The following is a 72,089-nucleotide window of genomic DNA, read 5'->3' as shown; positions in this document are numbered from 1 at the left end:
TTTACAGAAAACACAGGACTGACTTTCTGGTTTAAATGTTAGAGAGTTGAGAAAACACAATTTCCCCTAAATTCCAAAGTCACCTTTGAACATTTCTGAATGGATAACCCAGCAACAGCAAACCAGGAGCAGCTTAAAAAAAAATTATTATAGCTTTGACAGAAAAGTGCTCCCAGACTCAAAAAAAATCCCCAATGCAACTCTTCTCGCTCCAAAGACAGCCATGCGTGTGATGTGCTGTACTGCAGTCAGGTCTGAGTGTTTTTTAGGTTATTGTGTTAGCAGTGATGAGGTGCACTGGTTGCAGGAGAAAACTAGTTCCACTGTTTAAATAAACCAGTGCGCTCCAGTGTTCGAGCGCCCGTGTAAAATGAATAAAAGGCATATATAGTGCAAGAGGAAAAGAAAAAGTTATAACTACAGAATGGATAACAGCAAGTTTGGTAATGTACATGTATGATGAAATAACTCAATGTAAAGTTTAATTAAAGTTGAAACAGGCCTGAGGGTTTCAAGACATTAATGTCTCGAGTGGACAGGAAAAGCCCCAAAAGCTTGCTCTCGTGTTTTAATCAGACATTAAAAACACATTTTCTCACCCCTATTAAACTGGCTGCTCGTGGGTAGCTTTGAGTGCTAATGATGCTATAATTTTCCACAATGAGTGCCACGTGATCCAGGTTTCACTGAGATAAATACAGTCAATAAATATGGAAAACGCTGACAACAACACTGTTAGAAATGATCAGCCCTCAGTGCTGAGCTGTAATAGAGGCGAGTGGAAATTAAGGATCTCATTTTACTTTCAAATGGAGGTGAATAGCACTGAAAATTACACCGTTTTTTAAAAAAATATATAAAACTGTGCGACTACGCTAAGATGACTCCCTGTGTGTGTGTGTGTGTGCAGTGCTATTGATGAACTGCCAGTCAGCAGGAGAAATCCTACCATCTGTGATCGTGTCTCCTGCTCTGCCTCGTGGTTTTAAACCAACTCACATAAAAATAGGACTCCTCACCCTGCAGAATATTACAAATCTTAGTAGCACGTACTTTTTCTATTTGCCGCTCTTGTTATCCCATTTCCTTTTTGGTCATTTTGTCACTTTCTGCAGCACAGTAATCCTTCTCTCTTCCCTCTATCTCTGTCTGTCTCCTTCTCACTTTCCCTCACTCAGCAGCCCCGGGGTCTGTCTCTCCTTTCTTGGGTCGTTTTTTTTTCTCTCTTCTCACGTCTTACGTAAGTCGAGTCTATTTCTCCTGTCCTCTGTAGACTCTCCTCTGACAGTTATGAAACGGCACAGGGGGATTTCAGAAGAGGAAGAAGGACTCAAAACTCCTCTCTCTTCATTATGTCTCATCTACTGGGGAATTAAAGAGAAAATGGAGAGCAAAGGCTCCCTTGAAATGAACACCTCCAGGATGACTGCCTGTGCGGCATGTGGGAAGCTCACGACTGCTGACAACACAAAAGAAGCAAAGGGTTAAATGAATCATTTGGCAGCAGAAGTAGAGACAGTGAGTATGTTCGTAAGAAAGGGTCATTTATTATTTTTTCAAAGATATTCAGGTTTCCTGTGCCTGGGAGCTGCTGCATGAAATGCCACTTGAAGGTCAAGTCCATCGATAGAAGAAATGATTTAAAGCCAGGAATAATCTTTGTTGTTTCCAGCATGAATGGCCTCTTTGATATCATTCACAGTGGCTGGATAAGAGGTGATGATTGTGTGTACAAAAGAAAAGATGGCATTTCGTTTACCTTGCCAAAGCTGCCTTTTCCAAGAACCATGAGGAAGTTGAAATCGTGGATGCCCATTTTAACTTTGCCAGGGCCCGGAGTGTGGCCAGGGGGACAGGAGGGGACGAGGGTCGGGGACAGGGCCACGGGAAATGGTTCAGACAGCGGGGAAGGCATCGCTTGAGGCAAAGAAGGTGTAGTAGCATCTGGCTGAGGCTCCTGGAGAAACAAAATGGGATGTTCGAGAGATAAATGACACACACACAGATCCATAAAACAGGAACCCAAGACAAACCAAACTCCCTCCTACCCCCCAGTTTTGGACTGCAGTCAGGCAGCACAATTCTGCACCCTGGTGGATGCAGAGTGCAACGGAGAAGAAAGGGCACTCAGTATAATTTATTATCTAATTATTTAGCAATAACACCGGCATTAATCTTCCAAGTTTTTTTTCTTCCTTAGATAGAACTGTAGGAAACGGGATAGTTCAGCAGGACAGACGCTGACCCAGTATGAGCTGTGGCAGCTGCTGTTTGTTAGATGTAGGTAATTATAAGCTGATAAAAGCTATGCCAAGGTCTAAGGATGAATGGTCAAAGGCATGGCGCAAAATAAAGGGTTGCTCCACTTCCTGGTGAATACAGGTATAAATATCCCGTCACTTGCTTTTTGTTCACCTTGAGCCCATCTGATGGCTTTATGTCCATATAAAGCAGCCTGCTGCCTACCTGCAGGTCCGGGTCTGGCACAGGAATGTTGTAGTACTCTCCCTCATCTTGGGCCAGCAGTTTGAACCAACCACTGATTGGACGCCTGAAGATCTCACTCACGCCAAACGACAGCGCTCCCATGAAATCGTTCCTAGACGTCCGGTCCCAGTCCCATACCTCCACAGACAGACGCCTGTCCCACTGGTGACCACGCACGGAGCTGAGGAGTCAAACACACACTTGTGACAATTTGATACATGATGAAACACAAAGCATAGCACGAAATCATCCCTTTTCACTGTGACCTTTTCTGAAATGTCTTATTTCACCTGGATATCAAAGATGCACCTATAAGAAAGTAAAGGTTAACGCCACTGAGTAATCCGATTTTACATATAGCAACTTTTGTGGCAGAACCCTGTAAATTTTCCACCCTAAAGTTTGCAAGGACTCACAAGGTGAAGCTCTCATTCCAGACGGGATTGAGTGTTGAGCGGATGGTCTTAGTCTTCTGTTTGCTGTGGCTCTTTGGGTCTGGAATCAATTTCAGTTTAACATACGGGTCTGACAAGCCATTTGGGTCCATGGGCATCAAGTTACGAGCCTCCCGCACTGAAACAGCAGTGAAACAATAAAAGGAAAGAAGAGAAACCTTACATTTCCTGCAGAGGCCTGCTTTTTGTTTAAATTGGTTGAACCCAGCGGGTCCTCCCACCTGTGACATAGACGTCCTCCTTTTCTCCTCTGATGGTCAGATGGATTCTCCCTCTCTTCTCTGTGTGATCCTGGCCACACAAACTGGGGACGCTGGTCTCGCATCGCCGATGGACGTTCATGTCACAACCTCACCACACAAAGATGCACAAAAGAGTGTGAACACAGACATGCGCTGGATACGTGCGGAGTAATTAGCTGTAATCAGTCTAAATCCACTAGCGCGCTAGCTTTATTAAGCATAACAATTAAAAAGATGAGATGAGGAATAGTGGTTGTGGGCCTCACTAGCATAGCTCTTTCAAAAGACAAGAATATTTATGTGAGCAAGTTCAGAAATGCCAAGTTCTGAAATTATTGGTTGGTATGTGCCAGACTTTCTTCACGGGGTATAGCAGCCTCCTGGAGTCTCCACTGGTTTCCAAACTCTTCATCTAATTCTCAGGAAGAAAGTGAACAAGCACTTTTTCCAAAGTGACTAACTATTCCTTTATCTTAGCCAAAAAAAAAGAAAAGAAAAAAAGAATAATGATAATAATAGCTGGAACACTCTTCTCCAGATGTGAGTTTCAGCAATGTGCATATGTGAAGTGATATTCATCTGAGCATAATAGCTAATAAAGGCACGAAGCACGTAGATTTATGTATGTCATAGAGTGGAGTGAAACTCACTGGTACATTTCATGCCCTGGTGTATGAGGCCATACAGCAACGAGCCACAGTGGTCACAAAATGTAGGGCTGGAGTACGTGTGGACCTTAAATGTGTGTCGACTCTTCAGGTCCTGAAATAAAACAGAAAAACAATCTGCACTGAGAACTCCGTCTCTCTCGCACACACATACATACGATGACCGTGGAAGAGGCTGTGAACACACACACACACACACACACACACACACACACACACACACACACACACACGTGCAGAGCGTGATTAGCGGAGAGAAGATGAGTGGGGCATTCGTGGACAAGCCAATTAGATCTTTCCACTCGGAGAGGACACACAGTGTGTCTGCAAGGCTGCGTGTGTGTTAGCGTGTATATACTGTGCACAGAGGGATGAATCATTTTTATCTCTCTTCAGCTCATCAGACCACCCCACCGCCACGCTTCATACACCACCTTCTCCCAAACTGTTTTCCCTCCCTTGTCGCACTGAGTCGCTATTTAAAAACACTATCACCCTGTTTCTTCTCTTTCCCTCTGTGTGTTCTTTCACTGTCTCATCCATTTTCAATCTCACACACACGCACACACACACACACACACACACACACACACAGTTACACACATTTTCTCATTGACCTCAATTCTCAGGCAGTTTATTTAGCTGGTAGAATAAAATTGTGAGTGAAAGACAAATCTCCCTGAAATCCTCAAAATGCCACACAGAAGAAGACTGAGCAGTCTGTGGCTCTCGCTCTCTTTCTCCCCCCTCTAATTCTCACTCTTATCAGTCCATCCTGCCGTCCCCCTTTGTCTCCCCCACACCCTATCTCCCAGTCCCAGCATTTCAGATGCCTTGTAGGATTGCATGACATGAGTGCAAACGTCATGGATGGGAACAGGCTGCGTGATGCGAAAGATGCATGGACTGATGGCTGACTCACGCACACGTGCTACTGTCATCAAAGGATGTTGAAAAATGATGATGACGATGCAAATCTTCACAAAAACTCAAAATAAGAAGGGAAAAGACACATCTGCTCACATCTGGTCTGGGGGCGGTCACAGAGCCGGGGCACGTGAAGGTCACAAACTCGTGACATCTTTTGTGGACCACGAAACTGCAAACTAGAGAAAGCAAACATCTCAGAATTAATCTGTTTTGCAGGACAAAAAATACATCAGAGAAGATTAAACACTGCTAGGAAAGGCAATAACGCTAGGTTTATCTCTACCTTGACATTGGAATCCCTGTTTCCCAATGCCCCTGTGTGAAAAAGACACATGGATTAAGATACAAAAACAATTTTCTGCAGTCCTCCTTAAGGTGAAATATTTAGCTTTGGAGAATGAAATATTGCTATTGCATTACTCTGCGGTGTATAAAGACAGGAATGCAGACTCTAGTAGAGAACAAACTGTCTCATAAAAAGACAAAAAACACCAACAACTTGATACACTAAGTCATTATGTGTGAAGTTTGAGTGCTTTTCCTTTCAAAGCCTCACCGCTGACCTGGTCAAACACCAATACAATCCTTCTGCAATGTTGGCTAGCTTCCATGGTCTCCTTAAAGCTTTAATTGAATAATTAAGTCATTGATTGACTAAACAGTCCACTCAGCAGCTTGCCTGTTGTGGATCAAGTTTTCATTAGAAAGCTTAGAAAGGCAGGCAAACGAGAGACCTCGACAGCTCCTCTACAGTCATACCGGAGAGGCTCAGGGGTTCATAGGAAACTGACCATAATCACTGATCTACAATCAGTTCACCATCTGGCCTAGTAATAATTAAAGAAAGGGTTGCTAAGGGTAATCTGATCCTTGATCGGCATTCAACAGAAGTCCGTGTCTGCAGCACCAAACATATCCGACCAGTTCTGCTTTTTGACCAGCAGAGAGCATTAGAGAACCAGATATGATGAGGATTCACAGAGCTGCTTTCTGGCCAGATATCACAGAGAATTTAATGTAGGGGATAACTGCATTTTGAATTAATGATGTGAAAATAGAACAAACACATAACCAAATGAATTATGGCTAAATTCCATTTTGCTGCTGCAGATAAAGAATCTGTGACTCTCTTTGGCGGTAATTAGCACTGTCCCCTCACAACGAGCAGGTCCTGGATTCGAATCCATCAGCCGGCTGGGGCCTTTCTGGGTGGAGTTTGCATGTTCTCCCCGTGCTCGCATGGGTTCCCTTTGGGTACTCTGGCACAGTCCAAAGACATGCTTGTTAGGTGTTAACTGGTAATTCTAAATTGGCCATAGGTGTGACTGTGAGCGTGAATGGTTGTCTGCCTCTCTGTGTGAGCCCGGCAATAGATTGGCGAGCTGTCCAGGGTGTAACCCCCCAACTCCCGCCCTATGACAGCTTGGATAGGCTCCAGCCCAACTGCAATCCCTTATTGGATAACTAGATGGATGGATGCTGCAGTTGGTGGCACAGCGGTGCAGTGGTTAGCACTGTTATCTCACAGCAAGAAGTGCCCGAGATTGAACCCGATGACTGGCTGGGGCCTTTCTGTGAGGATGCATGTGCCTGTGTGGATTCTTTCCAAGTTTGCTGGCTTCCTCCCACAGCCCAAAGACATGCATGTTAGGTTAACCGGTGATTCTAATTTGGCTCCAGATGCTAATGTGAGCATGAAATTGTGTGTCCTGGTGTTAGCTCTGTGACACACTGGAGACTTGTCTCTACCTTGACAATACGGATGCTTTAATTTCAGACCATTCTAACGTGGCTCACTATTATGGCTTATTGAGACACTTGATGGTGAAGTTATGACCAGCAAATCTGATCTCCATCTATGCCAAATCACAATTAGCTGCTGTTGGATTTGTCTTCAGCCTCCTAGCATCCACCAGGTGTTCTGGTTAGGATAAGGATTAGGTTAGCATCCAGTCTATTTATAGGCGGGTTTTTTTTTTTTGGCCCATTTGGCACACATAAGTGGAAAAGCTTGTAAAAGATTAACATTTTTTTTTTTTTTTTTAAAGGACCAAAATGACACTATATATGCAATGTTTCTTTAAATAATCCACATGTTTAGTATATACCATCTGACCCTAACAGTAAGCAGGTGACCAGCAGCTTGGTAGATGTTAAAAGGTTTAAGTATCATAACAAACATTAAAAAAAAAAAAAAAAGCTATGATCCTTGTTAGTATGCTAAGACTGGTCTGTGACACGAAGCAATTTCACTTTTTTAATATTTTCAGATAGTTTAGCTCAGTTATTACCCAAAGGAGCCAAACCAGGTACAACCCACTCCTCTTTAAGACCTTGACTTAATAAACAAGATATTTACATTTACAAATTAGAACAATCTTGCCTTAGTCTTTAATTAATCTAACAATCTCCCCGGGGCCTCTAACACCGTGATTGAAAGCGTCTGCTCTGACATCTTGTGCAAAATAAGAGAGTTTTCAACCTCATCTAAGAGCTGCTACCACTGCCAAGACAGCAGCCAGTTGGAGAAATGTCCTGAAAGATACCCAGAGGCTGCTGGCACGTACAGCGCCCTGCATCCAACATACACTCCCACCATATGTTCAAACACACAGCCACTTACACCCACAACGATAAACACAGACTACTGCGTCTTCAGTGGTCGCGCTCACAGGGTGTCGTCTGTTCATAAATAAGTCAAATCTCATTCTAAATTAATGTATACACGCATGAATGTCATAAATGATGATAAGCACTGGTATGTTACTTTACTATTAGGGTTTTTTTAAAAGGTAATGTTATACTTTCAGTTATTAAAGTCACCTGTAAATACCTATATGTACTTCTAGATACTTAAAACCTTAAATTTTTACTTACACCAAATCCCAGTTTGGGATTTAGGTGTTTCTGAGATTAATGTCAGAGTTTTTCTAACATTAATCTCAAATCTCTAAATGCAGAGTCCAGCACCATCTGGAGCAATTACAGCAGATATTAAACATGGTAAAACTCTATCAGTGCCAAACCAGCTGCATTATAGAATTTTTACTGCTTTTTACTGCTAATTTCACTGCTTGGTTTAGTTTACTCGTTAAAAAGCATACTACTCAGTCTGTGAAAACAATCGTGTGATGTGTTTTGTCTCTCAGGAGGAGACTGCAGAAGTCTGAAACATTAACCCTTTTGAAGTCTGAGTCTGACTTTCTACTCCTGCATTATTATTGTGGATATCTCAGATTCTTCGGTCCATCTCTTATGAGTCCTTCAGATTTATGAAACTAAACAGAGTACACCTTTAAAAAAATAAAGTTAAAAAATAATTACTTCACTGTTGGTGCCTGTCTGTTTTAATGCAGTCAGGCCAAAGTTCATATCCTAATTAAGTTTTTGTTTGTGTGTGTGTTTTCAGTATATATATCAATGCATCTGCGTGTGTGAGTTCGTAAAGTAACGCCTGGATTATGTGGGCGGCAGTGTGGAGGTGAGGTTATGTGATCAGAGCAGGTCAGTGTGGGCAGTTTCTCCAGCAGGCAGCTGGAAAGGGTGAAAGAAAGAGAAAAGAAAAAAAAAGCAGTGAAAGTCAGCACTACGTGGAGTGGTGGGACGCCTGAGGAGGTGGTGTTTGAACAGTTGGGGTGGTTTCTGTGTAGCTGTGTGTGAGTCTGTGCGTGCGTGTGTTACCATATGAAGTCGGTGCAGTGACTGCAGAAGGTGGGCTGTTTGAAGAAGCGTGCTGTAAACTGGTGGTCTTTCACCTCGACAATCCTTTTGTGTTTGAGCGCTCCCTTCCTCTGAAACACGGGCACCCTGGGTGGAGGGGAGAGAGGCGAGGGCAGAGGGGAGGCACCGGGGGAGGTTGCAGATGTAGGGGAGGCCAGTGTCAGTGGGGAGAGCGAGGGGGACGGGGAGACTGGAGTAGACATGATGCCTGGAGGATGCGGTGAAAAGATGAAAAGGTAAGGGGGATTGGATGATGAGTGTCAGTAACGAAGGCTTTGCTTTGAGCAGAAGACCTTGAACAGAACAGAGGAGAGGGCGGAGAGGAGGAAGCAAGGACAAGGAGGAGGAGCGGGAGGAGGACGATGGATGAAAAGTGTAATGGGTCAGAAGTTGTATTAATGGCACATGGGATGTAGGGTAGGGAGCGGTGAAAGAGTGACGTGATGAGGAGAAAGATCGAGAAGGGATGAATGGGCCGGAAGTGCGAGAAAGAGGGAGCACAGGGAAAGTGGCAGGTAGAGATTGAAAGAGAAAGAAGAGATATAATGAAGGAGATAGGGAGGTTAATTCACATACTGAGACAGGAGTCTCTTAAGAGACGCTAAACGATTAGTGCAACTCGCTGTGTCCCACATACTCCCTGCCCATGCTACCCATACATATCCATCTCCCTCGCAGCTATGACTACCCCCCTTCCCTTCCTACCCCCTGGTCGTTATGTCAACTGTACTTCTGTTGCCATGTCAACAACACCCCCACCAGCTGCTCCAATATTAGAGCCTGGTTTCTCCTCATCTTCCTGCCTGCCTTTTTTAGCAATTAGTCCCATTTCTGAAGAAAAGTTTGGACCAGAATAATATGTACATGTCTATAGGGAATGAGATGCGCTGGAAAAAGTGCAAAACGGCAATATTAGCTGGAGAGATTGTGGTGCAAGAGTTGCACGCTACTAAATGATAAATGAAACACCAACAGAGATTTAATGAATAAATAAATAAGCCCACAGCGAAAACCCATACCATAAAAGAAATGTGATGAAATGTTTGTGTCTCAGCAAAGAAGCAGGAGCAAATCAATCAAAGGCGTGAAAGTGGACGGTAGGAAAAATGGCACAGGGCTCAGTAATGAGTAGAATAATGACAAGAAGAAATAAATGTTGTACAGACTCACACGGAAAAGATAATAAAGACTTAATACCTGAATTTGGGACAATTTTGGAGGAAAGTTTTGAGCTGAAGAGGTCTTTCTCCTCGTGTTCTCCTCCTCCTCTCTGTCTGGCTCACTTCAAATGAAAGGCTAAGGTGTCACACCTGTAGCTGGTCACCTCAGGAAAAAGAGAACAGGGGGAAGAAAAAGCAGTGGCTAGCAGAGGAAAAACAGCCCAAAAAAAAGAAAAAAAAATGAAAAGAAAAACGTAAAAATGAAAAATGGGTAAGCAACAAGCGTTTTGAGAGACTCAAGCTTTCTAGGAACCAAATATAGAGAAGTGAAGTGATATATATCCGTTAACCCAGAGGCAGGGTGAGGAGGAGGACGAGATAGAGAGGTGGTATTCTCTTTCCAAGATTGATTCTGTTTTTACTAGGAGGAGGACGAGAGAAAGAGAAAAGGAGAGAGAAAGAGAGAGAGAGTGAGAGAGGAAGAAAAACAGAAATATGGAGGGAGAGAGAGAGAGAGAGAGAGGAGAAAGATTGAGGGGAATAGGCGGCGATTCATTTTGAAATCTGGGTTACTTCTCTCAGGAGAGGGTGAGGGAGGTAGAGGAAGGAGGACGGATGAGACAGAACATGCCATTTTAGCACCACAAATACAGTATGGACAAGCAAGTGCCAACTGTCTCTCACTTCCTCTTGTGCCAGATGGAGAGAGAGGATTCAGTCTGGAAGAAAAACGCAGAGCTTCGGAGACAGGGAGTCTGAGAAATGGCTGAGCGTAGCTAAAAGTGGAAACAAACTCAAGTTTGCTGCCGATCCAGCTGACTGAAGGATCAACAGGCCTGCAAAACAAACAACCCTGTTAGTCCATGCTGCTACGGCTCAGTTTCGGGCTTTTCACAGCATTTCAGCGTTCTGAGATCAGGAGTAGAGTGGTGATATAGTAACACTGCTCCGCTCTGCACTGAAACCAGGTCAGCTAAGCCTGATGGGAAGAGTAGTCTCCATGAGTGTGGGACTTTTTGTCTATCGCCTCCACAGTTTGTGGGCAATCAAAGGACAGGCAGATAGTGAGACACAGATGGCCCATAAAAACACAAAGCCTTACAGTCCAAACTACAACACCAGATGCAACCTATTGCTGCATACACAGCCGAACAGTAGCTTCTTACCTTTTCTATAGGGACACATATTTATTGAGACCCGATAAGAGTCCAAAGAACTAAACGCTTCCAGATTTGTAGTAGAAGCATCCATCCATTTTCTTCCGCTTATCCAATTTAGGGTTGCAGTTGGGCTGGAACCTATCCCAGATGTCATAAGGAAAAAGGAGTGTTTGCCCTGTGCCAAACGGTAGACGGGCTAACACATAGAGACAGACAACCATTCACACTCACATTCAATCAAGATTTGAACCCAGGACCTTCTTGCTAGGCTGATCACTGCACCACACACGCTCCCACCCCTCCAAGAGCTTCATATACAAATGATAAATGTTTCTTGATAATGAATAAACAACCTAGGCCAGCAATCATTATGGACTGGCGGTGGCTGCTATGGGCCTGGTAGATCCCCTGATACCTTTGAGAGAACTTTACAACCTCAAAAAGAAGGGGAACAAATTTATAGACAAATGACCAGAAGGGGTGATTTGTCTATACCACAGCCCAGAAGGGCCAGGGTGTGCTCCAGCGCATCAAATTCAGATAAATGGTCTCTACTTATAAAAGTAAGACTAGAATATAAGATATTTGCAAATGTGCCTTTTCACTTTCTTGCCAGATGAGAACAATGACATCTCATGTCCATTTAGTAAATATGGAGCTGGAACAAACACTTGGTTAGCTTTCCAAAAAGACATAAAACAGTGGGTAACCACCAGCCATGCTCAGACAGTGGGAGGAGGGCAGAGTAACCAGAGAGAACCCACACAAAGTCAGGGACCAAGACTAAGACCCAGACTGGATTTAAACCCAGGACCTTCTTACTGTGCTTAGACAGTAACAAAAGCTACCAATCTGCACTACTGAGCTCTCAGCAAGTCTTTGTAAATAGCATTCATGCAGCAATCATAGTGTAAGAATGATGCTGCTGTTTTTGGAGACTACGTGCCATGGCTAGGAGTGCAATGCTCATTATGAGCTTTGGACGTGCTGAGATGTCAGCAAGAGCCAGGCTATATTTAGAAGTCATTCATGAGAGATTGCAATGATCTTTACACCTTACTGTCACTCAAAAGTAAATAAACACATTTTCACAATTCATTAGTTTAACTTTAAAAACACAATCCCTTTTCACCCTCAGTCACAGGTTGAAAGCTCATAAAGTGACAGCAAGAACAAACGTTTGTCATCGCAATGCTACTAATGCAAGCGCACACAGACACAATTAATCACAGTCTATGTGTGCATGTATGTGTGCAGGCCATGTGTGGTCCACGGATGATCCTGGGAGAAGAGAGCAGCAGGCAGGATCAGAGGCAGAGGATGGAGGGGTGGATTGGAGTGGGACAGAGAGACTGAGAGAGGGAGCAAAGGGTTGAAGGTCTAATTAATGGAAATGTAGGTTATTAGTCTCCTGATGAGGACACTGGCAGAGAATTAATTAACAATTATAATTAGCAAGATTGTTAGAGAGCAAAATGGTGTCAGCCAGCAAGATAATAGTGAGCTAGCGTGCATAAGGTGCGTGTGTGTGTTAGAGTTAGTCATCTTTGGTGAAAAAAAATAACAGCTGTGTGAACATGCCCTATCTGACAATGATATATGTCATTTCAGCATTAGTCATGCAGAACCAGCAGCTGATTGGAAATGATAGGGAGGGGGCTTTCCTTTGCTTTTTCTCTATAGAACTGCCTTTGCTGTCTTCATTTTCTGGCCCATAAGACTCCCAGTCTTCATTGGTCTTATCTTGGATGAGTCATGTTCTTGTTCTGTTGTCACAACTAAATGAGAAAGATGTCCTTGCGCAGTGAGAGAAAGACACAGGGGCACAAAAATATAAGCAGCAGACCATGCACTCTTCAGTAATAAATGCATTGGAAAACAAAACATAAATGGCTCCCAATGCGTGCTCTCCATGCAGCATGATGAGTAAGCACTTATGGCTCTAAAAGTGTCTGTATCAGTGTGCTTTTGCATGCCCATTGAAGCATGTGTGCGTGTTTGATCCCGGGCCATAAAAGTGAGCTGGTGTGCAGCCAGCCAATGATGCATTAAGGCTGTAAACCAAAAAGACGTATACACGTGGAAGTGTGAGAAACACACTGATTCGGGCTACATGATTAACAGCAAAGGGAAATGGTATAAAACACAGAAAGAACTGAAGCCAAAAGGAAATATACATCTGACAATGGAAAAAAACAGAAGACTGAAGACACCACAAAAAACCTGTCTCAGTTATGACCAACCACTAGTCCCTACTCACTCTTTTTCTCTCACGGTCTACAGATGGCCATCTCATTATTTCTGACCATGGCTTAATGAAACAGAAAATTCTACTCCGATAGAATCTTTTTGAGGGGGGGAGCAATCAGCACTTTACCAATTACATGCATCCATTATCATCTAACGAGTGCTCAGTCGTATCAAGCACCGACTTCAACCTGGCTGGCTTTCTCCAATGAAATTAAGGTAAATTGACTTGCCTAACTGTTGTTTGTGGAATCAGGGGAGAAGTGGTGTCTGAGGTAATCATATCTGCCTGTTAAATTTGTCTCTTCAGAATCAAATTGGCTCTGTTTGCCAGTATTGGCTTCTATTTGCTTTTTTAATGAAGTGTGGTCCGCTGTGTTTTTCAAAGAGAGCAACAAACCTCCACGCCAGTCAGATGAGACATTTGGCAGGCGATTAGGGTCTGTCAACATGGCCTACAAAACTCTCAGTCCTGAAACAAATAAGCCTGCTCTCCATATTTGTTTTACTCCTGACCTGCCTCTCAGTGCAATGTGAAATGCTGCAAAGTGGAAAACCGCACGCCTAAACAGAGGCATTTGAGCAAATCAAACATCTAAGCATGTAAGAGGTGTCAGGTATTAATGTCTTTAATATTACATCACTTTGTGCAGTCGTTTACAAGTTATGATTTTCATTACAACTCTGCTGAACCGGTGTAGTTCCAGGAAGTCTGTCTCTGTCATAGCTTGATTAAAGATGGACTCAAGCTGTGGGATCCCATTTTGAAATATTGAATTTCAGGCATTCGCCATCTTGGTGTTTTGAAACCAAATGAGCAAATGTGGGGTGGATATGACCAAGGAGCTGAGAAGACTGCACACTCATAAAGCATGCCTTACCCTAAAGCAAGCCCTTCTTTTTTATTTTCCTCTAAATACAGCCATAACTTAGAAAATGAACCTCATGGTGTATTAAAAAAGAGTTTAAACTAGCATCTGAGACCATAACTGTAATAGGAAAATGTTTACTGACCTATTAAATCAAGTGAGCCGTAGACTTCTATACAATTAGACTTTTTAGAAATCACAGGAGTTGCCATCTGCTAACACATGCTCTCTTCCATCTTATCACAAGCTGATGTGTGGTCAGGGAATGCTTCTAGTCATTTTTGCACTTAGTGACAATTTACCTGTAGTTTCCTTTTTACGTGTGAGGAAGAAAGAAAACCTACAGTCTATGCCCACGTTAGAAGGCCGTGGGGGTGGTGGATGGCACAACTGCACAACCTGCGACACCAATTTCAATGGACCAATTTCAAATGCTGAGTAAGTCCTACTGACTCTCAGACTACTACAACTGCATATACAAAAACTGATGCTCAAATGAGTATCCAGACCACCTACAAGTCCTCAGCTAGGAAACTAAAAAGAAAGGTTGGCTTTTCCACACTGGCTTCATTTCTCAGATACAGAGATTGCATCCATCTTTTAAATACAACACTAATGTCTCGGGCGCACTAGAGTAAAAATGGGACAGGACCTCCTTATGACTGAGAAAAATTGGTGGTTGTCTGATGATTGCACAGAATTTTTTTGACATTCAGTGACTGTTTGCAAATATTTGCAGCAGTTGCCCAGAGACTGAACGTGCAAGACCCTTAACTTCTTTGTGATTATTTTCAATTGCAAGGTGTGCAGAGGCTGCCTGATGGGATCCAACCTGTCTCTAAACATTTACAAAACTGACTGCAACCGCCGGTTTGCAAAAAATTGCCATCTTATAATCATAGTTTATAAAATAGTTAATAATCTCATTGCCATTTAATCTGTCTTGATGCACTAAAATCACTCTGAAGACGTGAGTGGTGGCCGACCTGGTCCTTGTCTTTGCAGAGCGCCATCATAAAAGGTAACTAGATTTCTCTGGATTTCTCTGGATTTTTTAAAATCTCCAACCAACCACTGTTTTTCCTTGGTATGCCTGTAGTGCTTTTCTATTTTGGTTTAGCACATTCTAGCATGCTGCTTCAGCATAATGCTTTCCACTGATGTGTAACTGTGCATTACCATATGTAGAGGGAAACCATATGTAATGGCTCTTGCTTAACTTGACTGATTGTATAAATGCATATGATTTACAAATGTTTTAGAAACTTTTAGAAACACTCAGGCAGTGAGCCTGACCCTGATGTCTGATTGTGTTAGCTAATAGTTTTTATTTACTCATCCAACAGCAACAGAGGAACATGAGCATTCGCGTAAATGTAAGTTCACTTTTCTTGTAGCTGTTTTGTTGGGAATACTGAGTTACAGACATCTGCATGATGAACTTCTTTCATATACCTGTAGTTATGTATTATACCATTACTATAAAATAAGGACTTTGTGAACTTTAAACTTCTTTCTATCTTGACCATTTTTTAATTTTGATATATAAAACATTCACTGTTGGCAGACTTCGTCTCCACTGGGTATGTGCAAAAGAAAAAAAAAAAACTAACAAGAACTCAAAGCCTCAGCTTTTGGGCTGCAAAATCTTCCTTACTGCTACAAGGAGGAAAAGAAGGTTGTGAACAAAATGCGCTCAAGGGGAAGGATGAAAGCAGGAGGGCAGGGGTTTCAGGGTAAGAGGGGCGATTGGATAATGAGGCATGTGGAGAACAAGGTAAAGTCTGAGGATATCTTAATCTTCATCCCAGTTTTCTAGGATGAATTCCCTTTGGGCAGGTGGCACTACACACACACACACACACACACACACACACAAGCAGTGGCAAATAAGGATGTAATACGAATAATTATTGTGTCCTAGATGCGGTGTTAATGTTGTTTCACACATACTAGCTGCACAAGACAGCAAACTTGCATTGCTGTTGATGTGAACGCTCTCTCTTAAGGACTGTCAGCACTGAAACATTGACTTTAGAGACAAATCAAGAAAATACAATTTAAATAGGGTGAACAGCACCGGCGCTTAGATTAGAGCTGAAATGATTATTCTATTAATTGTTCAGTTCATTCATAGAAAATTACTCAGGATTTTCTTTTCTTTTTCTTTTTTTAAACAAGATTCATTCAGTGTTTTTTTTAAAGCCTCATATTCTCTTAAGGCTACTCAAATGTACTACCCTGCTCTCCTCTGTTTTATCTTTATGTAAATATAATATCTATAACTTCGGGATAGTAGGCTGAACTAAAAAGAGGCTTTTAAGACATCACCTCCAGCAATCTGCGATTGTGATGGCCGTTTTTTGGACTATTCTTAGAACAAGCACTTCATTGAGAAAAAAAACAAACAAAAAACATCATCTTGGGTAATCTGTGTCAGCATGAGCACAATGAAGAACAACAGAAAATACACGTTGTTGTGGTTTACTCTAATGGTGTGAGACAGAATATCCGCAGAGATGCGAATAAATGAGACAAAATTTGCATAAAAAATTGCATGTGCATTATTGTGTAAACACCCTCTGTGCCCATTACCATTAAAACTAATCAAATAGCCACAGATTGCAACAAACACTGCTTGGGATGGCAAAAAAAGGAAGTGCAAACATACAAACACACAGACACACATTTGTGCACATGTTGTCTCTCTCTTACTCTCTGTCACACACATAAACAAACATTGGTTTTAGCTGTGGGTCAGTTAGCCCATTTGTCCCCGGATGTAGCTCGGTGTGGCTCGTGTGGAAGAAGCGAGAAATTGGCTGTGTAGCTGGGGAAAAAAAGAGCAAGATGAAAGGATGCTTGGATGTTTTTTCAACTTCAGAGATCAAGCTGATGAGTTGTAGAACCCTGTGGCGGAGCATACATGATAAAAAAGAAACAGAGCACTCTTTCCACATGTGCTGTACTGCGTGTCTGAGTGAAGTGTGTGTAGATACGCGTGGATATGGATATAAAGACAGAAAGAAGATAAGAAATTATATAATAATGTATACATATCAATATGTATAATTATACAATAATGCATATGGCATGTGCAACAGATAATAAAAGATTAGAAGAAGAAACAACGTAGGAATTATCAATCAAATACTGCAGGAACACACTGGTTAGGCTAGAAATGTTTTAAGGAAGGGATAAACTAGAGAAAGGAGAATATAAATGAAATGACGGAGTCAGTCAGAGGAAACAGAATCAAAAGAAGATCAAAACACAAGATGAAGGAAACCTGTTACTGGCAGAATAGTGAGAAAGATGGAGATTGGAGAGGTGTAGGAGCATGGAGCCACTGCACTGCTTAGCAAGACACAATGCTAGACAGAGGCAGAATGATAGCGGCAAAGACAGAAAGAGAGCGAGCGAGTGTTAAGCCCTGCGCTGCAGACATGCGTTACAAATCCCCAGGGAGCCGGTGGCAGATCAGTACAGGATCAATCTGCTGCACCTCAGCAGGGACGCAGAACACTCCTTCAATTCCCACACACCCTTCATCAATGTGTGTGTCATCATACTGTATGTGTGTGAATACCTGAGGTGGGGTGGGCTAGGGTGGGGGTGTGTGAATACCTGAGGTGGGGTGGGCTAGGGTGGGGGTGTGTGGAGGAGAGGATGGGAAAATAGGGGGTTGGGTTGGGTTTAGTTATTCATCAGCAGATTAACCCAAACTACAGTACTGCGCAAAATTCTTGAGCCACTTCTCATTTCTTTGTATTTTGCCAGGAAAGCGTGAAATAGGTCCGATTATCTATTGAAACATAAGCAGTATGTAAGGCAAAAACAGAGTTTATAAGTCAAGTCAAAGAAACTTTTATTTATCTATTTATATAGCATGTTTTAAACAACCTTCGTTGACCAAAGTGCAAAATATACAAAATGTACACCATAGAAAACAGTTACTAAATTAACAATAAAAATAAACTAAAAAATCAAATAAAACAAGTAAATAAGACTGTGATTGGATAATAAAAGCCAGGGTATTATGCTCAACTAGACCTGAAAGCAACAAATACGTTTTAAAATAGTTTTAATATGACTGAGAGACTGGGAGCAGCTGGTTTAACCTTGGTACTCTGGTAGGATTTCAAAGGTTCTGTTAAGTAAGGTGGCGCCAAACCATTAAGACTCTTAGAAACAAGTAATAAAACTGGAATGGACTGGAAGCCAGTGCAAGGAGCCCAGTATACGTGTAATGTAATCACACCATTTCTTTCCAGTCAAAAGGCCAGCTGTTGTATTTTGAACAGTTTGCAGGTGACAAACTAAGGACTTATCAGAGCCAACATATAAAGTGTTACAAAAGTAAATTATAGTGTGATCTCTCAAAGTCCTGTGGCAGGAGGTAGACCTTCACCTTACTGAGAAGTCTTAGTTGAAAGAAACTTGTCTTAACATCAAATTTTAAAGCACTGTCGAGTCACATCAAGGTTCCTTGCAAAAAAGCTAAAAGACTGATGGCGCTGTCATATCCATCTGAGAGGTCGGGTCACCCAGATAAAATTTTTGTTTTTCTTTTGTTCAGATTAAAGAAGTTTATCTCCAACCAGGATTGTACATCTCTGCGACTGTTTACTAGTGTCTGAATAGAAACATGGCTAGGCAAATATATCTTTAGGTCATCTGCAAAGCAATGAAAGCAGACATTATGCTTTTTAAAAATGGACCCCAACAAGCTTGAAACTAAATACTTCAAATGACTACGTTTACTCTTCATCACAGCCTGAACTCTCTTTGGCATCTTTCTTGTAATTTCTTTAAGCAGTCTTCAGGAATAGTTCTCCGGGATTCTTAAACAAAATTCAAAACCCTTCTTCGAAACTTGGCTGCCTTTTGTTTGGTTCTCTGTCAAGTTGATCTCGCACTGCTTCAATAATTTTAAGGGCGGGGCTCTAGGGAGACCAATCCATGACTGATAGTTCCACTGTGCGTTTTTCTATCCAGCTATGCTCGTAAAGCATTGGCCGTGTCTTTAGGATCACTGTCCTACTGAAAAATGAAGACGCTGCCAATCAGAAGCTTTATAAATGGTATTGCACGGTGGATCAAAATCTGATTGTACTTTTCTGCGTTCATCATCCCATCAATTTTGACAAGATCCCCAACACCACTGTTTTACAGATGTCTGTAGATACTCACAGTTGTACCTCCTATCTACAGACGATAAGGGAACCAGAAATTTCTCATTTGGATTCATCGCTCCATAAGACCTGTTCTCACACATTTTCATTCCGCTTCTTGTGTAATTTGCCACACCTCACCATTTTCTCCATGATTCTCTTACTTAATGGTTTCTAGGCAGCCACCCTTCCACTGAGACCATTTCTGATGAGGCTTCAGTGAACAATAGGTGGATCAACTGCATGGCCAAGTGTATCTCTTAGTCCCTGTGTCAGGGCTTTGCTGGATTTTTTTCCTTTCTTGCAGACATGACTTTCAGATACTGTTTATTCCACTACAGATTACAGAATACATGCCCCAAAATGTATTTTGTAACGTATTCCATTACGTTACTCAATGAGAGTAACGTATTCTGAATATTTTGGATTACTTAATATATTATCAAGCTTTTTACAACTACATGAATGTACTATTGCTGTGTGATTACTGAAGAATACTCGCCATACCAATACCAACTAGATTTTTAATTCTTAATATAAAATGAGTAACAGTAGGGTGGACATTAGGTAATGCTGCACTTTTTGCAGTGATCTCGTATAGAAACCTATTCCGTGCGTATATAAAACAGGTCCACGGCTCCGAACCGTAGTAAAGGGACCTCTGGCTAATACGTCGGGTTTGTGTTGGGCTCGTAGTCGAAAACGAGCTTTACTTTGTTGTCTGGGTCAACTTTGCTAGTGAGAGACAGAGAGAGGCGTTGAAAGGCTGCTCCAACGGAACTTATTGTTTCGGAGAAAAACACGAACACAGTGTACAGTCGAGTCTTAATAGCTTACTTACAACTGGGCTACACTGCCCATGAGGCTACATTCTTTAGGGCTATGCCTGTAACACTCTGCCTATTGCCTTCATATTAAATCAGTTTTTGAATAATAATTTTTACAAATATTTCGTCATGTCAATATGCGGGCCGCAAGTAGAGGTGACATGGGCCGCGAGATTGAGACACAGGCATTAGAGCCTCTTAATGCGTGTTTTGTTTGGGTTTCCACCGGCGTGGAATTACCAAAAATAGAAAGGGGACAGCCTAACATATGAAACAGGAAAAGACCGCCGTGTAATCCATTTATTTCAACAAAATAACTGTATTCTGAATACCACCTTTTTAAACGGTAACTGTAACAGAATACAGTTACTCATATTTTGTATTTTCTAATACGTAACGTATTCCGTTACTCCCCAACACTGTTCATATTTCAGTGTCCTGGTTTAAACATTCCACTGAAAATGGTCAGACAGAAAGACTGGACTGAAATTAAGAAAAAAAAGCAGCCAATGTCAAAAGAAAAACTTTGAAAGAACTTCAGAAAGACTCGAACCATTGCGCAAGACCACTTTTAAAAATTACAAGAAAATCTGGCTCCTTGGAAGGCAAATATAAAGAGATTAGGAGTGGCTCAAGACTTTTGCACACTACTGTTTTTACTATAGAACTTCCAGAGAAAAGCAGAGTTGAGCAGCATGCACTTAATATAATGTATACTTAATCAAATAAAATTTGTATTCCTGTATTTGACATTCACAAAAGCGCTCAGTGGGAAACTACATCACTGCTGGCATCCAACTGCACACGGCTCTAAGATAAATGATGAGACACAATGCAAGTGATAGAAATATCACATGGATCAGTTTATCCCCATCTACTCTCCCATCATAGTCATTAGAGAGAAAAGCATAACACTGACCTCAGATCAGTGTTTGGGGACACAATGATCCAACTGCCTGTAACTCAATCTTATTAGAGCGTTAAGTCATTACTGCATGTACACACAGAGGCCTCACAATGCAATTAGCCATTAGCCCATCACACTGACAAAGCACGGCTAATTAGGAGATCGCAGGCGCACGGGGAGCTGAACAAAACATATTTAAGACCCCCTCAACGCTCTTATCAAATATCATGTGTCAGGTAATATTTAGTTATTTAGACTGTGCTGTATCTTTTAATATATTTTCAGCTGTGGCAATGAGATGAGAGATTTTTAAGAAATGATGATGACGAAAGTTTAAACAATTTCAAAGTCAGTTTCATATAACTTTGTGTTTTCTATATTCATTATTCGTGATAATGACTTCTGTCCATGCGGTTTAAACGGTGGTCTTCCAATACAAACATGCTACAAGGGTCTAGAGCTGACTTCTTAGAAATTTACATCAGGGAAAAGCTCTGTTGTGTGTGAAATTCTATTCTGATCATCGAAAACACATCTGTGTGTGTTTTAGCAGGGTCTGAGCTGGTCGGGCGGCTCTGACTTGCACTCTGTAGCCTGAAGTTGTGGGTTGAGGCAGCGTGTTAGGTGTGTTCCTCTTTTTGAGGGCAAAAGAAGTGGATTATGTTAGGTCAACTCTGGCCAGATCAAAGCAGAAGTCTGACAGGAGCTGAGAAAACTCTGAGGAAAAATATGCTACAGAGCATGCACACACACACACACACACACATATATACAAACACACACACACACAGACACACGCACGCACACTCTGGCAGGACAGCCTGATAGAATGCCAAAGAAACTACTCTTTGAGCTCTCCATAAATTTACTTTGAAGGAGTTCTGACTGAGTAATAGCTTGTATGGAAAATACTGTCACAAGCTAAAACACACTCACACAGACATGCCACGCTCCACAAACACAATCTCAGCGGCCCTTATTTATGAGCGCATTCGAGACAACAGAATTGGAAGGAAACACAGCACCACTGGCATTAATTAAAGAGAATCATATTTTATGAAGCAATTCTCAGGAAGTAAGTGCAGCACTGACCCTCCAGCCCCACCCCAGACAGACAATGTCAAATAAACTAACACATTTAAATTAGGGCATAGACCAGACCAGTCTGGGCTAGGAGCGACATCACCCAACTAGCAACCCGCCTTAGCAACCCATAAGTAGGCCTGTAGTGTTGGCAAGGTTACTAGAGCAAAACTGGGCCTTGTACAATGTCGAAAACACACACATGCACACACACACACACGCACTGGCTGCTGTGGGTATATGTGCCCTGTCACTGTGGTAGGATAAGCTTTTCACAGAGCGACATGCAGACCCTAGACCTGACGAGTGTTAACGTGTGACACTCCGGTATTTCCGTGATATAATTCATGGCCGATTTAGCCAATGAGGACCCTGTTTGAATTCTGGAGCGCCACACGTATTAGTTCCCAGGTCACGGGCCAATAGACAGAGGGAATAAGCTTGAGGCTGCACCAAGATCTCTTACAAACTCAGGCACTACAGCACACTGTACTAGGCTGGACTGGACTGTTGAATGCATGCATTTTGAGCAAACAGAAAATCTGATGAATCAAAGCAGATTAAGCCAACGGGGTAAATCAAAGGAAGAGCAAGTAAAACAAATTGAACTTGGCTATTCAACACAAGAATTGAAGGATTAGAGAGCAAAGCAGAGTGCAGGGCTATACAGCAAACTCAAGAGACCGACAGCTTAAAACAAGCAGAACAGTCATTGTGAATGTACTTAACCTCCACAGGGTAGCCAAATTTAGCAAAAAAGACACTTTTAAGAAATAAGTTATAGGGTGTGTTAGTGTGTGTCGAGCGTTTTCAAAGCCAGACATCTACCTGTGTGACATCACCAGACTACTTGAGGCAATGATTCATTTGTAGTGAGGGTTAGGAGAAGATGAAGATCGCTGCTTGAGTGAAGCGTGAACAGGAAAAGTGGGAGATGAGGAACAAACATAGGAGAGCATTTCGAAATAATGCTTTTGATCATTTATGCGCATGATACACATGCATAAATGTCACCATGACACAAAAACCTTTTAAATCAGAAATATGAAATTGCAGACAAAGGCTACATTCAGACTGCAGGCAAAGGTGTTCTGATCTTTGTTGTTTTTCTGCTCATTTGTGATTCAGATCTGATTTGTGTGTGTGTGTGTGTGTGTGTGTGTGTGTGTCTGCACAACTTGCATGCAATCTTATCTTTTCAATTCTAATTTTGACCACTCCCCGTTTTTCTAAATTGGATACAAATCTGATTTCTACTTTTACTCAGTCTGAACGGTGAATTTGAAACGACACACTTTTCTACTTCACTGTGTTGGGATGGAGGTACACTGCTATATAGTTTATCAAAAAAATATCCTTAGTTTTTTTGACCAAATCTGTTTCACTGAGGCTATTCACCTCATGATCCCACCATTCCTGGCTTCAACTGCACTTGCAACAAAAGAAACACCGCAGGGCTCCATTTTTACCTATTTATTGCATCACAACGAATGTGACATTTAAGCACCACTGCTGAAGAGTTCTGATGAAAAGCAGTGGTTGGAAACGTGGCATTCTTTGTGGTGCAATAAATAGGTAAAACTGGAGCCCTGCAGTGTGCAAGCTGTTGATTTTTTTCTTTTGTTGTATGCCTGTTTTCAACCTAGCACCTGCCCCTTCTTGGCATGGTGCATTTTTCTAGCTTCCACACACTTCTCCTTACAGAAGTGGCGCTGCATCAAAAATGTCAGAACTGAGAAGTCTCTTTCTTCTCATCCTAGCCCTTGTTAACATCAGCTCACAAATTTGCAAGCTTCCACTGCTCATCAGCCTATTAATGATACTCTAATCGCTGTGTTCAGTGGTCTCCATATTTACAGCAGCATTCTGCTTGTAATGCCCTCGGATTTGTTCTTTCTACCACGCAGGTTATTCATACAGGGGTCAAAAACTAATTTAAACAAGCAAAAAAAGAAGAAAAAAAATGGCAGATGTGAACAAGAAATTCAAACTGAGCACCGAGGCTTGCAGTGTGAACATGGCAAAGGAGCCACATCTGGATCCCGACTGGTTTCAGGCTATAAGTTATATGAAGGTGAAGGGAGAACATGCCAAGCAGCACACACAGATGATTTGAAGGTTAGGTGATCAACTCAGTATTGACACTCATAGCCATTTCGAGCCAAACCAGTCCAGTCTAGATCAGCATTAACAGCAGACATGTCACCACCATGCTGCCCCTTTTAAAATATTCCAAGTCCTACATCTTAAGGTCTTAAGCTATGCAGAGGGAAGCACAGCGGATCTATGACCATTACTTTGGGGAAAGTGAAGGACATTATGCTATATTACCCAGCAGGCACCAGGTGGTGGCGGTGCAGAGGACACCATGGCAACGCCATGAAAATGCCATGGCAACACCATAGCAACTGTGGCCCCATTTGCTCCCTGGTGGTGTGGTACAGCCCAGACTCGCTACAGTGGTGTGGTCGTCAGATACACACTTCAGTCACATCAGTAATAGCAACATTGTTCATTAATTATTTTTTTTATCAATCAATTAATTGATCATCATCATCAACAATCAGTCAAAAGGAGCAAGAACACAGTATCTACTGGTCTCTGTTTTTTGCTAAGTGAGAGACAGAGTAATGAGCTGATTTAACAAAAAAAAAAAGAAAGCGATCAAAGGAAATAAAAACAAAGGTCAATGGATGGGTTAATTAACAAAGAGATGTGATCACCATGAGATGCGGCTTTAAAAGAGGAGAGGTGGAGAGTGTTCATAGCTTGTTAATAAAAACCAGGAGAAGGAACTGCAGAGGAGAGCAGTACAAAGCAAAAGAGACAGCAGACTGTGTGAGAGAAACATACTGATGTGTAAAAGCAGCGAATGCCAAAAAAGTCATGTTAGGTAGTACTGTAGAGGAGTGACAGACTGATAGCTATAGTAGATACAGATGAATAGAGAGTTTCGACTTTTACTTGTCTTTTTTGTCACAGGCACTAATGTCTTCACAGTCATATAGGAGGAATCAAAATTCAAAAATGATTTCAGTGTCTAGAATCGCTACAAAGCTAAAACATTTAAAACTATTTCATCTAACACTTCCTCCAAATATACCAAACTTAACTAATATATATATATACCTGTATGTATATATATGTATATATTTATTTGTACATATATATTTCTTTATAGATAAATGATAGAATTCAAATGATAATTGAATACAATAAAATATCTCAGTTAAATCACAGTATAACATGGTACATTCTCAAAAACATAGTATATTTTTAATATATTCTTTTTTTTCTCAGCATAAAATAAAATAAGTAAAACAAAATAAGCCAGAGGGTTTTTAAGAGTCACTTCTGTTCATGCAGTCACAGACTTAAGTATTAGCGCCTCAATAGAAATCAGTAATGCTTAATGACATACCAGGTTTAAACCCTGTTGATTGGTTGGAAAGAACCTTGTTCTAGTGCGCAGGAAGCAGTCGCACTGTTGACGTGTTTTCCACTGTTAGGGTGCAGAGTAGAGCGAGCTTGCTATCTCACTTAAAGGTGGCTGTCCTGGGTCCTAAGCATTAGCTAAAACTGAACTACACAACCCTCCCACCACAGATCTTTGAGGTTTCATTCAGCTAAACATGCAATGATTCCGGGGCTTTCCAAAGAATGGGAAACGGCAAAAGCATTTCTCTAAAAACAGCGACAGATTGTTTTTAAAAATTGCCCCACGCAGACTTAGAAAAAAGCAATCCATGTGCAGATAAAAGGTACAGTCTGGCCTCACTGCAAGGCAAAGGAGTTAAAAAGGGGGAAACGAGAAGGTCGACTAACCCTTCGATCTGTGACGACATGCACAAACACAACGCACAGCCCATAACTTAGCAGGTCAACCACCTCCCTCCTTCTAACCCTTATCAACAGCATCCAAAAAAAGAAAAACAAAACGAAAAGCTACAAAGTCTAAAAGTAGGTGTTCTTTTGCTACATCATGTCAAAGCTACATTCAACTACGACAGAAGAAGAGCTGGGCTGTGGCTGGTCTTAGCGTGAGAGATGAGGTGGATTATGAAAATACAGAGTCTATGCACTGTATTATTGGCACAGTTTACACAGTAGATGGCTTTTTGCACAGCTCACAGAAAGTGCAATGCTACACAACACTACCCTCTCTGAAACACATTTTTTTTTAATAGTCATACTGGTCAGCTACAGCCTGGTGCTTTGGACTTACAGACCTGATCACAATTGTATCTGACCAGGTTAGATGAAATTTGTCCTACCGATAAGAAAATAATTGAACGAATGGAACACCTCTGATTTTTTACATTTTAAAATAGAGATAAAACTTGAATGTGTTCGATGCAAAAAGATGTGCTATTGCATCCATGTCACATTGGAGGTGGGAATATTGCTCAGAGTCAAACAGTCATCTGATAATCTTGATAACGCGAGTTATCACTGACTGCATTCAGTGAAGTGTCAGCTAGTGTAGGTGCACCTCAAAACGTTCACAGTATATATATCGTTCAGTCTTATTTGCCAAAAGGAAACAGCCACAGCGGGCAGTTTCCTCAGCACAAGTGTCGTGGTACTTAAACACTGGTTACAGTGGATTTTATTCTCCGTCATAGCAACATGACTTCAACATTAAGTGAATAGTTACGCCAACAAAATATGGTACCTGGAGATTGTGCATGCACAACTGTGGCACACGTGTTTGAAAAAAATACAATGAGGAATTGTGCTTCTTATAATCCATCACCTACAAACTCTGCCAAGGTACAATAGAGTAGCAACATAAAATCACATCCTAAGAGAGCTTTTTCCAATGCACTGCACTTTTTTTTAATTCTCCTCAGCTCCCCGGAATAAATCCTGACTGGCCACTTTCATAAAAGTAATAAAGTTTATAGCTAAACAACCCTTCTTCCGTATCATGTACTTCCAACTCCTGCTTCCAACTCCTGCCTCCTGCACAATTGTCTCAAAAGCTTATTTGAATATTATGCAGCCATCTAGTGCCAATTACAGATATTGCACCAATCATCCTCTTGATCCACTTCCATGAGGGTGAATTATGCGCAGTTTGCATGTGGAAATAAAAAATGGGATTTCATCCGTGAAGACGGATAACTTGCAAACCAATTTTACTTAAAAGCTCTTCACTTAAATTTGGCACAGCTGTTGAATCATTCCCACTTCCAACACTAGCCACATCCAGTCTCCTCTTTATTAAAACACTAACACAATCAGATATTGATAGAATAAAAAAGAGGGCATGGGGAGAAAAGTCTGAATAAGAAAAGAAAAGACAGACATAAAAGAAAATCTGCTACATGTCTTTTTTGTTCTTATTGTTATTTCTCTTTTTGATCTCCAGTTTGTTATTCAAATATGTCGATACTCAACTGTGTTCAAGCATTACAAGCTCCAACAGGGAAGAGGAGAAGTTGTTCCTTTTCTCTCTGATTGGTTAAAAGGGTTTCTAGTAAAACATGACATCACGTAGATGGTCCTGGGGTAGAGCTAGATGGGTCTGATGGTGTCATGAGGTCAAAGGGCAAATAAGTAGCACTGTCCTCACTGCCCAGTGAAAGGTGATCAGGCAGACAGTGCATGAGAGAGGTGACTGCATTGCTTTTCATATCATCTGATTTACAAAAGGGAAGAGGAAGGAGTGGTCTCTCCAACACATGACAAGCAGTCCTCCAGTCCAGTTCAAAAGCCAAAAGCCAGACAGGAGAGGAAGCCAGACACGACAACTATTCTGGCATCTTTTGGGAGAAGGTGGGTCTTTCCTCATCCCACCGAGGTGTGTTCTCAAAGCCAGAGGGAGGGAGACGTTTTGAGCATTTTATCTGTGTGTGTGTGTGTTTGTGTGTGCGTGCGTGCGTGTGTGTGTTTGTGTGTGTGTGTGTACAAACATGACATCATTACTCACAGGTTGGAGACTACTGTTATCCACAGTTGTGACTCGGGGAGGGGAGGAGAACCGAAGATGACATCACAAAGCTCATTTCTGAGCAGAGAAGAAGTTCTGGGGCTGCTGTCCCTGGAGATGCAGCCTCGCCTTCACTCTCATCATCATCGTGGGAACCATCCAGGCGCACGTAGCTCACCCTGGTATGGCGTCTCACTGTCGCCCTCACTAGAACGCGTACGATGGAGCGGGTGGCAGCAGTGTTGCTCTCACACTGGCTCGTGTTAACAATAGAGCTACTGTCCGTATCAGCTCCAGCAGTGGTAGTTGCTAATTGATTACCTGTGGTCACCTGGGCAGCCATATCTCCGACATCATCCCTGGCTCCAGCTGCCATGGCACCACGGTACACAACAGCAGTGGTGCTCGCTCTCACGTCTCCCTCTCTCCTCTCCCCCTGTCATACCTCGCTCTCCAGGCTAGAGAAGTGGGCCGACCCTCGACGTGAGCACAGGCTCTTGGCTTTGAGTGGCAGGTGGGGAGAGTAGAACCTCCGTGGCTGTGGCACAGAGCGCAGTCTCTGATATTGGAGTTTGGCACTGGCTGAAGCCGGAGCCTGGGCCTGGCCTTCCATCCCTACCCCTGCTGGTGGCGAGACAGAGGATGAGGAGGGTGGAGGTGGGATGGGCATTGGGAGGGACGTGGGAGACATGGACGGCTGCTGTGGTGGTGACGGTGAGGGCTGAGGCGGATGGTCTGTGGGCTGTGTGCTGAGGCTGAGGTTAGATTGGCTGCCTGATTTGGCCTGGCTGGAATCGGGTTTGGGGGGCAGCGGCTTAGGACGAGAGACACCGCTGAAGCTGTGGCAGTGGGGGAGAAGCTCTTCCTGGCTATGGGAAAGTGCTGTGGATCCTCTCTTGGAATGGGAGGTGTGTGAGCGACTGTGGGGATGTGGATAAGGATGGGGTTGGGGGTAAAGGCTACAGGAACACATGGTCGCCCGTGGCGCTTCTTCCCCCCTTTCCCTAGATCGTCCCTTGTTCTTCCCTCCTCCACTCTTCCACTTTTTCTCACCCTTCACAGGAATTTTGTCCATAGACCAGTATCGTCGAGGTGGAGGGAAGGCTGCTGGAGGTGGTGGCCACTGCGAACCCAAACCCCCGCTCCCTCCCCCAGAACCCCAACCAACACCTGGTCCCGATCCCCAGAAATCAGCTCCAATCCAGCCTTCTGCTCTAGTTCCTAGTAATGAATCATCTCGACTGTTGACACTGCCCCCTTTCTCTCTGGAGGGGTAGGTACCAAAGAACCAGCCTCCTCCTCCTATGCCCCCTATCCCAGTGCCACTTCCCCCTGAACCTCCCTCCCAGTATCTTTCAAAACGGCCAAACTCCCCCGACGAGCCCTCATCTGAGTAACTGTCCTCTGCCCTGGCCCTGTCCCTCTCTGACTCAGAGACGGCCCCCCTACCTGCCCTCCTTCCCCTGCCTTCCACCCGTTCCCTCACTCTATCCCTCTCCTCCTCTTCCTCCTCCTCCTCCTCATCATCATCGTCGTCTTCAGAGTCCCACTCATGGAAGGATAGCCCTTCTCTTGTGTGTGCTTTCTCTTTTTCATAACGCATTAACAAAGGACGCCGTTCTCCAAGCCTGCCGCTATCATCTCTATCCATCCCCCCACTTCTTCGCCGCTTAGAGGATGGAAGAAGCGGATGGAGGGATATTGGAGGAGCATTAGAGTCACCTCCTCTTCCATTTACCCAAAATTTGACGGACGCAGGGAGCTTGTTCAGGTTAGGATAGCGCTTACTGGGTGTACGATGCCTTGAATGAGAGTGTGAGGATTTAGGGCGCCTCTCCCTGCTTCTTCCACTGTCCTCCTCTTCCCTGTCATTGCCCTCATCTCCTCCTTCTCTTCTACATCTCTCCCTATCTCCTTCCCATGAATCGCGCCCCTTTTCCCCAAATGTGCTCCGATACTGCGCAGAAAATGAAGAGTAGTCTTGTATTCCTCCTTCCCTCTCTCCCTCTGCCTCTCCTTCCCTGTCTGCCTCTATATCTCCCTCCTCTGTCTCAGACCGCTTTCCCCCTGTTGATTTCTTCCTTTTCTTTGTTTTAAGGGCCTTCTTCTTCCTCTTTTTTACTTTTCTACGCTTCCTTTCTCTCTCTCGCTCTCTTTCCCTTTCTTCTCGCTTTTTCCTCTTTTTGTTCTTTTTCTTTTTCTTCTTCTCCTTTTCCTTCTCTTTTCTTCTCTTCTTTTCCCTTTTTTGCCGCTCAGCATCTCCACCTGCTCCACTCCTCTCTCTCTCACTCCAGCTTGCCCACCACTCTTGGAGCTGAGACAGTTGGCTCCCACCTCTTTCTCTCCCTCGTTCCCTTTCTCTGTCACCCCAGGACGTGCGTGGTTTCCTGGGGGGTATGGGTGGTGGCAGGCGGCCGTGACTGAGAGAACGAGGCCGGATGATTGAGCGCTCCCTCTCTCTTCCCCTCCCAAGGAGGAGGCTTGACTCTTCTGTCAGCTCCTCATCGTCATCATCATCCTCTCCATCTATTCCTCCAGTTCTGTCCCGTGTGCTCCTGGAGGAGCTGTAAGAGTAAGTAGGAGAGGTGGAGCGAGAAGATGAGGCAGATGACGACGTGGATGTGGATGATGTGGTTGACGAAGAGGACGAGGATGTATAGTGCAAGGATGCAGAGGGAGAAGGAGGGGTATAGGAGGGGCTGAGGGGTACTGGTACAGGAAGTGAGAGTGGGGGAGAGAGGGGGCGTGCCCTCCTCCCTACTCCCTCCCTCACACCATCTCGTGCTCCTCCCCTCCGCCCTAGGGGCAGAATGTTCTCGTATAGTGGCCCCCCGGACTCTTTGGGCTTCTTGGGCCTTCGTTTCCTCAAGAAGGATGAGGGGAGAGGGGGGGAGGGGTGTGGCAGCGGGGGTGTAGGAGGTAGAGGTGCCTGACTCTTAGGAGGCAGTCTGGGAGTGCCCAGAGGTTTAACAGCCCCTTTCCCCTGACCCCCGCTGCCACCTCCTACCACCTTCTTCCCCACCCCATGGTCGATGCCCTTCTCTGAGTAGAAGGCCACACTGGCTGGAGGGGGCTGGGGGTGGCCCCTGGGCATAGTCTTGGGGGTCTGGGACCCTGCCTGCTGCTCCATGCAGGGCCCCAGTCCCTCAGGGTCAATGGGACCATAGTAACGTTTATAACCATCTAGTCCCCCAGCCCCTCCAGCAGTGGAAGCCCAGTTTGGTGGGACTTTCTGAGCAAAGGGTCCCATGTCACTGATACCCCCCCTTACAGCCATTGGGTTGGTGGCTGTAGCAGATTTGGGCAGCCTCCAACGATCCACCACAGCCAGTCTGCGGTCTGGCCGTGGCAGGAAGGTGGAGCAAGGTAGGGGCGCACCAGCTATCGGTGTGTTAGCTGGACCCAGTGCTGTCCCAGAATGCACCACGGTGGGAGGAGAGCCCGGTAGAGGTGTTTTGTACACGGGCTGCGGTTGCTGCGGTTGTGGTTGTTGCTGCTGTTGCGCCATTGCAATTGCTGGGTTGGTCAAAGACGTTGAAACAACATGTGACTGTGACGGAACTGTAACCATTGCTGTGTGGTGATGCGTTGGCAGACTTTTAGCTCCACCTGTTGCTGTTTCATCCTCAAAGCTACAGCAGCTGTACATGCCCTAAGACAAAGAGAGAACAAATACAAAACAGAGTCACTTAAAAGGCTAAAGAATCAAATGTATTCTCCCAAATAAAAATCAGGACATAATTAATTAAATCTTGCTTTGAAGAGGGAATAAATGTAAGTATATTAGGGATGTAACAGTTTTTTAAATTCATGGTTTGTTTCATACCTCCTCACCTGAAGCATCTTTAAACATTTAAGCTGTCAGATTAGCAATGCTTTAATCAGGTATTAAACGCCACACCTCCACATGGCTAATTAGCATTCCATTCAACACCCAGAGAATCTATTTCTCAATTCTTATTATACCAACATGCTTGCCACAACGCTCCAAAAATATGTTAAACTGTTAACTGTGAATTTCACCAGAAAGCTTGGCTAACATTCCAGTAGCTAACAGCTGATAGCTTAGCAGCTTATTGATCAAGTGAGCGTTCCATTTCTCCACCATGGCTGTCACAAAAGCCTCCTGAGGGTAGCCTGTCCCATAACCCACTTCAGCGTTTACATCCACGCTCTGCATTCCACTTTTACATTGCTTCTTTTCAGTGTCTTATCATGCCGCTAAAATAGCAATAAAGCTCCCCTCCAATGTCACTTGACTAGAGTGCTGTTAATCTTATAATGCCCAACACCACTGGATAACAGCATGGACAGATCCAGGCAGAATGGAAATGACTACATTTGCTCGAGTACTTTACTGAAGGTTTATTGTAATTGTACTTAACTATTTCTATGTTATGCTACTTTCTGCTTTTACTCCACTATATTTTGGATACAAATATTATACTTTGTAGTTCATATCATTTATTTTAAACCTTTAGTTTCTTATTATCTTGCTAATTAATTGCATGTTTACATCAACCTATTCAATCATATATAAGTAATTAAAATCATCAGCAGTTGGAAAATCAGTGAGATATATACACACATAAATGATCAATAAATGTGATCCAGTAATACATATACAGATACATATGTAGTAATCTGAAAAGTGCCATTCTACATAATGAGCTTTACTACCTTCACTATATTTTGATTATAAAACTTGTGCACTATTAAGATACTTAAGTATGATTATAACTTTTATTAATAAAACTCTAAATACTTTCCCCCACTTTGCAAAACAATTATCTAACACAAAATTATATTTAAAAACTTGTGCAGCATCACTTTTCACTTAACAAATCTGTAATAGCACACAGGGGTGCAGTCTGAAAATCATGCCCAATGTTTTCTGTGCCAATTTGCTACACTGATTTTATTTCTGATTAAATATTCTAATTTGCTTTTGCTGCTTTACTCTAAAATCCTGGAAATGCTCCTGTGGGTGAGGACCTCAAGAAAGATGGCAGTTTACATCGCAAACTGTTTGACTAAAGCCCCTAAAAGTGACTGCTACATAGTTATAAAAGACACAGTATTTTACTGTATATGTAGCTTACATTAAAGATAATGAAGGAGCGAGAAAGAGCAGAACAGAATAAGAATGAAGCGCGTAAGAATAAAACAGTTATCCATAAACTTACGGTGTTTTAAAGAAATGCAAATTTGCCGTTTTCAGTTTTACATTCATTACTATTTATAAGTACAGCTTTGCGCTGCACGGTTAATAAAATGCATTCATAAATGCATAAACTGAGACCACAGTAGTGGGAAATGGATAATTTGTCAGTGAAGCTACAATAATTACATACATGGAGTGGGTTGTTTCTGTCAAGGTCACTGTCAGAGGAAGAGGATATCCAGTATGTGAGCAGAATTGAATTTCAATTAATCTCCCGAATTGACAGAGGGGAATTGAAATGACCCCAAAGCTCACAATTTCTAACACTCACGCTTAGTAACAGGAAAGGTCACACACAGGATCATGCTTACACATGTGTGTTCAGATGGTGACAGGCACAGCCTTCTGTCTACCATCATTTTGCCGGATTTAGCACAAAAAGAGGTTTTCAGGGTGAAAATGGCCGTCGACACATGGACATAAAACATATTGACAGCCAGAATGTCTTCAAAACAGTGAGAAATTTAACATGTTTGCACATTAAGAAAACCCCCCACATACGACATATGAAGGGGAAAACACTTACCCTGCTGATTGCCAAGAGAAAGTCCAATTTTCCAGAACTAGTGGCCATGCAGTGGCGCAGCTTCCAGTACACTAAGTGTTCCCAGGCAAACACCAGCAGGCTGAGGCCCATAGCCACCAGCAGCATGTAGAAGACCCCAGCCATGTTGTCAATGTCCAGTTTACTGCTCATCACCTCAATTTTGTCATTATGGCAGATACCTGACAGCCAGAGGCGCTCCAGCATCTCAATCTCATCTGGAAGGGAAGGATGAGGATAAAGGATAGAAGAGAAGGGGGGTAATGAGTGAAAGTAGAGGGAATGAAGAGAAAGAGACAACTGGATTTTAGTTTATTTTAAGGAGATAGATAGCCAAATAGACAGACAGACAGACAGATAGATAGACAGATAGATAGATAGATAATAAGCACTGAAGTACAGGTCTGTAGGCTTGTTTTTTGCCCATTATCCAAGGTGACTCTTCAAGGTCAGAGGTCAGCAATACAAAGAACAGAGTCCGAAACAACAAAGAGAAAGGGGACTGAGACAGAGAGGGAGAGAGGGTCCAAAACAATGAAGAAGCACTGAGAAGCAAAATGGCATCGACAACCTAATCTCAACATTGTAACCCAGAGTAAATGAGGAGAAGAGAAGAGAGACCAGGAGCCACAGTGAGATGGCTGGATAGGTTGAGCGAGCATGGAAAAGTGTGAGAGAGGTAATGAGGGAGCCTTAGAAAGAGAGAGGAGGAACGGCATTCTCTCTCCGTCCACGAACGTGTCAGGGAGAATGAGACAGACAGAGTTAGAGAGGGCTGGAAGAAGGAAAACAGAGATGGAGGACTGTGTGAGATTGTGTCATCATGACAAACAGTGGAACGCTCCTCAGCTTGAAGAGGATGGGAGGAGAGAAAAAGAGGAAAAATGTGAAGAGAGAGATTTGATAGAAAGTGGCAGAGACAGGGAGAGAAGATCATAATCAGTTAATTGTGCTGGAGGGATGGTCAGGATCCTCACCCAGGTGGTAAGCTCAGGGGGGGTTTAAGATCCCCATCTAATAACCTACGAGAACCAACTTTTTACCCATAACTATATCTTTCCTTAACAAATCTGAGTTTCCAGGCTAAATGTGTGAGTGGCTGCAGGGGTTACTGGTGTAACCATAGTGCTGATCATTTACAAGATGTGGCGCATGACTCATGTTAGAGTTATATCATGACTAACAGAAGTCATAATGAGAGCTTTCTGTCACACTAATAACAACGGCCCGATGAGCAGTGCTGCGATAACCAGGTATGAAGTTGCCTTTACTGCACACTGCAGTCTCTGAACTATTTCAAATGAAAAGCAAGAGCAGAGTTTAAAAGCTGACAAGTCACACATCTAGTCATAACACTGCACTTATCTTCAGAAACTCAACCTTTTGCCTTTTCATTTGTGCCATCATTAGCCCTGCTCGCATAGCTTAGATGAAGCTGATGCAGTCATCTGTGTGAACTGGTTAATGTGTCTCCTGTAGAACATCATCAGCCAACAGGCCGTAGCCTCCAGCTACATCAACAGATGGACACACTGCTACTGCAGCCCGCTGGCAGTTTAAGGTAACAACTCACTGTCTTATCTTAAGCTCACACTTTTTTAGACACAATGTCTGTTTTTAACTCTATAATGTAGTCCCCACTGTGGAGAATTCATTGGAATTATTGACCTTCAGTGGCAGTTGTGTGTCCAAACAGGAGCCCGATTTCGAAACATCAAATATTTTACTTGAGGGTGCAGATAAACAGGTAGTCCCACAAGTGTCCTGTACTTCACAAGTCTCAGCTGAATGCTTTCTCCGATCTCTCGGTCTCATTTCCTGGCTCTGCTGCCATTTGACTGCGAGTGATTCATCTTGTGCTTCTTTGTCTCCCTCTTAAATCGGACTCTTTTTTCACTGTGCATGTTTCTTCTCTCCCTTAGACCTTTATGATGGCGGTTGTCTCTGCCTCTCAGTCACAGCCAGCTCAGGTCTACCAAATCTGACAGGTGTGTCAAATCCACACTCTACCTATGTCTTTTCTGGCAGGTCAGGTCAGGTAGAGCTGGCGACACTGCAGACACGGAGCTGGCAGCGCACCACAAAGACATTATTTAATAAGAGAAAACTGTATTTGTGTGTGTGTGTGTGTGTGTGTGTGTGTGTGTCTAAGTGTGTGGGCGAGTGTGCATATGTAAATGTGCAAGTGTACATTTGCATTTTGCAATGTGCCAGATGGGGCATGATGCCAGACATGTCCAGAGACACTGAGCTCCACAGCTGTTGAGCAGCAAACCATGACCCATACAATCCCATGCTTTTATCGCAACATGACAAACCTCTCTGCATTCATTGCAAGATTTCTGGGAAAAAAATAAAAAATCTGCCAGCCAAGAGCTAAAAACCCAGCTTCTCACATTTTTTAATATCTACTCACTGAATAATATATTATTGGAATCAAAATCATGATACTATGCAAAATACAGGAGTGGATCTGATAAGAAGGGGAAAGGGAAATCTTGTTACTCAGCAGTTTTGATTTATCAGGAAACAAGTCGTAGTGAGATCAATGGACCAGCTCTTAAAGCTGTGGTATGAATCACAAGGAGAACAACGTGCTCACAGGTTTGAGAAAGCAGTGGAAAGTATCCCGGGTGCTCTGCTATCCTCTAATTCAGTTGTAAAAAAAAAATGATAGCACTCAAACGGAGCATGGTACAATAATGATGTAACACTGTGACACGACTTAGCCCCGCTGAAGGTGTGACGCTGAGTCCTTGAGCCGCAGGGCGATTGTTGAGATGCAGTCTTTGAGGGCACGCTGAATGCGAGCCCCCCCACCCCACCCCCTACTGCTCTCCGCATCCAAACAAACTAATCCTCTTCCTTAGTAATCCACTCCAATAATGCCTTCCTACAACTAGAACTCTCAGCATTCAACGCCACCCTGTAACTAGAGCCATCCAGCGTGCACAGCTGTTAAGTGTTTGTGCTATAATGAACATAAGCACGGACAAGGAAATCTATCAAGAATTAAAAGAAATGTCAAACACTGCATGTCAAGGCTGTCTGGGCTCCCTATTTTTCTAGCACACACACACACACTCGCATTCTTTTCCAGGTCCAGCTATTCAGCTCCAGACGCCAGTCTTATTTAATAGATCTTGGCACCAAATTGGCATTATCAGTGTGTAAGCAGCTAAAGCGTCTGCATGCCAGAAACAGCTAAAGGGCTTTGTCCGCCACGCCATAAGCAAAGCTGATTTAAAACACGAGAAAAAGCCAAACAAGCGGCATCCGACTGAGACAATAAACGTGTGTGGCGGACTGTGTAAAATGACAATCAAGCATTAGTGTACCGACGACTAAAAACAGATTCTCATGTGCTAATCACGAGTGCGTAAAGTAGACAAAGCGCACTAATAACATCTCTATTTAATGATCGCTGTTTTTTATACCTCGTTTTACTTTCCTGTTCAGAGCATTTTCAGGTGTTTCTTTTCACTTTTTCGCCACACTTCCTCACTTTGTATGTCAGTTTCAGCTAATCTGCAATAGGTATAAATCTGTCACCACCACACAAGTTGTGAATTTCTTTTTTTTTTTTTACAACACTGACTCACACAAGTAAATCTTTTTTTTCTTTTAGCTTTTCAAGCAGGGAGAAAAGGAAAGCCAGAGAAATTCAGACAGGTTTGTACGAGAGTAGCGAGACAGTGGGGGAGGCAGACATTTATCAACACAATCAAGTCATTTTTGCTAAGAAATAAACAAACAAAACAATTTTCTTCTTGCTCTGTTGTTTCTCCTCCTCTCCTCTGGCCAATAAAGAGATGTGCAAACCTCTTTAAAAGCGCCATCGGCCCTCTCCTACACACTCTTATTCCCTGTGTCACAATCAAAACACCTTAGAGCCTTCAGCCTCTCCACACACCTTACACTCCCCCCCGTCCACCACTCCACATCCTCTCATTCATTTACCCCCTGGGTCCTCCATCCACCCCACACTCTTGTGCTACTCTGTGGCTCGTTTCTCTATCCTTTTCATTTTTACTGTAACCTTCTCTTTGCTCCTGCATTGTCCTAATTATCTTCATCTGAACCCCTCCCCTCCTCACAGTCCTCACCATCTCCCACCAGCTGCAGCAGGGCCAGGTCAAGAGGACGTTTCCAGCGTGAATTTTTGTGCAGGGCGATACCGTAGCCTGTGGTGGCAAAAACCTTCCCCGAGCCTATGGTCATCACCTTGAAAGAGAGGACAATGAGCAGAAATTGAGAAAACCACCGAGAGGCGGCTGCATGTCGCATGCACATATGTGTGAGTAAAAAGTCCTCACCTTACAACCTTCGTCCTTCCGAGCCATATAGTTCAGTACTGCAGCGTCATAAATAAAGGCATCCAGTTTCCTGTAAAGGGATGAAGGGAGAATTCATTCATCATTTAATGGGAGATGAGAGCAAAGGGATGGAGAGACTGACTGAGGCAAGAGAGGGGGTATAAAGGTATAGTGCCGCAATGTACCTGGGAAGAGAGTTAGGGTGCAAAAATATATAGCAGACATGCACACAGAATGATAGAGAGGGCATAAAAAGTTAAATCATGACAAGAAAAGGGAAGAAGAGTGGAATAGTAAAGCAGGTTCGGCGGAAAGAGTGAAAACACAAGGAGAATAAAATAAGGCAGAGATCAGGAAAAGATGTGTGGGTAAGAGGGAGCGGGATGGTGGTGGAGGCGGCGGAGGGGACGAGGAGGATGGGGATTTATACGGTGCGGAGAGCGTTGTGACAGGGAGTGAGAGAGAGGGGGGAGAGATTTACACACTTCAGGGGGGAAAAGACATGGGATAGAGCTAGAGAGTGATGAGGATTATAAAGTTTAAATACAGACACACTGAGAAAGCACACTGGGAGGGGAAAGAATGAACCAAAAAAAAAAAAAGGAGGAGAAAGAAAAGACATGGCGACATAGGAGGGCAGATGAAGAGGAGAAGGGAAAGATAAGTACCGAGAGGAGCAGAAGAGAAAGCTGCTGGATGGAGAAAAGCAGGTGTTCCTCATTCTTGTGCATGTTAACACTGAGTTATAATTGTGGTGTCAAGGCAAGATTCAGTGGGGGCTGATGGGGGGGGGGGGGGTGACAGAAGCTTAGGATAAAGTAAACTGGGATTATCCAACACATGACGGGTGATAGAGATTCTACTAGAAACTGAAGAGGGGAATGCTGTTTGCACTGCGTGGGTGGGTGGAGATAGCGGCAAAGGTGGAGAGAGAAAGGGAAAGAGCAAAGGTGAGAGAATCTTTGCGGGAAGCATGAAGTGTGACAAAAGATGTGAAACGTTAGCTGGAGTTGAAAAGAATGCCGCTGTGTGTGATGGCCCGCTAGTGTGAGACTGAGAACATTAAAAACCCGGAGCAAACAGTGACAGCAGGCCATATCTGCTGTCGTTCATTGCTGCAATTATTTCCATTCCGTCCAACGCAAACAAACGTGCCAGAGGCGTTTCAAATAGACGGATTTGTTGAATGTCAACTGCAGCTTCCAAGGTCAAGGAGGAACCTGCATTTATGCAAACGCAGGCCACTGACTCCAGCTCAAGCTCACATCAGCTGATAGCACAGCTGTTTCCCCTGCTGCACATGTCACTGGCAAATTTGGGACACGCTTTCTGAGATGCTTCAGCCTGCACAGAACTGCTGCTTTCTCTGCAAACCACTTTGCAAACCACCTCCTCCATTTCATGCCACTCGTGATATTTCTGAATTAATAAATGTCATCCATGGCGACTGATGCCTGTTTTGTTCTGTAAAGGATCTCGCTGCTGGTCTCCTGTCTTCCAAGCTTTCCATGATCCTGACTGTCCTGACATAACATTAACTCAAAGATTTCACTAATTGGAGAAAAAGAAGCTTGGTTTGTTTTTTATCGTCTTGAGGAAACAAACTGATTTGGCCTTTTTTTGTTTGTTTTGGTGAGATTTAAAGATAAACAACAGCTGCTGAATATCCCATGTAGTAGAATATTTTCATTATATAATATGTATCTATGCTTAATCTAAGTGCCGTGAAAAAGATTGAGAAAATCAAGTATACCGGGCAAGTATTTGCCCCCTTCATCTTTTCTTATTTTTTGCATATTTAACACATTTAAATGTTTCAGAGCATCCAACTAATTTTAATTTTAGACAATATTTAACAGAATATAACATAGACAAAGATAACCTGAATAAACACAAAATTGAGGTTTTCATTCATTAAGGGAAAAAAAGCTATCCAAGTCTACCTGGCCCTGTGTGAAAAAGTAATTGCCTCCTAAACCTGATAACTGGTTGTGCCACCTTTGGCAGCAAGAACTGCAATCAAGAGTTTGCGATAACTGGCAATGAGTCTTTCACTTCACTGTGGAGGAATGTTGGCCCACTCTTCTTTATAGAAGTGTTTTCATTCAGCCACACTGGAAGGATTTAAGGTTGTGCCAAAGCGTCTCAATCTGATTTAAGTCTGGACTTTGACTGGGCCACGACAAAACCTTTTTTGGAGGTATTCAGAGGTTGATTTGCTAGTGTGTTTCCGATTATTCTCCTGCTGCATAATCTAAGTGTGCTTGGGCTTCATTGCAAGAAGGGAGCCTTATATTTTCCTTCAGGATTTTCTGGCAGAAAGCAGAATTTGTGGTTCCTTCAATGACAGCAAGTCATCCTGAAGCAGCAAAGCAGCCCCAGACCATCACACTACCACCATCATGCCTGACTGTTGGTGCGATGTTCTTTTTATGAAATGCTGTGTTAGTTTTACACCAGATGTAACAGGATGCAAGCCTTCCAGAAAGTTTAACTTTTGCTTCATCAGTCCACAGAATATTTTCCCAGCAGTAGTTTTTTCTAGGATCTCTCACATGGATGCCATTTTTCACCATTGAAGGTTTACCATCATTCCAGGTTTTCTCCATTTGTGGATAATGGCTCTCACTGTGGTTTGCTGTGGTTAGAAATGATCATGTAATCTTTGTTTCCCAGCTGTTTCTTTAGATTATGGCACAATGTGTTGCTTTTTTGAATCGTGATCTTTTAGCCCACCTCATTTTGTCAGAAAGGCTCAATTTAAAGGATTTCTTGATTCAAAAGGTCTGGCAGTAATCAGGCCTGGGTGTGGCTAGTGAAATCCAATCCAGCTTTCTAAATATGTGGTTAGTCACAGTTATTTTACAATTTAACAAGGTGGGAAATTACTTTTTCACACAAACTCAGGCAGGTTTGGATCGCTTTTTTTCCCTTAATAAATTAAATCTTTATTCAACAACTGAATTTTGCATTGACTTGGGTTATCTTTGCCCAATATTAAACTTTGTCTGATGATCTCAAATATGTAGTGTGACAAATATACAAAAAATAAGAAAGCAGGCAAAAACTTTTTCAGAGCACTGTATACTTACTTTGATATGTAATAATATATATTGGTTTATCTGTTGTTCCCTTAAAGTCTTTAAAGGCAAATGATTTTATTTTAAATTTGAGGACATTTTACAAAAATGAGCACATGTGCAAACCGGGTGGCATGTTGGCCCAGTGGATGTCACTTCACAAAACGAAGGCTCTGGGTTCCAGTCTGCTTGTTGAGTGGGGTATCTGCACATGTGTGGGTTTTCTTAAGGTACTCTGGTTTCCTCTTATAGCCCAAAGACAAGCATGTGAGTGATTCTTAATTGGCTGCAGGTGTGAATGTGTTGTTCCACGTTAACCCTGTGATGGACAGGCTGCGCCCCTCCTTTTACCCAAAGTCCCTGATACCCTATTTAGATTACGGCAGTTACGGATGGATGAAAATTAAGAGCGAGGAATGAAGTAAGACAAAGGTAAAGGTTCATGGCAGACAGACCCGGTCTTGAGGTTCAGTATGGCATCCTCCACTCCCTTCTGGTTGTATTTTCCCATGTACTGGTGCATGTCTGGGTAGTTGGAGCGGATGTTTTTTTCTGTGCTACCGTTGGGCACCGTGCCAAACTTCAGAGGTGGGTACTGCTCCTCGGGATGCTGAAACTAGCAGAGCAAAGGGAGACGAGGGAGGGAGACGGAAGGGGCATGAGACACACCAGGCTGTGCACCAATCTGTCTGACCTATTTCTGTCCACTCTCCAGACTAACTTACAACACTCCATGCACAGTCAAATCTTTGAAAAGAGAGCAGTCTGTGGACTTAAATTAGTATTTAGGACTGTCTTTTAAGTATTCGAGAACTGTGGTAATTGAGTTCTGTTAAATGAGATTTTATTCATTTCTAAATTCCTGTGCTTTAATCAATTTAACATTCAAATGCATGGGATTTAGCTCACTCTAAGACTTTAATTCTCCTTCTGCTTTTTCTGCTTAATCAGTATTCAAGCCATGAAGTACCTTCTTGTCCGAGAGGCCTGACACTGTGTCAATGTACTCCTCCTGGATCATGAAGGCAGCCAGGTTAGCAGTGTAGGAGGCCAGAAAAATGACAGCAAAGAAGGCCCAAATCAGCACCATGATCTTGCTTGTGGTTCCTCTTGGGTTCTCCACTGGCACAGAGTTGTTAAAGACAATGGCCCACAAAAGCCAGACAGACTTTCCTATAGTGAAAGTAGACCCTCCAGCCTCTGTCCAGAAAGATAAGGAAGAAAAGAAGAAATTAAAAAGAAAACCTTTCAGTTTAAAAAGAGCAGTTGTAACACTATATTTATTTCTAGGAAGCGATCCAGACGGTACTCAGCACAAGTGTATTCACAGGCATCTGTAAATGAAGCGGCTGACTCAAATTAAACATGTCTGAATGAAAAACAGCCTCAGAGCATACGAAAAAGGAAACCTTGCAGATTTTCTTTTGACAACAAACCTCATAAGGTGGCGCCTATATGTTACGTACATAGCAGATATCAATTCATCTTCTACACGATCAAACAAACCACCTGGTGCAAAAACACTATTCAAAAGGACTCAAACACTCCTGCCTTTACACAGCGGGAATAAAGGAGGCAGGAAGAAGAGAGGCGAGAGTGAATAAGAGGGATATATGGGAGGATGACAGAGGAGTAAATTTATGTAGAACACAGCAATCATGCAGTAAAAGAGGCGAGCCAGGCTGGGTATTGGACCAAGGCATCAGCCATACTGAATATCACAGGGGTACAAACTATGCTGCTGAATAATAAATGGCTTCTTCGGTATTGAGAATACTTGGAAGGAGTTCAGCATACTGTAGGTATAATTTCCTCTTTGCTACACTCACAGCTAAAGATTCATGGCAGCTGATTCAAAATACACATCGATTTTTTCCCCCTCTAATGTAACAGCTAACTAACGAGACAGCAAAAAACAAAAAAACAATCAGATGCTTCCATAAGATCATTGTGACTAAGATTTTTTTTTCTGAACCAGTTTTCCAGGAGTGTGTTTAATGTTTGTTCTTTTGATCCATTTGGCAACAGTGATGGACTTCACAGAGATGCATTAATCACACTGGGAAACACGGACAGCTTGGACTCATCACTCACTCTTGCCAGTCTGGAGACTGCGGTTGTAGCCTACGGGGCTGAAGAACTCAAAAATAAAGACAGTCACAGCCACGACGGTCAGGCACATGACAAACATCATCACCCACACCGCTGGACTGTAGGGCTCTGTGGAAAAAAACAAAAACATGCACTTTTTTGTATTCTTATTGCATTATTAAATTATTGTAACTGTCATTATCAGTATAAGAAACAAGAATGTTTCATAAATCTAGCCCATAATGGAGACTATATATGCAGAGAAATAAAAACCACTGGAGCAAATATATTCTCAAAAAGCCCATAAACACCCTCTCTTCTCTTTCTTCTTCTTCCTTTTTTTTTTTTTTTTTTACAATCATCTCAATGCAGTCTATAGGCCCATAACACTGTTCTCCCACTGGAGCCTGGAGTCTGCTGACGGAGTGAAAGTAAAAGTTAAGAAGACGTGAACCTAAGAAAAACTAATGGCTAATCTTGATGTAAAGAACTAGCAACCAAAGGCTAGGGAGTTTTATGCAAACTCAGCGCTCCGCAATTAGATTAGATTCTGTACATCAGCTACACGCCGCCCACAAACACAGCCTCTTACCTAAGAAAGCTGATGGCGATACAGTCCCATTGCTACGGGAGACCATGACACTGATCCCCGTTTCCACAAAGGGCACAGAGAAATCCACAACTTCTGACCTCTCCTCATTGATAGTCAGCGAGCCAATGGCCATATCCGCCCGCTTGTACACCACCTAAAGGGGGACAAAGAGCAGTGCTAAGAAATAAATCGGCTGTAATTATGAGTAAATCGTGTACCTGTTACAGCTAGACAAAGCCAGTCCAGAAGGTTTTCAGGTAAGGTGCTGACAATTCACACCTTGACCCTTTGTACATCATTAAATTTGCCTGCATGAGAAACTTGGTCTTGTACAAATACTGAACACGTGTCTCTTCAGCATCCCTTTAGCATACAAAATGAGCTAGGACCCTTCTCAACCCTGCCACCATCTAGCAAAAACCTGAAAACCGCTGTGTCCGCTGATTGTACGAGTGAAATGTTAATCTACATTAGACATGGCACATTCGCTCTTCAGAGCAAATCAGCAGAAAAATGAAGCGAAGTGGAAAGCAAAGCACCCTCCTCTCAACTTTGCCAAGTCTCTGGATTACCTGATCAAAGAATGGCAGGCTTTGGAACATCTGATCAAAAGACAGACATTAGTTTGAGAAAACAAAATTCGCTTGCCCTTTTGCATGTAAAAAATAGATTCGACAGACAGCTTTGGCCCGGGCTCAAGTTATAAATGATAGAGCAGGAGAGCGCAGTGGAACTGTTTTGGAACCTGTGACAACTGGCGTTTGGCAAGTTCCCTCTGGGACAAAGATAGAAACAGCAGGGCGCTTCAATGAAACAGCAGCTCCCGTATCGATCTCGGCTGGTGTGTGAGGATGTGTGCATGCTTTTCTGTCTGTCTGTGCATGCTTTTTTTTTTTTTTCCCATTTTCTCGCCAGCATCTCTGTATCTTTACTTGATGGTGGATCATGAACTATATTACCAAGAAAATATCAAGGACTACCAGCTAGGGGGTATCTGACAGAGTGTGTGTTTGTGTGTGCGCGTTTGTGACTAAGGATGTGTCTCTGCAGATAACACACTGTCGGGATGCGTTTGTAGGAGTGAGCTCACTGCATGTGTTACACATTATGCTTGTCCTTCTAATTTGTTTAACCGTGAGTTATTTTCTCTCTAATACAGTAAGCGTTTGTGTGTGTGTGTGTGTGTGTGTGTGTGTGTGTGTGTGTGTGTGTGTGTGTTTGTGTGTGCACGCCTGCTGCAGTGTGTAATAAATGACAGCTGTCTGATTGCTAGCAGTGGTTAAGTGGCCATAACTCTCACAGCGATTGATGTGACACTTAGCGTTTAACTGGTCACCGAGGACGCAGGACCACACACTGAGGAATGCTACTCGTTGACCGAAAATGCAACTCAAATATGCAGAGGCACACACACACACACCCTTTTCACACATGCACAAGTGATACGGGAGCGACATTGAGAACACATTGCTCACAAAGGCAGACAGGCAGAACCGTGAGCTTCCACGGGCTTACAGACACACACACACACACTCACAAAGACTTGCCTCTCCAATCATGCCGTTCCAAACCCCATCAATTTTCTTCCCATGTTTCCCATTGGTCACTAAGTAAAGATCGTAGGTGAAGCCGACAATTTTGGCCAATCTCTTGAGGATGTCAATGCAGAAACCCTTGCAGCACTGCTTCATTGGAGCCACACCCTCATGGATGGCACTATGAAAGAGACACAGCACAGAGAGTAAACAATAATAGCAAAAAATAATCAAAGTAAAAGTTTAAAGGCAAAAATCTTTAAGGAAAGGAAAGGAAAGGAAAGGAAAGGAAAGGAAAGGAAAGGAAGACAGTTGGATATGGTCACAAAAATGCAGTACTGTGGCCAAGCACTTGTTGACAGGTTTGATCGACCTGTGCAGGATAGGTGCTGTCATCCCTTCAGAAGCTGATGAACCATAAAGCTCCACTGTGGTCATATCTGATTCCAGACCCCTGAGTCATTCCACTGATCCTCTGGAGAGCAGTCTGTTATTGATTATGGCCAGGGAGTGAAGAGACCACAGTTTTGATAGGTGACTGATGTCACCTCAATTGGATGGCATCATGAGAGCTTAGGAACTCCATTCCAAACACTAGTAAATAAAGCAGTCTCTAGTACTCCTTTCAATTAGATTACCCTCCGTTATTTCTTTTCCCAAAGTACCACCATTTTTGAAATGAAAGTGTACAAAAATAAGGTATGGAAAATATAATCACATCACATACATAATAAGAGACATGAGTTATTTCTTTTATATTTTTCCCTCTTCCTTTCAAGGCTTTCGAACCTGGCATTAAGGGGTCGTCTGCAGGGAACTGAGTCACGGATGCAGGTTCCAGATGCAGGGTCTGCAAGCTCTACAATGACAAATGGCCTTTCTTCCAGTGTGACAACACGCAGGTGCTGGGCATCATCGGGTGGTTTAAGGAATGGCCCGTAGCGGGACCAGGCTGGGTACCGTAACCTCAGCACGCCATTCTCCCACCAGCCTACCTAGGGGAACAGACAAGAGAAACATTAGAGGAAGTGCAGTACTCTAGTGCATAAGACCTTTAGCTATAATGATGAATAAGCATGTAACCATCTTTCCCATATGGAATAAAAAGCATTAGAAAAAACTTAGACAGGTCATATTCAAGTATTGTAGTAAAAGCTAAACTGACTTGGATTAATGTTTCAAGTAATTCAAACAAGCGTTTTCCAAATGTGTAACAGAATCAGTTCATGTAACCATTTTTGGAAACAGAATGTTCACTAATCTCAGAAGATAATTTGGCTCAGACCGCTGCTATCTTTAAGGCTTTTTTCAGGCCCATTTCTGGGGTTGTCTTTTTCACCAATCTGCAAGAAAGTTGGAAGCAAAGGCTGATTTTAATCTTGTATCTGGGCATCTGGTTGAAAGGCTGATAAAAATGTGTGACCTTGGCAGAGAAGCAAGAGGTGTAAGATGGCAGTATTCCAGTTCATTCATGAGTTATCTCAAATTAAGTCTTCTGATTGGTGAGGAGGGTTGAATTAACCTTAACAAGTAACAAAATATTTCAGAGAACTGTGTTAGAATCTCTCTCTTTCCCATTTACTTTATAGATTTATGTGTGTCCACGTCCATATAATCTGAAATAGAAATTCAGAGTATTTCTGTTAGGCTGTGTTTTATGCACCTGTGGACGTTTCCCAGTAGCACTGTGAAGTTTTCAATGTCTGACTGAAGACTGCGGCTGTACCTTTCTCCGAAATTCACGGCCGAGTTTCATTCCTGTCAGATCATGAATGGTTATTAACTTCCAGTTATTGGTCTGTTTTGCTTCTTTCCTGGACTTTCTTGAACCTGAGAGATTTCTCCGATGTCTAGCTGGCTTGAGGAGGGGCATGGAAAGGACTTCTCATTCAGAAAATACTGTTTATGCAGTTTAAGACAAGATTTAATAATGGTCTGCGCTACAGCTGAGAGTTTCTGTTTAAAAAGCTGCTGCTGGTATTTACTAAAGGGGGGCAGTGTTGATTTTCCAACTGAACAGAGATGTTTTTGTGGCTGTCCATGTATTTGTTGTTCTCTTTTTGAGGGCAAAAAATTGGGACTATTCATTGAGGCATAATTCACTGCAAATTATGCTGAATTAATTTTTTTTTTTATCGAGATGTCATCAAAACGAGCAAGGTTGATGAGCACAATGCCACAACTCTGCCTCTGTACTGTTTTAACTCGTAACTCCCAATTGCAAGTTTAGATCCCAGTCCCATATATTTGTAGTCCTCGATCATACTGGTGACTTGATCACGGAGGAAGAATCCCAGTACAAGTTACGCACATCGAGGTGCACATATTGGTACACAAACACGGCCAAGTTGTTTTTAAACAGTGAGCAGAGCGGACTGCAGTGTTTTAGGACCAAATGGTCACATTTATACACACAGACTAATTCACAGTAAAATAGTTTCTGCGTGTCTTTTCTCAGCAGCGGTTTTTAGAGCGCCTTAATATTTAAAAAACAAAAACAAACAACAACAAAAAAAATCAAAAATAAGCATTGGGACTCAGAGCTGAGGTGAAATAATAAAGAAATAATAAATAATAAATAATAAAAATAATATGCTATCTGAAGTTTATAATATTTACAATAATGCCTGCAGCCTCACACAGAAAATTACAAATGCAAGCAATTATGCACGCAGCACAGGTTCTTCTGCAGGTCAACAGTTAAGCACATGTGGTAGAGAGGTTTGTAAGAAAAAATCATTATTATTTTTTGCAATTGTGACCTCCGTTACTTTGCCCTACTTAATAAATCTGGGCAGATAGTACAGCCAGACTAAGAGCTGGGTGTATTTTAAACCCCAATCTATTCTTCTCTATTTTCCGGTTTTATTTCTCCGGTAAATATGAATTCTAGGTGTGGATGTAGCCCTACCAAAGTATCAAATAACTTTTAATTGCAATTAGTAAAGAAATGAAATAAATTTTACAGCAAGAAGCTGAACTCTAGTTGTGTTTTAATATTTAAAAGCAGAAACACCTAAACAAGATGAAGCCTTTACATTCAGTAGTTTGTGAGCCATACTATTGAAAGAAGTGAACACTTACTATAGAGTTTTGATAAAAATGTTTAGAATCAACTGGGTTTTTTTCTCATCCAAGTGTTAAATTTTGTATAAAAATGGCTGTAACTGCTAAACAATTAATGCAAAATGTTTGTAAAACTGTCATGGCCCCTCAGTCCTCCTGTTTCTCTCTGTGTTTGAGTTTCTGTGTCTGTGTTCATGGACGGGACTCATTGTGGTTCGCCTCTGGCTGAACACACCTGCTACCAGGAATGGAGCATTAGTGAAGACAATGAGGAACAACCCGTGCAACTTGGGCGGGCCGACTCTCCCTCGCAGAACAGCTCTCAGCTGGTGAGTGCCTTTATTTTGGAGTGAAAGGACATTTCATTTATGCCTGTCCTGTGCGCCCAAAAGACCGCGCTCGCAAGTAGTAGTAGGGATACTGGCGAGCGAGCAGTGAAATGGCTCAACCCTACCCAGACTCATGTTTCCAGCAAAAGTCATCTTAAATCATCCCCTCATTCTCTCTGGCAACAACTCAAAACAACTTTGTCTGTCTTCTTGAGGCCCCTCTCACTCCTCTCGTCGTTAGTCACACCTGGTTGAGACACCATAACCCAAACATAGACTGGTATAAAAACCAGAATGTCTCTTTCAAACATTCACTTCAGTGTCTCACTATGGGCAACGCTCTCTCAGCGTTGTCCTCAGAAGCTTCTGTATCAGGGGTGTCAAACTCCAGTCCTCGAGAGCTGGTGTCCTGAAACTTTTAAACGTGTCCCTGCTGCAACACACCTGAATAAAATTAGTAGGTCATTAGCAAGACTCTATAGGACTCGACTGCATGCTGGCAGTTCTATAGAGAACCTGCTGATCACTATCTGTATGTATCACCCTGGTATTTCACTGTTAATAAATGCACTCGAGTTGACCACTCTAAATCCTGCGATCCACTCTGCCCACTGTTCTTCACAAAAACCCCTTGAAATAAAGCTGAAAGTCTCCACTTCCATCACATATCGATGGCTGGATCCACTGCTGTGGTGTACAGAAGGTATCTTTGTCCAACAAATTACGGACCTAACTGTATGTATGCTTGTATGAAGTAATAGAGTACCTATTACATATTTCAACCAAAGGGCAATCTCAGAAAGCCCCTCAACGGAGACATGTTTATTAAATACACTTATATCTGTAGTTTTTGTTGGCTTGGATGTTTTCTGAAATCCTTGTATTACATAAATAGAAAAAAAAAAGACAGAAAAAAACAATCCAATGCAGCAACCACACAAAATAGTGGCACCAGATGATTGCAGCTACAATGAAGATCTCTTTGACAGTCTCAATAAAAACTGAATTTTAAAGGGGTCATAAAGGTAGCAGTTTGTGAAAGGCTGTAATGATATTTACTGTTAACAACTTATACTGGATGCTGCGCTCACTCACTCTGTTTTAGAAAACCGAGCCTTTAATATTCACTGTTATGTGGCCAATCTGTGGTTGTGCAAAGGGTGCAGCTGTTACTCACATACGTTTGCACTAATCATTTATATTATGTCAAATCAGACATTAAACAAAATAAGAACATTACTCATGGTAATGGTTCTGAGTAGAATGAAGCAATTAAAATCCATCTCCTGGCATTGATTAAATCTGCCAAAACTCACCTCTCTTCATTAAAATGACAAATTTCATTTCCCCCCCCTGAAAATAAAGCCTTCATGTCTTAAAATGCCTTAGATGCAACTCTGTGCTTTTAACTTATTTAATTTACATCATTCCTCAGCTAACTGCCTGCAGACCATCTCCACTCACCCTCTGCATCTGCCTTACAAATTCTCTTCTTAAATACATCATGGTTTACACAGCCGAAGTGCATGTTTTGTTAGAGTTGTTTAGTAGAGTAAAATGTGCTTAATTTATAAATCAGGATGTCCAAAGCACAGAGAGGATGTTGTTTCTGTGATTCAGAGGAAAGACAAAACCAAGGTTTGCATTCAGTTCCAGGAGTACACTAGATGATGCTAAGGCTTACTGTTAAAACTAAACAAATTTGCCATCACAAATAAAGCATTTTGATGGATTAACTCTTCTTGGGAAGCTCTTAATGCATTTAAGTTGTTGACAACTTAAGTAACGTTATCCTTACTTCACCTGTCTTTTCTCTGCTACATTCCTTGTGTGTCTGTTGTCTGTTTGTGAAGCAGAGCAGAGGAGGAGGACAGGTGAGGCACTTGTGGTGAAACAGAGAGCAGAAGACTCACACACTGAGCTGAAATTTTAAAAGGCGCCCTTAAACAGTATCACCCTTCAACTTCACAATGTCATTTATCAGTTAATATAGTGTCTTTCTGATGCTATACAAACTTTGCTCTGATAAATTAGCCAGATGCAGCAAGTTCACAGGACTGGTTTCAATTGGTTTGTTACATGTCCAGCCTCAACTCTGACTGCTTTTTTTTTTTAACTCATGACCCGGCTTCCAAAAATAAACGAATGAATAAATAAAACACCACATGAACAAGGTTAAAAACTTGACTTCAATCAGAGGTGCCATTAAGTTTCGGATCGAAGGAGGGCTTTACTGAGATGGGGCTAACTGTGCTGAGCTTAAATCCATAGCTTTAAGCTCTTGGACATTTAATAGCCTGAAGCCAAAGTTATTCATTAATTTGACTTTTTTTAATTTAAAAAAAAAAAAAACTGGCCTTAACATTTTATTTTTATTTTGATAATCTTACATGAAGCTATGAGACCACATTGTTCTGTGTCCACTATCGACCTGAAAATGTCTATCAAGCATCCTTTCACTAGTATCATCGTCGTCTCCTTCTCTTAGCATTATTTATATGCATGCAGCCTGGATGGACTGGATGCTTCCGCCTGGGATATTCACACTTCTTAAGCAGCACAAGGCTGAACCACACCCAGGAACAGTGAGTTTATTTGTGAAACTTCCTCTAGCTGCCTCTCTTGACAATTCTCGGCGTGATCACCCAATAAAAGTCACATCTAAGTGTCGTGACAAGTGAAAAAGACACAACATAATAGAAAGTGCACATGGAAACTGTAAACACATGCACAAACAGGAAGATGTGCCGTTAAACGCACACACACACACACACACACAGTCACATAAAAAAAGATAAGAAATGAAAATGTGAGTGCTTTAGCAGGCCAGTACTGTAAAGTTTGACAGCTTTGTGCCGCCTTCCTGTCTGTATAATGCGAGCGCTGGCAGAGAAGAGGAGGCGGTGGCAACAATGACTGTATTTCGACAGCACTTCGACCAAGGCTCCACAGCAGACATTCAATCAAAACACACTCAGGAAACGTAGAGAAAGCAGACAAAGCTTATGGGAGAACACATTACTTTCTACAAGACACATACCCGAAAGGCAAAAGTGCAAATGTCCAAAAAAGACCAGCCAAAAAAAATGTAAAAAATGAAAATTGCTGAATATATTTATAAGTTCGGGAACTGGGAGTCACTTTAAACTCAAACCTTCTTTAGCAGCTCTGATTGTCATTAATAAAGGTTCATTCTAGTAATCTGTCTCTCTGTGCTTTCCTCATATGCGAAACAAGCCGTGCCAAAGCTGGACAACCTTCAGTACTAGTCTGCAGTGTTTCAGCGTGCTAAGCTGGGTGCTCCCATGCTCTAGGTAATGGTGCAGTCATTGTAAAGAGAACATTAAATATTCAGGGAGAGCCAACAGCGTGGATGTGCATAATAGGCAGATGCAGGCGTCTTACCCTTATTCAGGGTTTGTGTGTGTGTGTGTGTGTGTAATACGGATTGTGCAAGAAGGGTGTAGGCATACTCTATGCTCTCTCATTTGTGTGCACATACGTATATGTCTGCATGTGAGCTCTAAGCATGTGTGTATGTGGGCGAGTTTCGCACCCTGGGTTTGCACAGATTCGAAGGACCAGCGCAGGAGCTTCTAATTGAAAGGGATTTGAGGGATATGGCAGGAGTCAGCATGTTACGACATGCTGAGACTGGACTCTGGTGGGCTGTTAAAACCAGCAGGAGGCTGAGAACCACCAATGTGTGTATTTGTGGTTGTGTGTGAGCATATGTTGGTGCATTGCTGTTTGTATTTGTGCAGAATTGAATCCAGTCGCAGAATTAATGTTCTGAGATTTTTGTGTCTTTATGCATGTGCAGTGTGGGAAAGAGAGGCAGGTGTGTGGATGAGAAAATGAGCCTCGCTCTCTCTCCTCTGACAGTGACGAGGGGAAAATCCCAGCACATTAAAGGGAAAACATCCCCAACAGGTGACAAGGCTTCGTATTAAGGATTCCTGAACAAATGCTGTTTTATAGAATATGCATGACACACCAGGCGTACAGGTGCTCGGTAGATGTGCACACACACAAAACAATGGTGAGGTTACAATCAGATGCTGATGAAGCCCAGAAACCTTCAGGACTATTTAAGTCTGATTTTCACTTTATTTTAGGAAAAAAATAAATCAGCAACTATTAATCTAAACAACATCAAGAAATCGCTTTCTGTGACTGGACAAAGAATAAAGTAAACGCACATGTTTAACTGCATTTTCATTTGAATAAAATTATCTTATCGTTCTACTTATTTTCTGTTATACATATATAAATTGACACATCTATAAAAACTATTAGAATTGCTCTAAACAGTAAATTCTTTTACTCTAGGACCTGGATGACATCAAAGAGTGAGGATATTTTAATTACACTCCTGTCGGGCACACAGCTCTAGTCTAACTTGAAAAGTTTGTTCACCGCTCTGAAGTACTCATGAGTTTTGGAGGTTAAGCAAAAGAAAATTTCATCAGCTAGAAAACTTTAAATTTAACTTAAGATAGAGTTTCGTTTTTTAAGGCCATCAACAGACAAAAGTCACACAGACTGTATACTGAGCTTTGTTTGTTCACAAAGCTCAGTATACAGCTGGATTTTTGCTTCACTAAAGATAAAAGACGAAGCGTTTCATCTAGGGGAATATTGAGTGAGAATGGCGAGATATAATTAACATATCACTGAAATGTTGATCTTAATGATCATACTGAATAGCCTGTTAATACACTTTCTGTAAAGACAATGGGAATATTTCAGTGTAGCTTTACTGCCCTTTATAATTCTAATACTTCTATAATTGCAGCTGTTACTACATGTATAAAAACCGTTAAATCTCAAGTCCGATCGTATGCAGACACATAGAAACATCAGTCAACAGCTACATACACTCACTATCCACTTGATCTCTTTATTAGGATACACATGCTCAACAACTCCTGCAAATATCTAATCAGCCAATCACATGACAGTATTTCAGTGCATTTAGGGACGTAGGCATGGTCGAGACGACCTGCTGAAATTTAAACCAAGCATCAGAATGAGGAAGAAAAGTGACTTGAGTGACTTTGAATATGTCATGGTTGTTGGCCCCAGAAAGGCTGGTGTGAGTATTTCAGAAACTGCTCATCTACTGGGATTTCCCACACAACCATCTCTAGGGTTTACAGAGAATAGTCCAAAAAAAGAGAAAATATATCCAGTGAGCAGCAGTTCTCGGTCAAAACACCTTGTTGATGCCAGAGGTCAGAGGAGAATGGCCAAACTGCTTTGGGCTAATAGGAAGGCAACAGTAACTCAAGTAACTACTTGCTACAACCAAAATATGCAGACAGCACATCTGAAGATACAACAGACTGAACCTTGGAGCAGATGGGCTACAGCAGCAGAAGACCACTTCTGTCAGCAAACAACAGGAAAGTGACGCTATAATTTACACATTCTCACCAAAATTAGACAATAGAAGACTGCTCTGATGACTTTTGATTTCTGTTGCCACGTTTGGGTGGTAGCGTCACAATTTGGCATAAACAACATGAAAGCGTGCACCCATCCTGCCTTGTACCAATGGTTCAGGCTTTTGGTGGTGTAACAATATAGGGGATACTCTCTTGGCAAAGGCTGGACTCCATAGTGCCAACTGAGGATCATTTAAACACCACAGCCTACCTGAGTATTGTTGCTGACCATGTTGGGCACAGTATGTCCATCTTCTGATAACAAGCTATGTCACAAAGCTTAAATGATCTCCAAAGTAGATTCTTGAATATGACAACGAGTTCACTGTACTTAAATGATCACCACAGTCGCCAGATCTCAATCCAATAGGAATGTGAGATCATGAATGCACAACCAATCTGCAGCAACTGCGCAATAGTATCATCATAACATGAAGCAAAATCTCCGAGAAATGTTTCCAGCACCTCGGTGAATCTACGCCACAAAGAATTAAAGCAGTTCAAGAGGCAACACACCTGGCACCAGAAAGATGTAACTAATAAAGTGTCAGGCGAGTCCATTTAGACATTGTTTTATTCCAAAAAAGGAGCTCATGATTAAATATTGAAATGTTTTTGCTGCAGTCCAATATTAATTTTTATTAGATTCATGCTCAAATATAAACTGATATCTGGGAACGGATTTGCAAAGTTACAGTTTTTTGTGGAATGGAATTGGTATTTTTTGGTAGGTTTACAGTTTGTTTCCAGAGCCGCCACACCAGAGAGTGAACGAGGTGGTGCTCATCAGAGTCTGTTCTTTGGGGGGGCAAGCAGAACGATGGCTTAAAGGGAAGGGAGCTAAAGCAGCTTGTTTCAGACAGTGGATGAACTGTGGGACTGCAGACCATGTTGAAGATAAATAGGGATTATTTTGAAACATGAATCATGCAACACTGCTCTTTTAGAGTCCAAGAATAAAACCTTTGCCACCAGTGGTCACTCAAGTCAATCCTCATAAACTCCCATGGCGATATGTTTCCATGCCCCTTCCCATCAACTTCAAAATAGCTAATTCAAGTCGCTAAACTGGAGCTCTATTGGTGCCTTTTGAAGCAATTTCAGTAAAATTATCAAATAATATGGCCTCCCTGTGGTCATGGGGGGAGGCCATTATTGCTTATTGGTCAAACCAAAGAAAACCAAATAAATAAAACATAAGAAATATTCAGTTTAAAGTGATATAAAAAAAAGCAGGAAATTTCATTTTAGAAGCTGGAAAGCGAGGATGTTTTGCTTAATAAGTGACTTCAAAAAAATTATAATCATCAAACTTGATGATGATTAGATGTTTGTCAATGCTCCGATCATTACGGAGTAATAAGTGTGTGCGTTTGTGCGTGTGTGTGTGTGTGTGCAAGCTTGTTTGTGGTATTACGTGAATGCACTTTAACCATGAAATGAACTGAATAAGCAGCATTAACCAAACAGGCAGAGTACAGCAAGTGTGCACAAAAACAAAGCGCAGTCAGATGGTCAGCAGCAGCCAGCTTCTCTCTCCTGAGGCACCAACAGCGAAATCGTGAACTTCACATGAGCATGCACCTTTGTGACCTGCATATCTTCACTGTCAAGTTGATGCGCCTATTACTGCAACATGAACCTCTTCTACTCGCTCGCATACTGTAGAGATATTATTAATTTTGCTCAAATCAGCAAAAAAAAGTTGCTCTGGGGGTCAGCAGCTAAGAGCTTTTGTTTTTTTCCCCACTTGTAGTCTCAAGACTGTCAACAAAAAAAAAACCACATTATCCTTTTACACCTCAATAAATCTGCAAATAAAAGATTCAAAGAAGTTATGTCATGTCCTTACATCTTCCCATCCACGTCCAGGTGTCCACGAGATGACGTCCAGGAAGGGGTTGGCCAGGTAACCGTCACTATTAAAAGAGTAATCTCGACCACCAAGCGTGATGTTGCCGAAATATCTGCATTGAAGAGCGGCAGAAGGGGAGAGGACAGAAAGCGCATAATATCAGCAAACGAATTAACATTCATCTTAAAGATATGAGGAGAAAAGAAACGTCGCTTGTGTCTGATGCAACAGAACGCCTGCCCTGCTCTCCCTTGAAACTAAATCACAGATCCTCTGTGGTGACAGTCAGGGCTTGTCTGTTAATCAAATGTACAGACGAATGATCAGACACACAGAATTGTCAGGATCTTTGAAGTCAAACAACTGCTGCTCTCGGCATCGGCTGCGGGCTCTATAGTTTGTCTGGTAATCACGCAGGACAGGCTTTCTAATTGTCTCCTTATGTCATCTTGCTGGCTTCAAAACACAAAATCTGAGAGCTTTTCTTTTTTTCTCTCTAATGCATGACAGAAAGCTTCATATGGAACAGCAGCTTGTAGTTGCAGACAGTGAACAGCAGGTAGCAGTGCAAAAAAAATGGAAACGAAAACATCTTACTGCTCTGTTCCTAGACATAATTTATAAACAAACAGAGGAGAATCCATTAATCATTTCCCAATAATTGCTTCACCGTTTGTGCTGAGGATCATTTACAAAAAAAATTACAGCAAATAAACTAATCAATTTCATGTTTGGAAACTACTTAGAGTACTCTCTCCATACAATATTGTGTTCAATGTGCACATAGAGTGAGATTGACTGATGTTATATATGAACCGGGATAACCACAGCCACCTGGGATACCTGTTAAGAGTGTGCTGCTTGTGCATTTGTACAGCCTACGAGGAATATATTAAAGCTAGTTCATTAATATACATGAGACATGGTCTGCTTGCTACAGATGCTGTGGTAATTTTGCCAACTCACAACTACACGCACCAACAACATCTATTTTGCATGGATGATAGCCAGCTCCAAATTCAGATATCCCCTTTGTGCCTGCTCTCTGACACTGAATTTACCAACTCCACCCATATATCTTCCAGCTCATTCTGGCGAAAAACCAGACCTCCTTTCATAGACTAAACCATGTTCCATCTCTATTTCTGTTCCTTCCTATTTCAAAGATTTTGTCTGGCGCTTGCCAGCTGTGTTGTACCCTCCAACCTAATATTTCTCCTCCTTCCCTCCTCATTTCTCTAGAGCTTCACTCTTTCCCCGATATCTCTCTCACCTCATCCTGCCTCGCAGTCTCTGGGTCTGATTGGCATCCGTCATGCAGTTGGTGACAAAGTTTGGCCCGCCCGTGGTTCCGTATTCCTTTCGCATCGCCACTGCCCCATGAGTCAGCACCGACACACCGCGAGCGATCCTTCGGCGGGGCTCGTCCCTCCAGCCCTGAGGCCGTACAGCAAATAAAGCCCGGGGCAGGTTCTCCATGCCCAAACCGGAGAGGGCTGGTCCCACAGCAAACCACATGTGCGAGGCTCCAGCTTGACCTGCGGCCCAGGCAGCTCGGAAAACCAGCTCAGCCTCCTCCTGGGAGCAGTACAGCAAACGTACCTGGAGGACAGCAGGAAGGCAGGGAGGGAACAGGGACGAGGGGAGACACACACACACATACACACTAGTGAGATAAGGAGGGGAAAGGGGAGACGTGGAGAGAGACAGAGGGTGGGAGAAGTAAGGGGAGAAAGATAGAGCCGGAGAAGAGGTGTACCTGAATGGGAGGGGAGGAGGTTGGATAAAAAAGGCCATATCAGCAAATAACAAGGATGGTGGATGAGGTAAGAGGAGCGATAGCTGTAAGCTGATGTGATAAGGTGTATGGAAGTCGGGTGTAAGACTTCAAGAGGGATGCAGGTGCTCTAAAAACAGGGAAGACTGCAGGGCAGCATGTGATGTGTGCTAAGAGGTGCGTAGCAGTAAAGGTCAGTGCTTGATGAGCTTAGGCCTAATGAAACAAGTTACATTTATGGTTAATAAAAACAGAAGTAAAACAAGGAAAGGAAAAAAAATCAAACAACTATAAGCAGTGGAGCAGAGAAGCAGCAAGGAAGAGGTGGGGATCTAGAAGAGGAGGAGGAGGAGGGGTGGCGGTTAAAGTCCAAACACACCTGAGGGAAAACAAGGGGGAAGAGGTTAAGCTCTGACATGTTATTAAAAAACAGGATAGAGAAAGACAACGGGAGACAACCAGGGCAAAATGAGCGGATGAGGAGGATAGTCAGAGATGGGAAAAGAGAATAGTCGGTCCTTGGAGATCAAAAGGGGGGAAGGAGGGTTAGAGAAGAAAAGCAAAGGATGATATTTTGGTGAAATCAGTGCCTGGAGAGATAAGAGATGTTTGTGAGAGAAGGGTTTGGATGATTGAGTGGGGCTGGGAAGAAAGAGAGAAAAAAATATTAAAGCTAGACAGAAGTGACACGGGATGAGCGCTCTGCTGCAAATGCTGAGGTAAGGTGGGATGAAATCGACAGGGTTTTTAAGGGGTTACTGGGAAACTGGAGAGAGAAGGAAGTGGAGAGAGGAAGTAGAATCTGGAAGCAGGAAGTCAGAGAAAGAAGGTGAGGGCAAATACCAAACAAGAAGTGAAGTGTTTAGAATAAATGAGGAAACCAAAAAAAAAATAAAACTACAGCTTGAAAAAAAGAGACAAAGCAGAATTGAAGGGCAAAAAAGAGAAAGACAACTCTTTCATGCAATAGGAGGGGGGTGTCAGGGAAACAGACTGAAAGCACATTTTGAGAATTGCGCCTTCATTGAATTTTGAACTGTAATGGCTTGGCAAAACAATCCTGCCTGTATGCCAATAAACCTCCAGTGAATTAGGCAGGGAATGAGAGTGACAGAGGAGGAGGAGGAGGAGGAGGGAGACAGAGGGTGGAAGACAGAGATTGGGAGACTTAATTGAGAAGGAAGGATGAAATCAGCTGTTAAAAAAAGACACACAATAACTAAAGATAGGAAATGAGGATGAGAAACACAAAACAGACAAAAAGAGCGAGATGAGGACAGAAGGAGCAGAAGAAACACTGACAAAGCAGAAGCTGGAAGAGGAATGGGACAAACGAAAGACAGCGAGAGAGCTGAGCTGAAATTGACCCAGACCTGCATGGGGCCATCTACAATGTGGAAGACATTATCATAAATGTAGCGCAGAGAAAGAGACAGAGAGAGAGAGAGAGAAGAGAGCACGCAATGCAAACACACAAAACATCACTAGCCAATCACGAGCATTTATTAGCCCCCGCAACAGAGAAAAGCTCAAACAAGGGAGCTGTCATGAAAAGCAAGGTTAAAAAGCAAGCTCTCCGTATAGGCAACTCGCCGCAGGCGGTATGTTAGATTAACAGTGACACCAGCTGAGTGGAGCCTAAGGAATCCAATACACATGCACACACTTACAGACACAAATACACACACGCGCACACACACGCAGAGCTGCAGTAGCCATTCTGGGACATTAGCGATGACATTGAGACCCAGACTAAACCGAGCCAACGGTAAGCAGATTCTGCGGCCAGGAAGACGTGCAGCAGGAGGGATGTACGACTGAATGAGTGGTAGCCATACAGAGATGGAGGTGAAAAGCAAAGCGGCAGAGGAGACTGAGCTTGTCTCCAGGCAAAGAAGCACAGGAGGGGAGGCAGAGAGGGAGAAAGGGAGCTTTGAAGGGGAGGTGGGGTAGGCATAAGAACACGGACATTAGTAACGAATCTGAACAGGAGGATCATGGGGGTTAAAAAGGGGGCTTAAGAGAGGTTGGTGGTATAGAAAATGTGAGTGAAAGACAGCGTGATGAAAGTGGATGTATGAAAGAAGGTAAGAAGGGGCGAGCATACAGTACAAAGGAATGAAACGTGTCAGAAGTACAAAGCAAAACCACAAATCATCCTGGTCAAGATTAATAAGTCGAAGAAAATTTGAAACATAAGCTTTAGCATTGATTGATTTTCTTGTAATATTTGGATATTTTAAGTTAAAGCCAGTTTAGGTTTAAGCCAAAATAAAGAGAGTGAGAGTTACATAATGGGAAGCAATTGTGTAGCATCAGCTTGTTAATGAATGAATTATGAATTAGAAAAAGGAAAAAAGAAAATCGGTTACGGTCATTTTCTTCCAACAAGCAGCTGCACACTAACTGATCGCTCATTACAAACTCATTCTGTGCAGCTAAATATTGTTTTTTTAAGAAGATAAACAGTCCTGTTTATCTTTTCTTCTTTTTTTTTTACAACCCAGTTTCTATTCATACAGTAACGAGTATGACAGGCTGAAATCACCAAAAAAAGAACACGACATAAGACATTTGTCCACTTTTTTAACCTTAAAGCTTCTTAAAAGGAAAACGGGTGAAAGCTGTACGATAAGTGCTGGATTTCTTCAGCGCTCCGCGCCACCACAGAACATACGATGCCACACAAAAGCCAGTCGGCAAAGTCAGACCGACTCGTGGTTTTTTGTTGTACCGCTGAACTCTTTATGCTTTGGCAAGATGGGAGGGGAAGAGAAGAACAGAGGGATAGAGGAGAGAGGGGAGAGAGAGACGTGAAGGGACAGAGGGAGAGGTGAAGAAGGAAGGAAAAAGCTGGGAAGCCACCTGTCAGAAAGGGGGCCCCCCAATGATAGTCGCAGCACTTCCTCCCCTTTCCTCCCCCTCTCCCTCCTCCCTCCCCCCTGTCTCACCTGCGCCTCGTTCTCCTTCAGCAGCCTGCGTGTGCGTGCCCCCCCAGGGTCGTCGGTCACGTTCAGGATCACCACGCTCTTCTTCTCCCATCCAATGAACGAGCCGTCCGTTAGGCCCTCCACCACTGACAGGAAATCCTGGTAGCCGTGGTGGCGTGTGGACACCACGGAAAAGGAAGTCCAGTCGTACTCCTCCAACACCTCAAAGATGACTTCTAATTGGAGTGCGGTAGAGGAGCTGAACTGGAGAAAGACGGAACCTGATTCCTGATTTGGGGAAGATAGTGGCAGATGTGGTTAAAAATCTCACTGTGAAATTCCCCCTCTGTGTCTAAACTGTAGCTGCACTAGCATGAGTAACTAACAAACAACATTTTCACAAAAAGAACTACAATGCTCTGGACTGCTCCATCTTTATGCACAACATCGTGGCATCACGGGGCTTGTAGTTGTTACAGAGCAGCAGCAATCGCGCCGCCGCAGGGCTAAAACAGCTTGGATTGTTGCACGAATTCTCCTATGACATCCAGAAGGGAGTGTTTCTAAAAAGTCTGTGCAGGAGGTGGGAGGGAATGAAGATTAGGCAAGGGTACAGCTTCAAAGGAAGTTCATCAAAGTGCTACAATTTAATTCCTCAAGAGTAAATGGTTAAAACAGTTATTTGTAAGCACAAATGCACTGCTTTTTATTTCTTTTTCCCCCTGTTTGGTGATGAAATTTGGCACTAGTTTTCTCTGATGCATACACAATCATGTAATTCAAAAAAAAAAATGTACAGTCTGCACACACATATGCACACACATCCTTACTCACTGACATACACACTCGTGTCTGCTCACTGCTTCCCTCCCAGAAACATCACAGGCATAGCAATAGCCCCAGTTGGTGCCATTTACAGATCAAACACTGTAAAGTTTCTGCAGATCAGTGACCCTGACCTTGAGCTTGCCCTCCATCCCGCAGGCACTTCCCTGGCACCTTTTCTTCACAAACAGGATGTGCAAAGTTGTGACATTGTTGTTATGGGGATATGAGCAGTTTTCCCTTTATAGTCCATTAAAAATCCGAGATGCTTCAGTGTGCAACACATCATACTGAGATTGTTTTACCTGCTTTTTCCTCACAATTGCAGCTACACAATCTGGGACACTGGTCTCTTTTATATATTTTTTTTTAATTCTCTCCTCACTTTATCTCACACACACTCAAGTCGCAAACACCTCCTCACCCACCCCAATTACAACCTCCCTCCTCCTACCTGTGGCATCCTCCCCAGCCCCGCTCCCCCTCCTACAGCCACTATGGGCAGTCCTGTTTGTGCAGAGACAAACTCCAGCATGGGGGCCAAAGGTCCCCAAGCTGTGCGAGGGGGCCTCTCCTCTTCATAAACCAGACCCTGCAGGGGCCGCGCCGCCAACAGCTCACACAGCTGGGACAGTACTGTCTTAGGACTACTGTCATTCACCTGCGAGATGAAGATAGACAGAGAGAAAAAGAGAGTGGGTCAGTGTGTCTTGACTTTGCCTTACTCACAAAGAAGGTGTCTGTAGTATTCATGGCATGTCTGGCTCCTCATACAAGTTGTGGTCAAGGAGCAGAGCTCCCTGCTCATTCAGCAGGGCCTATACACACAGCAGCAATGTGCTGCCTATTCAGCTAAAATAATGAGTGATTATGAATAATGGATCGTCATTGTTATTCCCCTCCTTCAAGTAAGGCTGAACAAGCACTAGATAGAGGAGACAGTGTCTAACCTGTAGCCAGATGACGTTAGCAGAGCCCCACTGGGTGACCACGCTCTCCCCCAGGGAGCCGTACACCCGGCCAAAGCCGGGATAGAGCACCCTTCCCCCAGGCCCTGCCACCGCCGCCTCCGCCTGCACTGTCGCACCGGCGTGGATCACGGCGATGTTGAAGTTCATCATGGCCCCTGCATCACGCTCCCGCGGACTCGGCCGGAGCAGGAGGTGGGGGGAGGCGTCCACCAGACCTGCCCACTCTGCCAGGACCAATAGGAGAGAGAGAGTAGGTATGGCGACCATGGCAACCTGCCGAGGGGGGGAGGCAGATATATATCGCACTAAGAGAGGGTGCCTGAAAGAAAGAGAGACAGCAAGGAGAAGAAAAAAAGGAGGTGAAGAAGAAGAAGGAAAAAAGCAAGAGCAAAGAGATTAAGTTAGACTTTTCTATCATGCCCAATACAGAGGACATCAAATCAAATTAGAGAATAAAGAACAACTGAAGAAAAAGAAGAGGGCAAGAAGGACACACAAAGTAAGAGTTGTAGAAGAGAGAACGGGGGGAAGAAAAAGAGTGAGCAAGTGATCAGAGACTGCGTACAGTCGACTGGGAAACAAATTCTGAATCCAATCATGAGGTATTGAAAGTTAGTTTTGGCTGGAGAAAATACTGGACGAAAGATGCAGGATAACAAAAAAAAAACAATGAAGGATGGGAAGGAAAGGAAGACAGAAGATGAAATGGGTGCTATTTAGGCTGCAGGCTGAGGAGGAACAATAAGAGGAAAAATAGAAACTGGCCGTTAGAGAAAAGGCGGGTGAGAGGGAGAGAGAGTTAATAGCAGACAGAGACAAAGATTGGGGCGTAGGTGGTTATTGTGCTGCATGAATGATAACAACAATTAAGATAACTGTAAACACACTCGCCCTCACGCGCAACCGCGTCCACACGCATACACAAGCATGCGAGCGTTTGAAGCCACGCAAACATTCCTGAGATAAATTCATAGCAGCACTGCGCCTGTAGAGCACCTTAATGATAGAGAGATATGAGGGTTAATGCAGTATGCACGACTGTACGCGCACGCATCCACGCAAACAGCCACACAGAAAGATAATGACTACCTGGGAGATAGCAGGGTTAATATGTGCACACACGCACACTCACACAAAAAAAAACAAAACACAGCAAATCATTTTCAATTTACTCCTGGTGCCAGCTGCCCTCCCTCCCTCCCTCCTCCCTCCATCCCTTTCCCCACGTCCTCCTCACTTTCGGCCCACTCTCTCGTGCTCTGCCGTTTTCACATTCCCCGTCTCTTCTCCCAGTTTTTCATGGTTTCAGGTACCAGGCACAGTTGCATTGATTAGCAGGGGCCTTCTGACATAATATTCTCTCTAAAGTAACTCTCCCTCTCTGTGCCTCTGTTTGCCCTTTCCTCCCCTCTATGTTGTTCGCTCTGTCTTCATCCGACTCGCCTCTCTTTGTCACAGTCTGCTGATTCTTTGACCCTGATCAGTCTTTTGGATAAAAAAAGACAGCAGTGAAGAAAAAGAAGGACTGGAGGAATGAAAGATAGGGAGCAGCCACAAGAGAGAGCTGTGCAATGAATAGGAATGAAAAGTACTGTAAATATTCGGAGCATATGACTTAGGATGTACTGAGCGAGAGACTGTGTGGAGGAGCAGGCCACACGGTGGCGGGGGAGAGGGGAGGACGAAGGGGGTGGGGAGGTTGGAGGTGGTGTAAAATATGACAGGGGAGAGCAGCAGGAAAAGAAATATTGATCACTGGGATGTGTATACGTGTTTGGCCTAGGCAAATGTACTGCCAAACCTCCTGTTTTGAGTGACAGGGTGTGTGTGGTGGGGAAGTAGAGAGAAAAAGGAAGAATGAGAAAGAGAGAGAGAGTGAGCAGTGGGATGAGAGGGTGAATAAGGCAGGCTGATAGAAACGGGTAAGAAAAAGAGATGGAGATGTGGAGAGGTAGGGGGAGACAAACTTGTTAGTAGAAGAAAGGGAAAAGGAGAAGCTAATAATGAAGAGGAGAGGTAGGAAAACAGGGCTTTGTTGGGTTTCCTCTTTTTTTGGTTTGGTTTCTGTGTTTTTGAGGTAAGGAAGCTGCGGTAGGAAAGGACATACGGAGACGGGGAGAAAGGTAGAAAATGACAAAGCCAGAGATGGAACTGCAGGAATACAGTACATCATTTCATTTGGAGAAGATGTATTCTACGGTGCCGAGCTCACAGCCATTAACTGTTAGGGCTGTCACCGTATTTCAGTCTCACGAGGTGTTTGCGTTGCACTGCACAACCAGCGTGTGCTATTCCACCTTCGGTGAGCCTCGGTGGAAGCGCGAACAGCCCATTACTATATACAGCATCCACATTTCTTACAGCGCACTCTGCCCGTTATCAAAAGTGCAAATTGCAACATCTCACTGGGGCGTGCTTCAATAAAGTTAATTATAAATAAATCCTCATCTAAATATATCTTACTATAAGTTCATTATTTTCCTCCGATCTGTGAAATTTTGCAGACTGAATAAAAAAGCAGGCTTACATTTAACACACACGCGAGGAATGAAAAGGAGTGGGAGAGAACGGGTGAGAGATTACAGTTTCATTTGATTTTCTACCGTAAATTAATCTTTAGTTAAAATGCTTTTTATTCTCTTGCATTTTAGTATGCGCTCCCCCACCCCTCTAACTTTAAAAACCATCCTCTTCAGTCCCCTGGAGCTTCCTCCAGACGAGCGCTGGATACTCCAAATGTACTTGGCAAGAGGCTGCCCACAATCCAGGGATTGCTTTACGTGGGATCACTTAATCAAAAGGTGTATAGATTTCTGTTTCTTACTGAAAGTCATTCAAGGCAAGGAATCTATTATTGTAGAGTCATTTCTTACACACGTGTGCATTATTAGGTGAACTGCCTGGACCTTCTATATCATCTGCAGATGCAATAAATATGTAACGGATTCATCTCCTGAAAGGAAAATCTGAATTTATGGAAAAGTGCTTCCTTTGATTGTTTTGTTTTTTTTACCTAACCAAAACTTTAAATTCATCATGGCCCCTCAATCATTATAAGCTCTCTAAATCATTACATCAGCCCCTCCATTAAAACTATGTGCACTGTGCAGTGCTGATCTCTCCGTTTGTCAATCAATCTTGTAATAAGCCGCTTACTGTAGCTACAGTTTAATTATTATTATTTTTTTCTGCTGAGGCTGTTTAGTTTGTCTTTTTAAACAAAGAAAGTGGCATTTACAGCACCATAGAAAGCCAGCGTACATGCCAGTGACTCTTAGAAGCAAACTAAAAACACCTTCAGGAATATTTACCGGGTACTTAAGAGCAGAGCATATTCTTAGGCCGACAGAGACAGCTAATCAAGAAGATGAGAGAGAAAACATTCACACAGGCAAGCCAGTCTCGTCTTTCTCTTCCAAAATTGCCAGCCAGTACTTCACAATCAAAACACATCTTATCATATTTCTGCTTAAACATTTGATTTACTCTGCATAATGCGCTCGCTGCCATTCCAAATCATTACTTATAGGAATTAATGGCGAGTGTATGTGCAGCTTATGCGAAAACTCTCTCCCTGGTCTGTGAAATATCAAAATAGGTTTGCAGCTTTGTGCAGCTGAAGGCAAATCAGCTTTGAAGGTACAGTACATCCTTCTATAAAGGAGAACAGCGAAGCCTATATTACTCCTGCCAAAGCTAAAGGGACCAAAAAACTTGTATAGCCTCTGAACACAAAAATGAAATTGATTCTCGGTGTCAGTGCGATGGTAGGGAAACAATCACAATGTTTAAGATCACCTACTCCCCCTTCTGCTGTATGCTCGAGCGCCTGCGGTGACTGTAGAAGAGCACGTCCTGAGAGAGGTGGGGAGCTCTTGGGTAGATGTCAGTTGCTGGCATCCACACTTCTCTGAGCCCCTTTCACACTGAACTCCAATGGAGGCAGCGTGCCAGACCTCGCGCTGCATCGGATCTGCTGGGAAACGTGAGCGGGGATGGGAGTTTGAGTAGTCTGGAGTTTGTGCAGTGTGGAGTTGCGGAAGTGTGGTGTTCAGCGTTGTGTTTAGCCCACAATGAGGCTCTGCTGCTTCATTCCTTGCTGTCACGCAGAGTAATGGACCTGCTCTCAGCTGCCTGTGGCACGAGCTGCACTGAATCAGCTTAGGCCATTTTCCACAGCCAACACGCACAAAAAAAACATATCTGAAATATATGCAATCTAATAAATACTGTGCTATACTCTATTAGAAGAGATTGCAGCTTCTCGCTCTAAGTGCCTAGGTTAAGAAACCCACATTCATGAAGATGAAGACTCAATTCATCTCCGTTTTTTTCATTTGTCCACATTTAAGCCCGACAGTGTGCTTGAGAAAACGGCCATGTGTAGCCTCGATAATTTTCTTTGGTACATAGCTGTACTGTACTAAAAGATAAGATAAAGTGCCAGCACAGTGTGGTGTCCATAGTGTACATATATGTGAGTGTATCAATGTGTGTGTGTGTGTTGTGGGGGATAATATGGCAGTGTGTGGGAGCGGAGGAATGAAGAGAAGAGTGCAGCTGGAGCTCAATGCTCCTCGTGTTAATTGGCCCATACTTCAATCACAGCCACTGGAGTGTGTCCTCTCTGACGGAACAGATCCTCTCTCCCTCTCTTTCCCCCCTTCCCAATATCGCACCCACTCTCTCTCTCTTTTTCCCTTCCTCCCTCCCTCTCTGTCCTGCTGCACTTGTTCATCCACTCACTCACGCACTCTCACTTAACACACACACACACAGGCACATTTGCAGACACACTCCCTCACTCAGTCTGTCTCACTAAGTCACTTTGGATTTTTTGGTGTTTTACTCATTCATTCATCCTCTCATCCATTCATTCATTCAGTCTCTCTACCACCTCACTCTGCAGCATGCCACTGTAACCGACTCTCCTGCCCCTCTCTCCTTTCCCTCTGTTTTCCTCTATCGCTCCCCATTCTTTCCCTTCACGCACGTCTTTGTCCTGCGCTTCTTTCACTCTCTGCTTCCTCCCCTCCCTTCCTCACTTACTTCCTCTCTCTCATTTCTCTCCCTGTCCCTATCGCTCTCTTTCTCTTTGATCCCTGTCGAGTAGAAGAGCCACCAGGCAGGCGAGCGGCTCTTGTTCCCATTGTGCATAGTGTGCAGAGTGATCGACAAGAAGCGCAGCGTGCAGCAGTAGGGCGTACAGTGCTCTGTGTGTTTCTACTGCATGGCTGTAAACAGCAGTAGTAAAGCTTGCTGCAGCCACAGCTGCCCTGCTTGGACTTGCAGAGCTGTGGCTATCATAAGCCATTCAAGGAAAAAAAAAATCACACAGGCATCTATCAGCTCAGCAGGTCCTCAAAGAGGAAAGACAAATCACAATATGTTGCTTCTGTTATGAGACAGCTTTGCATATGGATTGTTTAAATTTAAGGTTAGGTGATATAGAAGATGCGAAATAAATCGAGTTTGCCTCTTTATCAAATAAAAAGAAACTCTTCGATATTAAGTCTCAAGGCCGCCGCTCTACTTTGTCTTCCCACAAAATGCAAATTTATATACTGTATATGATATTATTTCATATAAGCTGCAATACTATGTGAGATGGGAAAGCGAAATCTCTCCTTGGCTCTTCATGCCAAACATTTGTTTCTGGCAGGTAGTCTCCACATGTCCTTTTCATATTTCGTAACCCTTTGGAAGAACAAAATGAAACAGTCACCTTGACATCTCACTTTGATGTTTCTTCACAGCAAGACGGCATTTTATTCTGACATTTCAAGCTTCCATGTGGTCGTACAAAATGCACCTCACTCCGAGGTTCAGAGGATCTTGCCTTTAATTCAAGCTTCTTTTTTTTTTTTTAATGTTTCGGATTAAACTCTCCTGCCAAGAGACAGTGTCAATTAATTGGGCTCCACTTCTGTACATTGAGGGGATAACTTTCATTACTTGAATGGGAGGACACTCCTTGTTTCTCGTCCCTCTATGGATTGATGGAAATGAGATGAAGCTGACCTTGGACCCTGCCTCAGTGTTGCACTAACAATTCGCTGACCTCGTTTTTTAACAAAAAGGAAAATGTCTTAGTCTTACCCTCTGTGGTTTCTGGCACACCAGACACACAAAGCAGTGACGGGAAAATCACATCCATTACGGATGATCATTATTGAAATATTTGACATTATCCACATCTCATCTTTCTAACTCGCAGCATTCAGGACAGAGTGTATAATTACCTAAGTGGAGAATGCCTTTTGATTTTGCTTATTATGAACCTGCACATGCCGGGTAATTGCCGTAATGCTCAGAAAAAAATGAACTCACGTAACCTGAGAGGAAAAATCAGCTGATAAAATTCATGGCCTTTAATTTTTCTCTGTAATAAAGCCTAGGCATCTTAAATTATCCACACTCTCTTGCTTTCCCCCTCTCTCTCTGTGGTTTTGTGTGTGTGCTTGAGTGTGTGTGTGTGTGTTTTATAAGTCAAGCTACAGGCACATAAATCTGTTTACATGGTCATATTTTGAAGATCCTGCCTCACTTTTGGGGATAAAAAGCATGTCCTCCTAACATAAATCCTTAGTTTAAGAATTATGTTTTGTCCAAGTAGTACTTGGGTTTAGGTTAAGGGTACATGTACAGCAAATAAGTCAGTGCTATGTCCTAAGAAGTGATGAAAACACAACTATCTTGTGTGTGTGTGTGTGTGTGTGTGTGTGTGTGTGTGTGTGTGTGTGTGTGTGTGTGTGTGTTATCTTTCAACCCCCTGTCATTCATTTAATCCTCGGGGCATTTCAAGCTCACACACAGAGTGCTTTGAGCTGCACAGTCTGCATAAACAAAATCAATTTGTGTATGAATGATGAACAGAAATATTCTCTATTCTCTATTTTATCTTCTCCCTCCCTCAAACTCACAACCAACACATCCATTCAGTAAACATCGGCAACAAATGATCTACTACTCTCATGAGTGTTCAGACATAAATATCAGCGAGGTCATAAACTTTCATGTGGAAAGGCCAGCGTCTGGGGAGCTTGCAGCTGGAATTCATACCTTACAAAGCATTATTTCAATAAGCCTAAATGGCCTATACTAGCTTTACTTGAATGAATGAAAAATGGTTTTGCAGGGAGACTACACAGCTTATATGTCCAGTGCTAACGCTGGTAAAAGGAGCAAGGGTATTTAATTTTCCCAACACAAAAGACAGCAAAGGACTGCAGCGCTGGTGCCTGGCCCTCCCTTCTTTTCCCAGGTTGACTATGATATCACATAATTTACTCCTTCTAATGTACATATAAATTGTTTTCTGTAGTTCCCCCCCCCTCCTCAAATCTCTTAAGATGTACTTACAACGCACAGCCTGGGGGATTATCTTATTACGTTTGTTTTAAAAAGGAATAAATTCTCACTGCACAACCTGCATCCAGAAACTCTGAGGGCTTTCGGTCTAGGGAAAATAGCTTCAATATTAGACAACTATCAATGCATCTAATAATAAAAATGCATTCATACTGAGCATTTACATAACATACTGTACATTCATGAATGAAATGCTTGACTGATTGATGTTTTTAACAAGCACTGAGACTGAAATTAGGAACAAAATGGATGAAGGAGTCACAGCATACGTGATGAGGCAGTCGAAATAAGCCTCGGAATATTCACCATTTAGCGGCATCGCATTAAAGCATTGAACAAATACCACGTTTTTAAGGATTGAAGTTAAACAGATTATTTTCCCACTCTAACTCGAACCAGTAGTCGCAAAGCCACACTGTTGCTTTGCTTCCATTAATTCCCTCATTGATTGGCCAGACGCTGGGATCACCTAGCCAGATCTAAATCAGTCACTAATTAAAAGAGCAAGATGAAAAGCAGCCGACACAGCAGCCCTTCAGGACCTGTAAGGTGAAACATTCTTTAACAACTACAAACTAGGAAGCTGCTCAAGACTCACAGCAGAAAAAAGCACCTGGCTCTGCATAGTAATGATTCACAATCTTATTCTGGGGATAAACAGATTAAACCGGTGTGGGAAACCTTCACTGATAACTATTGTGTCTTTGTACAAGGTCACACACAGGCAGGTGCCAACGCACACAGTTGCACAAGCAGGCGAGCGTGCTCAAGGTTTGCACGTACGGGTGAATGTGTATAGCTCGTCTGTGACACTTACACAGGCGCCCGAATGTTCAGGAAAATTTAAACTGAGAGAAATATTAAGCTCGTCTCATTCCAAGGAAGGTGCCACATGTTGCTGAATCAAGCTGGATTCCTTCTGCTTGAATTTGAAGCCGCGTAACAATATTGGATGCAGGTCTGAGTTGCATTCACAGCACATCTGGCTCCACCCGCGCTCATAACCAAAGGTGTTAGCAACACTTCTGTCAGCCTATCCTCTAAACATTGGTGGATCAGGAAATGTACTCCGACGCAGACAGTGCAAACCTAACCAGCCAGGGGAGAAGAATATAAAGATCGAGACCGGCGAACGTTTTTCAGGGTCTGATTTATAGCTTCAGTGGGAAATCTATGCCGTAACCTATGACGTAACCGCAAACCCCTCTGAACTCAACACCAGAATCCATCCATCTATCCCTTCTCTTCCGCTTATCCTTATCATGGTCACAGGGGGCCTGGAGCCTATCCCAGCTGCCACTGGGCGAGAGGCAAGGTACACCCTGGACAGATCACCGGTCTGTCGCAACTCAGATAGACCCACATCCATTCACACCTGCATTCCAACCTATGACCAATTTAGAATCACCAATTAACCAAACCCCACTAACTGCATGTCTTTGCACTGTGGGAGGAAGCCGGAGTACCCGAAGAGAACCCACACAAACACGCGGACAACATGCAAACTCCACATAGAAGGGCCTCGGCCAAATGGTGGACTCACTCAAGATCTTCTTGCTGTGAGGCAACACTGCTAACCACCGTGCCCAACTACACATCAGGTTGGTGATTGGTCTGTTCACCAACACCAACCACAATAAATTCCCAGCAACAGCACAAGCATAAATACTGGCAATGACACTTTACGCAGTTTAGGTCGGAGGCTCTACAAAAGTTACTGCCTACCTACCGCAGAAGTCTAAATCAGGCCTCAGGATGATTTTCAATAATAAGAGGTGGTGAGAGGTTAGTGAAGGGGATGTCAGAGCCACGCTGTGTTCTCTTCACCCTTGGAGTTCACTAATGCTATGATGTTTGTTTCACAGCAACAAATATGAAATGTCTGTCTTCTCCCATTTTTTTTAAAGTCCTGACATATGAAGCTGTGGTATCTCATCAGAGATGTGCTCAGTAGGCTGAGATGGCCACAGCTCTTTCAGCAGATTTCATATTATCTTTTACAGAATGCAATTATAAGCAGTGAGAAAACGGTTCATGTCATGAGATATCAAAAATTTCTGACAGCTGTGCTTTTGCTATTAGAGGAGAAAAATAACCCAAGAAGGGGAAAAAAGCAAAGCCCGGCTATCACTGAAGTGGGCTCTTCATCCAAAAACCTCCCTGTGGTTGCTTTGGTCTCTGCCACAGCCACCCATCATGTGCACAGTGCAACTTGTCTGCAACCACTCACCGAGCAGGTAAAGCTTGCAAAAGTGAAAGTCGTCCCTTA

The 72,089-nt window shown here is 43.0% G+C and overlaps 2 protein-coding genes across 2 annotated transcripts in view; both read right to left on the bottom strand.

Annotated features, from left to right (window-relative positions):
* Positions 1-10,963, bottom strand: part of prkcg (protein kinase C, gamma) — an 18,203-nt gene extending 7,240 nt beyond the window's left edge. The window contains exons 1-9 of the mRNA XM_031744358.2: positions 9,700-10,963; positions 8,464-8,710; positions 5,066-5,097; positions 4,876-4,958; positions 3,835-3,946; positions 3,164-3,292; positions 2,904-3,060; positions 2,467-2,668; positions 1,760-1,957 (exon numbers count right to left, since the gene is read on the bottom strand). Coding sequence (XP_031600218.1) covers positions 1,760-1,957; positions 2,467-2,668; positions 2,904-3,060; positions 3,164-3,292; positions 3,835-3,946; positions 4,876-4,958; positions 5,066-5,097; positions 8,464-8,705 — 1,155 coding nt within the window. The 5' untranslated portion in view covers positions 8,706-8,710; positions 9,700-10,963. The remainder of the gene's footprint in view (positions 1-1,759; positions 1,958-2,466; positions 2,669-2,903; positions 3,061-3,163; positions 3,293-3,834; positions 3,947-4,875; positions 4,959-5,065; positions 5,098-8,463; positions 8,711-9,699) is intronic.
* Positions 10,964-27,458: 16,495 nt separating this feature from the next.
* LOC116323882 (glutamate receptor ionotropic, NMDA 2D) lies at positions 27,459-62,231 on the bottom strand. The gene is made up of 15 exons (XM_039619549.1): positions 62,208-62,231; positions 61,933-62,139; positions 60,675-60,941; positions 57,220-57,548; positions 55,944-56,058; positions 46,036-46,241; positions 45,259-45,427; positions 43,712-43,865; positions 43,123-43,248; positions 41,999-42,228; positions 41,484-41,644; positions 37,949-38,018; positions 37,739-37,856; positions 33,615-33,850; positions 27,459-31,516 (listed from the first exon to the last, which is right to left on the bottom strand). The coding sequence occupies exons 1-15, from the start codon at positions 62,229-62,231 to the stop codon at positions 28,304-28,306; spliced, it is 5,625 nt and encodes a 1,874-aa protein (XP_039475483.1). The 3' UTR covers positions 27,459-28,303.
* Between the last annotated feature and the right edge of the window lie 9,858 nt (positions 62,232-72,089).

Source organism: Oreochromis aureus, linkage group 11 (genome assembly GCF_013358895.1).
Source record: "Oreochromis aureus strain Israel breed Guangdong linkage group 11, ZZ_aureus, whole genome shotgun sequence".
NCBI classification, from domain to species: Eukaryota; Metazoa; Chordata; class Actinopteri; order Cichliformes; family Cichlidae; genus Oreochromis; species Oreochromis aureus.
This window is presented reverse-complemented; position numbering and strand designations above follow the sequence as displayed.

Bases quoted from the DNA above. Each gene is read 5' to 3' on its own strand.
- LOC116323882 (XM_039619549.1), bottom strand. From the start codon at position 62,231: ATGAATACTACAGACACCTTCTTT. The intron at 46,242-55,943 runs GTAAGGACATGA...CTGTTCCCCTAG, and splicing joins CTGGACGTGGATGGGAAGAT to GTAGGCTGGTGGGAGAATGG. The intron at 38,019-41,483 runs GTCTGTCTGCCA...ATCCCTTTACAG, and splicing joins ATACTGAACCTCAAGACCGG to GAAACTGGATGCCTTTATTT.